Source organism: Motacilla alba, chromosome 1 (genome assembly GCF_015832195.1).
Source record: "Motacilla alba alba isolate MOTALB_02 chromosome 1, Motacilla_alba_V1.0_pri, whole genome shotgun sequence".
NCBI lineage: Eukaryota > Metazoa > Chordata > Aves > Passeriformes > Motacillidae > Motacilla > Motacilla alba.
In genome coordinates, this window is record NC_052016.1 from 51957446 (window position 1) to 52029534 (window position 72089).

The following is a 72089-nucleotide window of genomic DNA, read 5'->3' on the forward strand; positions in this document are numbered from 1 at the left end:
TTCTTTGCCCCTGGTCACTGTAGTGGACAGGATAGTGGGCTGTGTGGACCTTTGAGTCTAACACAGAAGGGCTTCTGTGTTAGCATAGAATCATAGGATATCTTGGGTTGGAATGGACCTTAAAGGCCATCCAGTTCCGACCCCCCTGCCATGGGCAGGGACAACTTCCACTAGACCATGTTGCTCCATTCAACCTGGCCTTGGACACTGCCAGGGATAGGGTCTCCACAGCTTCTCTGGGCAGCCTGTGCCAGTGCCTCATCACCCTCACAGTGAAGAATTTCTTCCAAATGTCTATTTAAGCCTACTGTCAGTTTAAAACCATTATGTTCTTGAAATGAATTTCCTCTTCATCTGTCACAACGGAAAATAACCTTGTTTGCTTCAAATGACCTAGTTATTAATTCCAGGGAAGAGAAGGACAGTGTGTTCTGGTTTATAGAAACACCAACACCCTTCACATAGGAAAATCGTCCCTTCTGAAACTAAACCCACGTGTATTCCATTAATGGACCTTTTATACAAAGCACAAATAGTTTCCCAGAAAGGCAAAGTGCTGCCTGCCGGATTGCACCATGTGCCCACTTATGATGGCCTGACCAACAGGACGCTAAGCAGGATTAAAGGTTTTCCCCTCCAACAGAATGCTTCTAAACTGGATAGACAGCTCTAGGTAATTACAGGCTAGAGTGTATTAGCCCCTGAGGTGAGGACTGCAGTAAGGCAGTGCTTCACAGTGGATTATTTGCTCAGAAACTCAACTATTTGCTGAAAGCACTCCACTACAGCACTTCACATCCCCTGAATCTGTCCCTTAATCTCTTAACTCAGTACAAGAATTTACTCCAAATGGCATCAGTAAGGAGCATAAATTTGTTAAATACACTGACTCTGATTTACTTTTCATTGAGAATCTATCTGGGTCTGTAGCTGGTCTGCAAACATATCTTCATTAATGTTTGCACTCTGGGCTCAAGTTTCAGTTGCCCTGATTGGAAACACTGGTCTCCTGGGTTTTGAACACTTCTCCTTTCACAGCAGTGTTCAATCACTGAAATCAAACATTAACATGAATGTGAAATTCCTATAAATGAGAGAATCCCTTCCTTCCTTCCTTCCTTCCTTCCTTCCTTCCTTCCTTCCTTCCTTCCTTCCTTCCTTCCTTCCTTCCTTCCTTCCTTCCTTCCTTCCTTCCTTCCTTCCTTCCTTCCTTCCTTCCTTCCTTCCTTCCTTCCTTCCTTCCTTCCTTCCTTCCGCCACTTCCTTCCGCCACTTCCTTCCGCCACTTCCTTCCGCCACTTCCTTCCTTCCGCCACTTCCTTCCGCCACTTCCTTCCTTCCGCCACTTCCTTCCTTCCTTCCCTCCCTCTCTTCCTCCCTATGGCCTATACACCTATGTCCTATGCACCAAATTCCTGGTTTTTTTCTAAGTGGAACTGACTTATTTCTAAAATTAATTTAAAAACCTCCCAAAGCACTCACAAAACATTCAACACATAAAGCCTGAAAATCTATACACTTAGCCCCAAACTGCCTTAGGCAGGAAAATTAATAAATCTAAATATCAAGCTGGCTTTTCTTTTAAAACCGTCATGATTGCTGAAGTTGTAGAGACAGTAATGTCTGGGAATGTAATTTTGTGGACATTAGTAGGATATAAACAGTCTCATTTTTATTTTCTCAAATGAAATCACCAAAGGGATGAAGAATACAACGAATTTCACTGCTCACGCATCTGCAGACCTCTTAAAGCCCAGTACACAGGTTAAGCTCCAGTGCTCAGCTCTCCAGACATTCCCTTGCAAATATTATGTGAAACAAAGGTTATGTGAGCATTTATCTATGGACCCTTTTGCTACAGAAATGGGCAATGAACAAGTAGCCAAGCTGGATCAGAGGGAGCTGCTCAGATCCTGACCCCCTGGTACGCCAGGAAAGGGTTGGCACTGCTCTCTCTTCCTTACAGACTAGCTGCAGTCTCACTGGAAAGATGCTGCCCCAGTGAAGCACAAGTGAAAGTGTCATAGTGAGTTCTGCTCCCTGTAGCTTTACTCCCTGATTTGCCCCATATGCCTGATGTTGGAGATGGTTTGAGAGGGGCATGGAGGAAACAGTCTGACGTTTTGTGTAGCCTTCATCCTCTAGGTACAGAACATGAATTCATGGCACAGCTGCACTTTGAAAAAATTATTTTCTGTGTTTGATCATTAAAACAGCAAAAGGACCAGTTTCACTGTGGTCACATGGAACATGTACATGTTTTGCACTGGAAACTACTCCAGCTTGCAAGTGATGCTTAAAATATGTTTTGCTGCTGTCACTACCGGCATGTTCTGGCTGGTCCAGATCACTTCAGCCCCTTTGTGCCTTTAGCCTGTCATCAGCATTATCTGTCTCAGCACAAGAGGTCTCAAACACTCCTATTACATCCAATTTGTCTGTCCAGCTAGGCCTAATGGATGTGACTTTGTCTCCAAGCACTTCAGTGGGCTGTGGAAGCAACCATGCAGTCTTTGTAGATTACACAGAGAGAGAAAAATAACTTCCAGGATATTAAACTTCCTTCTGTCCTTCCGACTGATGATTTCCTGAGGTTGGACAGCTTCTGCATGTCAGACCAACAGTGGTTGTAAATACCTTTAATAGCCTGGCTGTGGTGGAGGGCATTGCTTTGGAGCTGGTGTGCAAGGCTGGAGGCATACTGCTAGAATAGGTAAAATACTCAGTATTCTTTAGTTCAATACTTCGTCTTTCTCATGATCTAAATGCAGCTGTTCCTTTTGGAAAACAATATCATAAGCAGTGAATTTGGATTTTACCACTAAGAAAGCCAATAGTGGATTTCAATACAATTTCTTTCTATTTTTAATGAATGCTTTTTTGCATTTGAATAATCTGTTTTTAAGGGATATGCACAAATACCAGACAATTATATATTTTTGTCTGGCTATTTATTGCTGTTTTCGGTGGTGCATAATTTTTAATATGCTGAGCAACAGCAACTGAAAGTGGAGTCAGCTTTATTGCAAGGCCAGATGAAATTGTCCAGACTGAAACTTTACGGTTTTTTACAACCAACAATAGTAATTACCATATTGGAAGTATTATAGTACAAAATAGATTGTGTTGTGAGAAATGAGGCCAGATGGAACTCCAGCTGTCTCCTTAAAAAAGAAAACATTAGAATCCAATTAAAATATACTTTGGATTATGTTACAGAAAAAGTTGTGCAATAAATAATTTCAGACCTATACAACTACTATCAGTTTTAATTCACAGCTTAACTCTTCAAGTTATTTTTGTGCTTGGTTTCAAGTAGCAGAAGTAAGAACATCTTTGTCTGGGCTGTTTCTAACTGCTTTCAACTACAATGGCAGGGTTAAAGTCCTGGTAGTTCATTGCTGGATCATGACTGAAGTTTTGTGTGTGTCCACTCAGTAGCACAGTGGAAGGTACAACACTTATGGTACAATACAGGGTCTTGGATATGAGGCCTTTAGTTTCTTGCTCGGTGGTGGATCTCATGTAGTCATAGCGAAAAAGTTTTTTGAGGGACATTTTCTATTGAAAATCCTGATTCAATAATGCAAAAATTCTCTGCAGAAACAAGTAGTTTTCAAATTAATTTCCTGATTTCCAAATAGCTTAAAATGTTGTTACTATATTCTCTTTTATGCACATACTGAAATAAAAATTGAAATCAATCATTTTTAATTTGATCAAAATAAGTAGCTTTGCTTCATCCAAAGCTACATTTTTAGAAAACATTTGGCTTGAAATTTTAGATCTTCATACATCCTTCCAAGTGAAACCCAAGATGGACTTCAGAAGTCTCAAAAAAATCTTGATTTCCCCTCTAGCATCTTTGAAGACAAACTGGTTATCTGAAGACAAATCTCATATTTTTCCCATGGCAAATCACTCCTAGGGTTTCCAGTTGCCCTTGTTCTTGTACCAGTGAAGCACAGATCCACTGTCCAGTTGAATTGTCTGAGGATTTATGCACTGGGTTAAAATGTTCAAGCCTGGCTGTTTATAGAGAGAGACACATAAACCCCCACTTAGCACTTAACTAGGTGGCCTCATTTTCTCAAGTACTAACTATTTATCCAGGGGCCATGTTTATTTAATGTCAGGCTCTCAAGTGTTCCAGCCTTATCTCTTTGAATTTCATGATGTTAGAAAAAGCAGACTACCACACTTTTTATGCTAAATATACATGGAAATTACCCTGAGAGCTGTATAGTACACAAAAGAGAGAGAAAAAAAACCCAGAAACAAGCCCACCACGTAGGTTTTTTATGTGCTCATGCTTCTTGGGCTGTCTCCTTGCTCCAGACAGATAAAGAATGTGATGCTCTGTCTTTGACTCATCACTGCTTCTCATCACTGAAAGAAATGCAGAAATTGTTATCAACTTCATACAGACAACATGAAAAATGAACAGAAAGGAAAGACACAATGGTTGATGGAGGACTATACATATTCTTACCAAGCACAAGGTTGAACAAAATACTCTAAACCTGAGGATTTTGCAGAAAAATCTAAACAATCCTCTTCAGTCAAGGCTGCAGTCTTGAAATTACATATCCTGTGGGAAATCCCATTTTTAGATAAGTCAGTTTTGATTTATTGTGTTTCTGATATTGATGATTGCTGGTATTATTATTTATCATAAAAATTATGATGCTGTCATACTGGCAGTATAAGTAGCAAGCATTCTTACAAAAAAATCCTTTGTTGTATCTATATTGTAAGGCTTAATTTCTTAATGTCTCTGACACCTGACTGAAAGATGCCACACAGCTGATTATTATGAGCAGTTGACAGTCACACTTTGCTTTCTTTTCCTGTGGTTCTAATGAAATGGGAGGCATTTTCTTCCCACAAAACAAAAAAACCCCAAACCTCCCCCCAAAACAAACAAACAAACACACACCAAAAAAAAAAAAAAAAAAAGGAAAAGAAAAAGTTTCAGCATTTCTTAGTAGTTAGTATGCAGCTAAAAATAGCAATGCTTGCAATAGTCAAAAAACCTGCTGGAGTTTGAAGCCATGGAAAACTTACACAATGACATGCACATTTAGGTGACTGCCTTTTGTAGCTGCCATTAACAGTTTTCTTGTAAGGGAAGAAGATGGAGAAAAGGCAAAAGCTGTTGGTAAAAAGGGAATGTGTGAGCAGGGGCTGAAACAGGGCTTAATGTCACACAGCTGTCTAATTCTCTGAATGTCACACAGCTGTCTAACTCTCTGTCACCCACCACATCTGCTGTGGGTGAATATTTAAACTGCTACACAGAGAGATCATTAGAAGCAACCACCCATTACCATGCCATCACCTCTCAGCTCATTACTGCTTTATCTTTCTGCTGTAGCACCACTCTTTCAGATGGTTTTCCTTCAGGTTCCTGGGCAGACAAAGGAACAAGCAGAATATTGATTTGGGCAACTTAGCTACTGCTGAAGCTGAAAAGTTCAGGAGTTCATTCAGAAAGGTATAAGAATACCATGTAGATTCCTTGGTATTTGCCCTGGCTACTCCTGCTGCTGTTGCTTCTCCATGTCTCACACCGAAGAAAGAATAAAGATGAAAAAAAAAAAAAAAAGAAAAAGAAAAAAAAGAAAAAAAAGAGACTTTTGAAGTCGATGTCATAGACAAGCAAAATACAATACATGAAAAGGCCAAATTTGCTAGGAGGTGCCAAGAACAAGGGCGAGCAGATGAAGCTTTTATTACTGCAGATCACAGTTTTGCTGAACATTGCATATACTGAATGTTAAAAGAAGAATTAATAAGAGGCAGAATAATTTTTGGCAAAGGAGACAACCAGTTCATCAGCAGAACTTACACTCAGGCCCAGATCACTCGCTAACAGCGGCTTGAGCAAAAGTGATGCTGACCTACATACTGGCAGCACAGAGGAGATTGCAGCAGACCAGTGAAGAATAGGAACACAAACATGAAAAGAGCAGCTGCAAGCACTTTTAATACCAGAAGTAGTGCTCAGTGAGTAAGGAAAAAAAGCTAAGATAATAGCTAAGAAGCTTTAACAGGAGACAAGATGGAAAAGTTGTGGGAGTCATGGCAAAGAACTGTGCCCCACAGGCCATGAAATCCCTGTGAAGACTGAGAATGCAAGAGATGCCACAAGGGACATCTTCTCGGAGCACACTGGGTAGCAGGGAAATGATCGTTAAGCCCTGTTTCTATTCTGCCACCTGAAAGGACAGCACTTTCTTAGAAATGCACATTGAATTATCAAAATCTTGCATTTGAAATGGGAATTTGACAGCAGTCCCTACAGTTCCATGAAAAGATAAGAGCAGTAGGGTTTGAGATGGAGGAATGGGAAGACCACACAGGAAATTGTGTGTGGCTCACAACACTACAGAACACATTTTTAGCCACTTTTCTGGGAGCCTCAGAAAAGGATGAAAAGCTCTTCCACAAATTATTTTATGGTGCTGATTCTTGCACTGTGCCTAGAAGAAATACTCACTTGGCATCCATCTGGCATATTTTTACCCCCTGGAAACCTTGAAATGAAACTATGTTGAAATTTGACAACAAATCTTCATTCAAAGACCTTTGACTTTCCCTTCTACCCTGCAAGTGCATAAAAAAAGTTTAACAGAAGGCACAGTCTTTACCACAAGTTTGCATCTTGATAAGGAAAGATAACATATGGCTGGAAATGTGACAGTCAGCTGACCCTCTCAAAACATGTCTTGTTGCCCTTTATTAACCAGACTGGTTTTAAGTAGCTGGGTAGGTTTTTGAATCAGTATGTGCCAGATTGCTGGGAAGGAATTTGTTTTTCCAGATTCAGTAGACTGATATTTTTTGCACTATATTTTACCACAGGCTAAAAAAAACACTTCATGAGCTGAAATTGAAATAAATTGGACTGGTCAGAATAGGAGCAAAGATCAGAAATAGGCAATGTAAACACATAATTGAAAAAAATGAGTGTAAAAAATATTGCTGTGTGTTTCTCGTCTGTATGTATATTATATATATTGTACGCATTTATCACCCCCTTGCCTGGTCCATGGCTTTGGTTAGTGGTGTGTTTAAAATTATGGCCTGGAAAGAGAAGCAATTAGTAGGTTCATTTAATATTTTGACTGCAGTTAATCACCAGTGACACCAGTACTGGGTCCATTCATGGTTTTTTGCAGACCACATTTTCTCCATTTTCTGACTCCTGTGGTCAGAAGGATTGACCAGAAGCCTGGGACTGCAGTGTGGGTGTGCAAGTGAAAGAGCCCTCTGGAGGCTGTGCAGAACCTCTGCCAGGCATGGAGGGACAGAATTTTCCTTTCCTGTTCTGGGAACATGTTGATTCTTGTGCTGGGAGAGCAGGGCAAGCCCTTCCTTGCCTGCAGACCCTTCAGCTGTGGGAAATGCTCTTCACGCAGCTGTGGTGACTGGGAACTCCCCACTGTGGTCACAAGGGCTTGCATGCTGAGGGAGTAGAAACCATCCCAACTGTGGCAGTACAGGAGCATTTAATTTGTCTTGAATACAGTTTATTATGTGTTGTAACTGAAGGGAATAAATTCTGACTGTGATCATTAAGCAAGCCCTCTGGAACGTTGGCCTAGAAGCCATTCCAGAGAACCAAGCTCCAACTGCCATGGCACATAACAACTACTGGGAGCTCACAGTTTTGTTTTCTGCAAAACAGTTGGAATTAAAAAATGAGAAAAAATAGGTTTTTATTTGAAAAAACCCACACAACCAAATCCACTTTCCAAATGCTTGAATGTTGATGAAAATACTGCTTTTTGAATTATTTTCATAAGGAAATGGGTTTATTTTCTCACCCTCTGTGCAATGTGTATGCATTGACAGTGTGTGTGGAAAGATGTTTTCTAAAGATTTTGAGTGTGTTGGCCATTCAATTACAGTGGCAAAGGGTTAGAAATGTCAGAGGTATTCAATATTGGTGAATTAATACAAAACATGTTTTAAGGTCACACCTAGCCATTAAGTATGTTTTTATAAGGTTTTGTGTCAGTATTTGCAAATATTTTGATGTTATCATTAGTGCATGGTTCTCCACAGACCACTAGCTCAATAAAATCAAAGGCCTAGCAAAAAATTACAGCTAAATTATACAGCAAGGTGGTGAAACAGAGTATCATAAACAAGCAAATGATGGCAAGAAAGTCACTAAAACAGCTGCATTTACATAGTTTGAAATAAAAATTAGTTTTAAGAAAAATAGAATGCATCCTAGAAATTATAGGATTTTATATTTATCATTGTGGTTGGCATTGCTTTTCCAGGGCATGTTTCGGTAACTGTAGAAGATTCTCAAAGGAATAACTCCAAGTGTGATGTCAGAAGAATAAAAAATATATTAATTTCAAGCTTAGGTAATGAGAACACTAAAAACAAAAAGCAAAATTGGATTTTGAAGGGATTGTGTTTGTAGGTAAGTGAACTTCCTAGGAAGCTGGTGCTGCTGTGTTTATTTATAATGTTTTCTAACTGGATGACATTATGTTTAGAATAGACTTTCTCTTTTTTTCTTCCAAAGGGGTTCATAATTTAATAAATGTCTTTCATTCTGTTTGTTTTCCAATTCTGACCCTGGCTACTCAATATAACAAGGCTTTGATGGCTTGCATGGGGGTAAACCTAATTGCTAAGCTGCAATGCAAGGTTTTCATGCTGTGGAAGCTCTTCCAGGGAACATACAATTTGTCCAAGTTAAAGAGCACTGTAATGTGAACTCTCTTGTGTGATTGTTCAATTTTAAAGAGAGTTTGGGCTCAGCAGGTCCTTCCAACAGATTTTGTTTGCCATATCCAATTCGGCTGCTTGGAACGTGCTATATGGAAAATCTCTTAAAACTGAAACAAACTATTAGAGTGTTGAAGAATGCTTCAGTGCAACTAAGAAATTTCAAGATGATAAAAGTGTCTATTGTTTGTAGTATAGTATTGCCTACAGGTCTGGTGCAGTAAGGAGTGGCACTGCATGAAGACTTCTTCAAGGCCAAACTAGAAAGTTTGTTCTTTCAAAAATCTTAGTCTAAAACATGTATTAAAAAGAGAAAAAAAATAAATACTTTTTATTTTTTACTTTTGGTAATCAAGGCAAACAAAGAAACAAGAAAAATATATTTTAAAATATTGGAAATGCAGTGACCTATGTGTATTTATTTCATGTGTTTAAGGTCAAATATAAGGAGCAGTTGCAAGTTACACAGGATAGAAGACATGACCTTTCTTAGCCAACCTTCTGCTGCCCCGATTGCTTTCCCCAGCCTCCCAACAGGGGGTTGGTGTCTTCTTGTTTCACTGCTCCTGAAGCGGTTTCTGCCAAAATAGCCTGATTTACCTTAAACACCGCTGTACACGTTTATAGAACACATCTTTCTGACAGCTGATGAGCTTTCTGATGCGCTGATGAGGTAGCTGTACATGCAGTTATCCTGCTGTAAGGTGAGGAGAGGGCTGATGAGCAGTGCTCTTTCCAGATACCTGCAGCCAAAACAGTCCAGCGTGTCTGGACTGTGCCTAACACCCATGAGCATGTGCTGTCCCTCAAGGCAGGCAGGAGCTGGAGGAGGCATTCAGAAAATGGGAAGCCAGGTTGATTGGTCAAGGGGACCAGTATACAATATTCCTGAGTGGACTTCTAGAGCATTCATATATCGCCAAGTAAAGTAGTGAGATGAAAACCAAATAATACTGTAAACAAAAACTGAAAAAGCAGAGAACAGTTTGAGAAGGGTTGTTAGCAGCAAAACCCCCACTGGAAGCCCCCAGAGACTGAGTAGAATATGCATGAGCTGCAAATATGATATGCAGAATGTGTCCTGGAGTTCAAGCCCTGATTTGATATTCCTTCCAATTCCTCAGATACAGGATGATTAGGATGCTTTTTCCATTCAAAATGGATGTAAGCATTGCTCTGGAAGCCAAATTCTGTCTCCAAAGCAGGGAACTGTCTGCATTTACTTCTTCCAGACCTAACTGTACTTCTCAGTGACTTAAGTCTGTGTCACTTTTTCAGCCTAGTGAATCCAATTTTGTAATCCCCTTTGTACTTTCCTACCTTTCTGTGTGTCAATGCTCTTCTGTTTAAGGAGAAACACACTATGCGTATTATGCTTTTGGGTTTAATTTTGTGAAATGTTTTTGATAAGAAATATCTCTCTTCTCCACTCCGTCCTTCCCTGTGAGTTTCCCCACTGATCCCCTGCATTTTTTTCCCCAGATGTTTCAACCTGCAGAGCAGGAGCTCTTGAAAGCAGGCTTATTGAGTGATCAGTTATCACATCTTGAAAATGCCTGCTGAGGTGTTTGACACCCAGCCAGCATCCCCAGAGTGGCTGGCTGCTCCATTGTGACGCTTTAAAAATGGGTGCTAATGAAGCAGATTCTCAGAGCTGGAGCACTCTGCAGATCTTGCTGCTCTCAGTCTCTCAAGTTGAATGCTTCTGATTCAGAGATGCCTGAAGTCAGGAATCATTTCCATAAAGCTTCTCACATCACAGTGTCCTCCGCTAAGTTCCTAGATCAAATACTCTTATTTAACTAGTCTGAAGGAAGGAAAATTATTCAGGAATAGTGCAAATGAAAAAAAATATGGAAGAGGAATAAGAAGCATAAACAATTCTTCCATTAGTATTTCTCTCCAAAGCCATGCACAGAAGACGAATAGCAAAGATACCAGAGAAGAATCACAAACTCTTTCCTTTTACAGCTCTTCTAAGGCAGAAATAAGGAAGCTTTTTGTCATCCCTGTCATCCAGCTCTTTAGCATTTTGGTCCTGCCAGCACTTAGAAATTTATTCACAGCCTAGAATATTTTGTATAAAATTCAAATTCATAGTGAATGATTTATCCAAAAGCCTCTATTAAACAATTTTTTTCAAAAACAAAACAATTCTTAAGACTTTAATTAAATAGAACTGAGATTAAATTAAAAAAGGAATCTAATTTCCTTTGCATGAAATGAGGTGGCAGTTGGAAAGTGTAGTTCAGCATTGCTTCATGTGAGCGTTGCTCAGGGTACATGCAGAGCATTGGAGTGAGGATATTAAATACAATCAGGAGGCCTCACAGTATTTTATGGATAAAGAATCAAATTTAAACATAAAAGTGGTAATTAAACTGGGATTTCAGCTGAGTATTATGCATTATAGCAATTTGATAATTGCGAAAGTATTTAAGGAAACTAATATACTTTTAGCTTAAAAAAACCCCTCTTTCTCATACACTGAAAAGTGCTGTTATTCACCCTTCTCATTCTCCATGCTTTGCAATACTTTTTTAGACATAGAAAAATTCCACTAATACATTTTCTGGACATTTAGGGATATATTATGGGCACCTACTATGAGTGTGTTATTTAATACCTAAAATTAGTTCTTCTTATGGTCTGTATCAAGATTTGGTGCTCCTGGATAAAACTGGGTTAAAAGGTTGATTGAACTATAAAAGTAGGGTTCATATCTGGTCTCTAGCCTAGAGCATGGTCTCAGCATCACTTTCTGGCCAGATTGTACTGCAGAGTTGGTCCTCTCTAAAGTGTTTTCCCATACCATGTATTATTCAAACTATCCCTTTACCAGTGTTTTAGGTCAAAACCAAATGACTTTTTTTTCTTCCTTTCTGTCTTCATGGAAATGAAAAACTAACATAGGTGAATAACATATTGTGTTTAACCAAATTACTTGTCTTTCTTTCAGTGAAACATTTAATTTTATTTTATATTTCCTCTGTTACCTTTTTTGATTTAATATTCTGCCTGGGGAATTTTTAGGCTTCATCATGAGGCTGTTACATTTGGAATACCTGAGGAAAAATAATTTTGCAAATTCATTTGTTTTGATTTTCTTAGTCACAGCCATTCAGACTGCATTTGTCCCAATCTAGTCTCAAGCTCATAGTCTCTTGTAGCTTCTAAAGACTAAAGAGTCAGGATTTCCAGTGACTGTATTTAGTATCTGTCATATCAAAAAACAAAGACACATAAAATGAGAGTGATTGCAGAAATGATCTGAAGAGGAATCCCCTTAGCTGAGCCTTCCTGATTTCAGTGACATCCAGCATGTCCAAGCTGGTAGTCTACACATTTTTCAAGAGCTGGACACTGTGGTCTTCTGGCAGTCACAGGAACACAGCTTTTTTTCAGACACCTCTGTTATGCCATTTGCAGGCTCTCTACTTGGGTTCTTCTCTATGTAAAATTCAGGCACAACATATTTAACTTCATAGATCTCACATGTTCTATTATTACTTTTTGATGCTTTGATTAAATATCTAGAAGATAAAGAGGTGAAAAATAAGGCAAAATAATTTTTCACTGAACCCTCATCACCCTATTTGCCTATTTGTGAAGGTCAGGTTAAAAATACCCAGGCTTTTCAAGGTAGTATGCACCCAGGGGAAAACCTTTCATTCAGTACATTTTCAGAGACAAGTCTTTGTATTGAAACTTTTTCTTCTCTGAATTTGTCCCTAATACCTTCATTTCTTTGTCCAGACTTCCAGGGTTGCTTCTTAAGTACAATTCTATGGATTTTTTTTTTCAGCAGCTGCCCCTGACATTCATAGATGGAAAAATCAATTCATTAAGAACACACAGAATGTGTGTGAATGCAGAAGTCATGCTAAGAGGTTAATTGTAGCTCGTGGATGTGACAGGACCAACTGCTAGACTCAGCTAAAACCAGAGCAAGAAGGTGACAGCAGTGTCAGTGTCAAGATGGGATGCCCAGGCTACACAGGTGGCAAAGACTGGGTGTGTGAGAAACACCCCAACCCTGCAGATCATTGGTATTGGGGGCCTTTGTGGAACAGGGCTGGGCAAGACCAACAGTCTCAATAGGTTTCCACATCAGCAACACCATTTGGGGCCAAGAATACCAAGGTAAATGAGTCAAAAATACCAAGCCTGGTTATTGATGTGACAGAGCTGTCACCAAGAGGGGAAGGGGCTTTAAAGGAGAGTTGTGTAACTGTGGCAAGGCTGGAGTCTGGGAAGAGAGATACAAACAGCAAAAGGAAGGCAAAGAATCAGGAAGGATCAGGTTGGATGGGGCTCTGAGCAAACTGATCTAGTGAAAAATGTCCCTACCCACAGTGGGAAGGTTGGAGCTAGATGACTTTAAGATCTCTTGCAGCTGAAAGCATTTCATGATTCTATGACCATTTTGCAAAGGTTTGTTGCAACCCAAATGATTCTATGATTCCATAATTCTATGAAAGGGATGATGAGATGTGCAAACCCCCTGATGAGTTGTGCCTGGGAGATGTACCAGGCAGCCCCATGTTTGCTGATGGCAGCTGGTGCAATACAGACACCCAAACCTGCTGTCTTGACCCTGCTGTGAGGGCTGGGCTGCAACTGGAGTGGGAGCAGGTGGGTACTTTCCCTGGCTGGTGTGTGGACAGATGAACAAATCAAGGATCCTGACTGTGTTGGTGCTTTTTTCAGGCCTGACAGCTTCCACAATTTCACAGCACCTTTCCTTCACACTGTCTCCTCACACACATGAAAATGGTTCTTCTTTCACACCTGAATGTATTGCACTTGAAACTTCCTGGATGCTTTTTTAACCTTTACCAAAAGTTTGAAAGTTCCTTCTGCCTTTTCATTGCCCCTCCTTGCCTGGTAGCAGATGTTTTTGAATGTGCAAGAGACTACCTGCAGGGATCAGGATTTGTATTTAATGGAATAAAGAGGCGAGTTACAAACACAGCGCTGTCATTGTCCTGCACTAAACAGTGAAACAAAACTTGGGGTTTGAGAACAGGAGGCTCAGTCCTCGACCATTTCTGAAGTACTGTGAATCCTTTATTACAGATGCAAGAAAGAACAAAAAAGATTAATTCCTTTGATGCTTTATGGTCCTGTTTTACAAACAGTTTTCATTTTTTACCTTCAGCTCAAGGAAATTTTGTAAGGAACTAGGTTCTTATTTGGCAGTCTTTTTTGTGTCACTAAGGCTGGAAATTACTAGATTTTTCAGAGAAAAGTTCAAAGCCTAACTAAAATATGTTGATTTTGCTGTAATTCTTCCTTCAAGACAAAGAGGGCAAAAATACACAAAAGGGCAGGGAAAAGAGTCATAACGCAAGGCAACTTTCTGCCCTCCTGCTGTTTCTATAATTTTGCTGTTGGAGAAATAGAGGGTTTGCACCCTCTTTTACTTGTACCTCATGCTAAGTTCAACTGTTGAACTACTTAGCCACTGCTTTTCACTTCCTCTCTGGTCCTCGGCTCTCAACAGTTCTGCAGAAGGTGCAATGTTGCCTGGCTGAGGCATCATTCTTCCTTTTTGCTCCAACAGAGCAGCTGGAGAGAGAAGGCAGGAAGAAGAAATAATGGGAAGGGGGGAAAAAGGATCACAGCAATATACGGGTTGGAGAGACTTCAGGTGGTCCTATTGTCCTGATCTCACTCTAATACTCTCAGTTCATCTGATACTTTCACCAGAAAGTGAGCCCCCCCCAACAACTGCTATGCTTTTTTTTAGCTCAGGATTTCAGTGTTTATCTTTTCTTTTTCCAGACAGAATCTCACCTTAATTCCTCTTTGTATTCCTAACCTCCTGAAATCTTGCTAGAATACTTAATAATTCTTCTCTTATATATTTATTATTATGGCTACCTCCCAGTTCAGACTCCTTCACATATGTGAATAAGGTATTTCCTACCTATACTGCCAGGTAGTTGAAGATGTTTTAAGTTAACTAAAGAGAACACCCACTGTTTTTGGGGCACTCAGGGCACTCTGATCCTTTACAGTTTACTCCTGTCTTTTGTTTTGGATTTCTTTGTTGGTTTTCATACACTGTGACAAAGACAAACCTCAATTCCTCGGTGTGCAGACTTGAGTGATCCCACTTCAAGATGGCTGAGGAGATATTTGAGAAGGTCCATAAAGGGACTACCAAGATAGTGAAGAACCTAGAGTGTAACAGCCCCAAGGAGAGGTTATGATGTTTAGTCTGTATTGCTGAACATGCTGCAGTGCCCAGTTTGATGCTCAGGCCTCCCATACCTTATGTAGGCACAGAATCACATAGTTCAGGTTGCAAGGTAATTCAGGACATCTCTGGTCCAACCTTCTGCTCACAGCACGGTCAGCTTGAGGTCAGACTAAGCTGCCCAGGACTTCATAAAGCTGAGTCTTGAAAAGTTCTAGGGATGGAGAGCTCTGGAGCATTGTCAGGGTTCAGGCCTGTTTGTGTGAGCCTTCTCCAAATGTTTGCTGCCTATGGGTTTAGAGGAGTGGTGATGGTGAAAACTCTGGTGATAAGCAAAGGAGACCTTGAGCGCTTGAAAACATCTTTGAGGATACGGGCTTTGAAGTCCTGTCTGTTCATCGTAGTGTGCCTTCAGCTCTTGTTCTACATATGTACATCTCAAACTGTGCTTGGTTTATCACCAAGGTTTTTTGGGGTTCCTTGAGTCCTGTTAAACTACATTGGGATATCCAGTTCCTTATTGCTGTGTTATAGATTAGATCCATCTATCCCCACCTTGAAAAGCATTGCCCTAGCTAAAAACACTTTTCTGTGTTTTCACTATTTTCTGTAGTTGTCATTGTGTGTTTCAGAGGTTGCAGGGAACTTATTTTTCTCCTTAACATTCAGTAACTAAAGCACACAGTCATGATTGGTATCTTCTTAAAACACAAATGACTAAAAGGAACGTGCATCAACTCTAATAACAGTGATTCAAACCTTCACTTGTTATATACTGCAATAGAAAATTTTATTTACTTGCTTTGCTAGCATTATATGCCACAAAAATGTCTATATTTTTATGTTTATAGACACATTTTTCCTCAATTGCCAGTTGTCCCTGTGGTGATGAGGGATGCAAAATGTCATCCATTTTGGTTATATTTATGCCTTTCTTTACACAGCATACAAGGCTATGCAGGCTCAAAAGCTTCATGCTTGTCATTTGTCATTATCAGTATCAGAGCATTCCTGAAATCTAGCAATGCTCTGCTTCTCCCTGATCATCTTTAAGTGGGTGGCCTGGAACTGGACACAAGTATAGCCTCACCAGTGCTAAACAAATACCTCTGGAAATGGCACTCCTTTCAAACTCAGCTGTTACCAGAACAACCTGCTCCCACTTGGAGAAAACAGTACCTCTCAGACTATTTCTGAGTGTTGCTGGAGCCTGTCCAAAGCAGAGAAACAAAGATAGTAAAGGGTCTAGGGAAGGCTGAGTGGGTGAGAAAATTGGTGGAAAGGAAGCTCAGTGGGAATGTTATTGCTCTCTACAGCTGCCTGAAAGGAGAGTGTAGCCAGGTGGGTGTTGGCCTCTTCTCCGGGTAACAAGCAGTAGGATGAGAGGAAATGGCCTCAGGCTGTCAGGGGAGCTTTAGATTGGAGATCAGGGAAAAATTCATACCTGAAGAGATTGTGGAGCACTGAAACAGGCTGCCAGAGAAGTGATTGAGTGGCCATCCCCTGAAGATAAAAGGTGTGTAGATGTTGCATTTAGGGACATGGTTTAGTGATTAACATGCTCATGCCAGGTTAGTGGTTGGACTCAATGATCTTAGAGGTCCTTTCCAACTTAAAATTATGCCATGATTCCATGATTTTATTTCCCACTGACACTTAATTTATCAGGTGAGATGCAGGTGCTGGTGAGAAAATGAAGGGAAAAAAACTTCTCCTTCCATTTAAAACACAGTTCTGTCATGAGATGCTCTGGAAAGGAGGATCCATCACCATCCCTGCTAGTTCATGTGTGGAGTGACAGGATAGAAGTGGAAAGTACCTTTTCCTCTCTTGACCACCTCAATTATTTTCAAATTTCTTGATTGTAAAGCTGCAGACATCCTGGGCCCAGTCCTTAAGTGTTTACTGACACAAGGAACAGTTTTGGCTTTTGCCAAGATGTTTGGCAAAGTACCTTTTTCATGCTGAGTTCTCTTCTCTGTAGCTAGATGGGAGTTCTGGCTCCCATTTCCACATTTTTGCCATTAATAAAGCTTTCCAAAGGACATAGGCAGTTGAGCTGTTACCGTCAAAACTTCACCTTCTGATTTAACTCAGAAGCAAAGCCCAAGCAAACCAGCCAGGCTAAGGGATGCAAAGCCTGTCCCCCGAGTAGTTTTCCCATGTGCAATCAAATTTGTAAAGCCCCATAGTGCCAGTGTTGAGCAGAAGTCTGCTCTGCTCCTGCACCCTCATTGGCAGAATGGGGGGCTGGTAAAGGGCAATTCATTTCCCTGTTGGTTTTTGGCGAGGGTAAAGTCCGAGTCTGTAAAGTAGAAATTGTTCACTTGCAGCATTCCACTTCGCTTGGAATGACTGAATGGAAATGAAATTATTTATGCACTCATCAGCGTTCTTCACGTCTGCACTTGTTGCAAATACCGTCAGCTGCATTTAAATGTATTTACTTTCTTGTGCATTTAGGAGTCCTCAGGCAGTAGAATAAGGTAAATAATTTTCCCCTGTCATTTAAGGTACTCCTTTAATTTTAGCCTAATTGGCTTAATTTAGATTATTACCATAAAATGATTATCACAGTATTTTGGAAAGCAAAATCAAAATCAGAACACAGTAGAATTGTCTGGAGACATGTATGTCAGTGCCCTGACTGCACTACTAGGTTTTGGTGGCCCTGATCCCCTCTCCAGGGTTCCCCCACTCTTTCAAGGGCTCAGAACCCCATGGCAGCTCCCCGAGACCCAATCCCTGCCCCAGTGATCCTGCAGCAGGGCCAGTCTCCAGGTCACACAGTCCTGCCCTGCCTGGCCATGGGCTTCACTGAGTCTTTCCCATCCATGTGCTCATGTCCTGGTCTGGACTCAGCCCATCCTTGTCCCCAGGGGCGTGCACAGTGACCCCTGGACCTGACGGTGACCTGCAGATTGACTTCCCAGCTTGATCTTGGCTGTCTCTGATCATCACAAACCAGCAACCTGATTTAGAGCAGTTTTCTGATTTAGGGTCAGATTAGAATAGGGAGCAGCACTATCTTAGATTCCAGCGCTCGCTCTGGTAGCAGTAATGACAGATGACAAACATGAAACTTTTGAGTGTGCGTATCCTTGTATGGTCTCTAAAGAAAGGCAAAAGTATAGCTAAACTGGATGGCATTTTGTATGCAGTTTAGAAGAGAGGAAACAGGGGGGTTCCAGGGTGTCAGCAGACGTGCAGCTGAGCACAGTGACCAACTCAGGTGTTCTCATCTGTGGTCCTCTGAACATTTGGAGACAGATGCCAGTGGAAAATCCTGGCAAAATGACTAAGCCTGTGAAACCTAAAAAGTCAAGGAACCATTCAGGCATTTGAGGATCTGCAACATAAAGAGTGACAGTATCTTCTGATTGAATCTCAGAACACTGAAATCTGAGTCTAATTTGCAGTTGTATAACCCTTCCAATTTTGAAAGAGATGCACAAATATTAATCAGTGCATACATTTATACACTGAAGCAAAGGCATGCTGCCATCATCTTCTGGTACCATCTAGGGAATTCATCTTGCAACCAAGGCCAATATACTCCAAGAAAAGACTAATAACATTTCAAATAGCAGCTCAGACTGGAGGCCTGCTGCTTGTGCAAAGCTGTTGCCAGTGATGTCAGAGTAAAGCCCATCCCGCAGAGCTCACATCTCCTGGGTCTGAATCCTTCAACTGGCACTGACCTTTGAATGCAGCTCACAGTTCTTGTGTGGTGTCTCCTTTAGATGGGACAGCTAGAATATGCTGTCCTGGATGCTGGCATTCTTTATATTTATGTAGCTTCATTGGCTGGCCCATTTTTTTACTCATGCCAAACTTCTGTTAGCTGGTTTGATTTGTTGTTGGTTTTTGGGTTTATAAACATATATAAGGGTAAGCATATTTTGTTAAAGAATTTTCTGCAGTTATGCCTAAGGCCTAGGAACTTCTGGATTATTTGAACCATATATATGTGTGGAATAATTTGAATTGTTATGTTTAATATTTATGTGAATATGTATATATGTGTGTGCGCGTTTGTATATATATATATATATATATATATATATATATATATATATATATATATATAGGACAATAAGGTGATTAGGAGTAGATAGCATATACTAGATAGCATATAGATAGGATATACAAAGGGGAAATCAGGCTTGACTGACCTGATATCTACAGGGAGATGACTTGCTTGATGGACAAGGAGAGAGCACTAGATGTTGTTTATTTTTGCTTTACTGAGAATTTTGACGCTCTTTCCCATAAGATCCTCATTGACAAGCTGATGAAGCATGGACTAGATAAATGAGCAGCGAAGGGCACTGAAAACTGGCTGAATTGCTGGGCTCAGAGATTTGCAATCAGCAGCGTGAAGTCCAGTTGGAGACCAGCCCTGTACCCCATGGACTGATAGTGTGGCCACCATGGTCATATATCTTTATTAATGATCTGTACAATGGGACAGAGCACAACTGCAGCAAATTTGCAGAGAACACAAAACTGGGAGAGCTGTTTGATAAACTATGTGGCTGGACTGTATCTGGAGGAACATCACTACCAAGTCAAGGCAGGCAATCCTTCTTCTCTACTCAGCTCTGGTGAGGGAGGCACAGCTGCAGTGTTGTGCTCTGTGCTGGGCTTTCCACTGCGAGAGACACCTGGACACGCTGGGGTGACTTCAGGAAAGCACCACAAAAATTAGTAAGGGATTGATGCAAGCAGGGTCTGAGAGAGTTTGGGGTGTTCTTCCTGGAAAAGAGAAAGCTCAAGAATATCTTACCTTTAAGTGTAAAATGTCTGATGGGAGGCAGTAAAGATGACACAGACAGATTCTCAGTGCCCAGAGACAGGTGAAAAGGCAATGGGCACAAATGGAATACAAGAAAATTCGTTTGAAGTTTTGGGGTTTTTTTTTATTGTAAGGGTAGTTGAACACATGAACAGGTTTCCCAGAGAGATGGTGGAGCCTCCTTGTTTGGAGATATTCAAAACCTGGATGGACAATGTCCTGAGCAACCTTCCATAGGTACCTTATTGTGGGCAATGGGGCTGGAACAGAGGAACTCCAAGTGTCCCTTGCAACCTCAACAATTCTGTGATTTTATATATGTATCTATATATGTATCTATATATATGTCCAAATATGTGTATGTACATTCAGAGCATTTCATTACTCCTATTTTATTTTACAGCAATTCAAATTATTCTTTTCAATTCACATTACTGTGTTGGTATAAACACTGTAATTTTGCTGTCAGTTCTTTCTTTGTTTCCACCAAGTCTTAGACAGAACCTGGTAAGAAGAGTCTCCTGGAGGAAAAAGAGTTCCTCATAAAGGGATGTAGAAATAGCTGTACAGTTCTTGTGCACACTGTTGTAAATATCATTGAGGGTTGTGGATAGGATGGATACTGCATGGAGAAGAGGCATGCTGGACACAATTCACTTAACATCTGCTGACCTTCAGGCAGAGCAGTGACTGATAGGCTCAAAACTTTTTTTTAAGGTAGCATTTCCAGCTTGCTGAGTTATAATGTCACGCTAAGATTGGTAAGGAGGGAATTAATAGCAAGATCTGATGTTGAGGTTAGGTGGTTAGGTGTGACTCATCCCTGCTCGTGAACCTCAATGAATCTTGTTGGACAGATTTCAAACAGCCATAGAGCTCCCATTGGCACATTCCGGCACACTTGCTGCTACAAGAGGGGTCAAAGGCCTTCCTCCTCCTCGTCTTAAGAAGCTACAGCTGAGTGGGGAAACAAGTTGTACAATAAAAGAATCTGAAGACTCTGCCCGTGCCACACAAGCATTTGTGCTGGGCAGGAGGCAGCATGAATGGTAGGGCAGACAGCAGGCTCCCCAGGGCTGCACAGCCACAGGAGGGATATTATGAAGGTATGGAAAAAGCAGGTAGTTGGAAAGCATGGAAATTCCCAAACTTAAATATGCAGCTTTATTTCCCTCACATTCTGTACAGGCATTGTGATGCTGCAGGGACCTGGCCTCGTTCAGTATATACAAATTATGTATGTAATTTATTACGTTCTCTTTTCTCAAGCTCCTCAAAAATTAAAATCACATTGCGCCACACTGTCTTGACCTCAATAAGCACCTTCATCATTGTCACTCCAAAATGTTTAGTAGGACCAAACACATCAAAGTTTCCCAAGGGTTTTAAACCCTATCTAATCTAGGCTTTTGTGGGGTTGGCAGAAGATTAAATTCTGGCAGTGTCTCTGGTGGTACATCAGCCTTCATGGCTTGGAGATCAAGGTCCAGAGACAATCTTGTCTCAGGCACACCTGTCACTGTAAATCTAGTGGGGCCCAACACAGTCAATCACTGTGGCACCAGCTGCTCAACGTAAACATTCTTCTCCTTCTCTTCAGGTTCTTCCCTGGTCTGTGTTGTGGCTCAGCCCCAAAACCATTAGTATTTTCTCAGTTGGCACTGGCTGCTCAGCCATGCTCACGCTTTACAACTGGGCCACACTGGTTTCCATTGCAGCATCCCTGAAATTTATTGTGCTAATAGGAAATCTGACATTCTGTGTTAGAATGTCAGATTCTAACTTCAGAAACAGGGAATGACAGCAAGGAGAACAAATAATGGTCTGGGTGTGATGCAAAACTGGGTGGAGGATGTCTGGAACTTATTTCCTTAGCAGATCGCATTGGCCTCCCTATGTCAGGATGTAAACTGTTATTTGCTGAAATGAATACAGAGTATTGCTCTTCCACATGGGAGACTCAGGCTTTGACTCAGCCACACACTGCAGATGGAGGTTTACTTCCACAAACTGCAGGTGGAAGCCACTATCTACAGCCCTGGCAGCCACTCCCTCACACCACCCCAGGGTCAGCCCCCTGCATCCAAGGCCCCAGAGCCCAGCTCCTGGTGGTATAGCCACAAAGCATCAGGAGGAGCCACAGGGCAGCTACAGAACAGAGGCAAGAAAGGACACAATGGTGACACTCCTTGAAGAATGTCTTTCACACAGCTAAAGATGCCCAAAAAAGAGGGATGGAAAGAGGATGAGAGATGGTATTGTTGCTATTTGTCAATTTTTTCTTTCAAATCTGGTTTCTTTAAAATAAGTATTTTAAAGATCAGAAAAACTATTTATCCTAATTTCTAACATCAAATGTTTAGCACAACTTCAACTTAGCTGACAAAAGCATATGACATTGCCTGCCTACTGCTGTCTTTGTACAGCAGGACAGCAAAGTCCAGGTTGCCACTCAGTTAATGTGCTGATGTGCTCTCATTGATGTCACTGCCCTGCCATGAGGTCACTCAATCTGAAGAGAGTGCTTCCAATGGGATGTCACAGGACTGTGGCAAGAACATCAATAGCTGTAGCTCTGTCTGTTGGAGGAGGAACTCATGCAGAGAAGAAAGACAAAAGAGAAAAGGATACATCTGGACAGTTTTCAGTGTTTCTTGTTTGGCTTGATGCCTTGAAATGGACAGAAAAAAAAATTCAGAACATTTTCATTTATGGGCCAAATAAGAGGTTCCTTTAATTAAAATTTAGGAGCCAATTTCAAAAGGAGACGTTTAAAAGACAGCCCAGAAGAAAGAAGACATTTTGGTATGACAAACTTCAAAAAGTCAAAATCCATTAGTAAAGCGAATCTAAAATAAAGTGAGGAGCAAACCAGGGAGCAATGCAAGAGGCACTAAGAAGCTATGCTGAATGCAAAAGATTTAATCCTAAGAGAATTGTATGAAATCACAAAAGAGAACAAGTCAGATTTTCAGCTGCTCTTGGCCAGCCTTGAGAGGTGAGCCCTGTCTTTGCAAACCCTCTCATCCATGGCAAGAATTACCCCAGCACTTTTGCTCACAAATATACTGTTTGCTGTGGTTCGCCTCTCTGAGAAGGGACAGGATACTTCTCCTCAGGGGAAGGATTCTGAACAAGTAGCCACAATTTCTCCTTCTCAAAAACTTTATGAGTTAGGGCGACAGGTGGGGGTTCAGACTGTTTCTGTGATACAAGAAGGCTGTTCAAGATAAATTATGTGCCTGTTATGTGCTGCCAGGATAACTATAAATAGAAGAAACAGAAACACCAGGATTTATGAACAGATCAATAGAAAATAATAAATTTTGGATGCAGCAATATTTTGGTAGTTGCCTGAAGGTTTCCAGGTCACTGAAACTCCTTTGGATAATTCCCATCTTATTTTCTCCACAATCAACCTTCCTTTTTCTGTACTCTGCTAGATACTTTCTTGGCCAGACAGCACCCAGTCACCATGGAGTTAAAAAGGAGATGATATTCCTATTCCTGACTATGTAATTCTCTTTCTAAAATCCTTGACAGGTGCTTTTTTGATACTTCAGCAACCCAACCCACTTATTTTTTTCTGACTTCTTTAATGGACTGCTTTCACCCTTGTATTGAAAGGTCAGTTCTGAAACCCATCTCAGTTCTACCAGACCCTCACCTGTTGCAATCATTCCTTCCTAACCTGGATACCTTTCAAGTGTGTGTTTTCATACACTTGTGCCTGCTGTCCTCTGCATTTGGGGCAGTGGTGGTGCATTAGTGTGCCTCCAGCATCCCTCTCTTAGGCCTTCATAACCTCTTCTTTCCCATTAGACCCACAATAACTCCACACAGACTATTGGTGTGCTCAAACCACCTGGCCACAGACACAATCAGTTCTTCTTCCTATTTATCAGTACTCTTTTGCATCCTCTGTTGGCTGTTGTCGCTGGTTCTGAATGCCTTGGAGACACCTTTACACTCTATGCTTCTACAGTACCTGGCACCACGAGCTCTTGATTCATTGCTAAGCTCTTACAGAATACAAGGCTGACAGGAACAACCACGAGGAGGAGGATTGGGTCATGTGGAAACTATATTTGGCATATTTACATCATTTCGTAAACTGACTCTTTTGAATACAATGCTTTTTGCACCATTAATAACTTTCTCAGGAAAGAAAAAACATGAACACTTGGGGGAATGTAGGAGCATCTTATCAGAGAGGGAGTTTTCTTTCAGCTGAAGTTGCTATGTGAGCTGATGTGAGGTGACATTTCACTCAGGAGCTGAGTGAAGTGTTGCCTCTGGGCAGATGGTATTGGATTCCAGTGCTACCAGTGATGAAACAGGAACTAAGAAAGAAGGGAATAGTTCTTTCATCTGCTGCAATATATTTACTAACAGACTGGGCACAAACAAAAAAATAAACAAAACCCCCCAAACAACCAGTTTTTGTTCTAGAGGGAGGCAAATGGTTTACTCTTGTACCACACAAATCTTTTAGTCTTGTACTATGATGAATTTTGCCATAACCCTGATGCATGGCTCACACAGAACTGAAGGTCAGAGAGTAAGTTTCACTTGCAGCCATCTGTGTATCTTAACCTGCTTCTTAGCCATGAGCTTCTCATAGCCTTTGGAGACTAGTAAGGTCAGGTGAAGCCATTGTGATTTTCTAGTCTGGCCTCCTTCATGACACACTGAATATCACTTAATGATTCCTGCATCCCCCAAGGGGATTTAATGTTGGTTGATTGGTTGTTTTTTGTTTGGTTTTTTTTTGTTGTTATTTTACATTAAAAAATGCAGGTAGGCTCTCCCTAGGTGTTCATATTGTCCTACAGACTTAAGCCAGTATTGTTTACTTTTGTCTAGCGTCATTTGAAACACCCTAAAAACACCTCCTTTTAAGAAACTCACTAATATCTACTAAGGAGACCCTTTGATCTCCTTATAGGCATTAAAAAAACCTAGCCTCTCAATTTTTGTTTTAGATCAGAGCTGCAATCCTTGGGCTCCAGATTCTAACATTGAATTCTAAATCCCTTTGGAAATTCAGAGGGATCATCCTGATGAACTTGGGCAAGCAGTGCCAGTGTATTGCAGTATTTTTTATCAAAAAGGGTATTGCTCACATTCTCTTAAGTTCCTCTTCTCATTCATTCTGAATGCCTGCCATTTCTTTATTTTTAGTGTCCCATGTAAACAACAGAGTACAGATTTAGGAGCTGTCCTTGATACAGGGAAGATTTGCTCAAGGCTGGTCCTTGCGCTGGCCATATGTACCACAGCATGCTGCAGTATGTCTTTTTCAATGGTAACACCACTATCATTTAGTTATATTAAATGAAACTTCATAAAATTTCATTTGATTCAATGCGAAACTTAATGCAATAATCATCCAGTAGTCCAATAATTTATGGTATTTTCTGATTTCTTGTAATTCATAAAGACCCTCATACCTTTCTCCCTTGCATGATGACAAACAGTAGAACTGCATATCTGTCATACTTAATCAATGAGAAGTATTAGGGCTAATCTGTGTTAAAGAAGATCTGCTTGTGTAGCTTTTACTCAGTTTTACTGATATATATTTCTAAATGACTGCTGAAATCAATTCCCAAGAATGAAGCCTAAAATAGCATGAAAAAATCAATATGAATCCACAGTCCCAGAATTTTCATGAAATTAGAAGATATAACACGATCATTGCATACAAATTGATTTTTACAGCTGCCAGGCCATAGTATCAGTATCTAGCTGGTGGAGGCACATGCTCATATACTCTCTCACATACACACATATTGTGTTTTACAGAAGTAAAGTTGTACTTGTTTAATGGATTAATTCATGCTACATATTAGTATCTACCTAATTAAAGTTGAAAAGTACAAACTCTGTAGTCAATATGTTTTTAGAAATAGGAAAATCCAAAAGCAAAATTCAGAACTGGTGCAGTTGAACACAACTTCTCTGATTTCTATTTTACCTGTGTGTCCTGTTTCTGTTTATAGCAGGGCTGAGATTCACCTTTGTAAATCACAAGTGTTTGAAAATTAGATGGTGTGGAATTCTGGATGTACCCGGGTCAGTTATAAATCCTGCCCTTCAGCCTGCCAGTGATTTCAGTGGGGCCAGGATTTATGCTGTCCTTCCTTCCTAGCTGCATGGTGAGAGTGAATGGATCACACTGGCTCTACAGCACCATGCTAAGGACTGGGGTCTCTGGCTTTTTCTCCAGAGAACACACCTCTGCTCCCATCAGGGACAATTTGCTCCGGCAGTTTGCTCCTGAGAAGCAAGACTAGTTCAGGTGCCATAGCTAAAACCTACATCCACTATTTCATTATGCCACATACACCTGGATATTTACCCATATACCAGGATGTGAGTCCTGGCTCCTAGAAGGTGTTTTCCCAGCCATATTTTGAATCTCTGTCTCATTCATGGTGCTGTGCTGTCATAACACAGCAGCAAAGCAAACCCAGAAAAAGTTTCCAGCCCTAAATTTGTGTGGTTCTGGTTTCCTGCATAAACTGTCATTGAACTCCTGAGCATGGAAAACATCACTTTTCCTTGTGAGTGTGGTGTTCCAAAACTGTGGCTCTGCTGGTCACTACTCAGCCCATACAAAGTTAAAGTAGACAGGGGTGTTGGATGACAAATTAATTGATCTGAGACTCAGTACATCTTTTCACCAGAGGGACAGAATGGCAGCATTAGAAAGATTACTCCACTCTCCTTATTTGAGTAGAAACAAGCTGAAAATGGCCTTTTGGAAACCTGTTTCTGTTTCTGCTTGTAGTTGTAGTGTCAATATACTTATGTTATGAATTCATCTCTCAAGCTATAATATTCTGCAGTGGTTTGTGCCCTGTGTTGAAAGGTCCTTACTCTTTACTGCTCAGTGAGACATTGTAGCCTTTCACATGTCCACAAAGCACACAGACCTGTAGGTATCCACTCATATTTCCCAAAGCATGGCCCAAGTAAGGTCGCGGGGACCTCGCGGGGGTCGTGGGAGTTATGGAAGGGAAGGCTGCTCGCCTTCTTCTTCAACGTGTGTCTGCCAGGCTGCTGCACAAAGTTGCATTCACTGGACTGGGGCTATAGATCCTAGAGAGTCACAGTGAATCAATTTCTGAACATCCTATTTGTTTAGCCTGAGTGAATTAGTAAAATTGTGGAAAATAGAGCCAAGGAGAGGAAGAAACAGGAAACTGTGGTGTAAGCGTTTGTGTTTAGTCTTTCCCTTCTGGTGTGATTTCACCCCACTCTCTGTTCTTGACCCTGCTGTTTTGGCTTGTTTGGGCTTATTTTGGCTTGTTTTGGCTTGCTTTTTCTCTTTCATAAAAACATGAGCAGCAATCTTCTGAGCTCCTGTGCTTCCAAAATTACCATGACCTCAGAGGAAGAATAATTTTAAATGATGTACACTAAAGCTATCCTCATGAGTAGAAATGAAATATTTAGCATCTGAGGAAGCTTCCATTTTAGCTGTTCATCTTTTCAGTGTGATATTTCTATCCAGCTTCTACACACATACCTCATTTCAATTACTGACTTAGAAGAAGTCAGACTTTGCATAACTGCTCATAATAGCCAAGTGAAAGGTTTCAGAGTTTTGTATTTATCTAAGCATCTCTAAAAAAGCCTACAATCCTTGCAAATATATTCCCAGTGTCTGACGACATTTTATTCCTGAATCTTGATCAGTGGAAAAAGGAATTTGGTTTTCACAATTCTCTGGTGGTAGCTCTAATGCATTTTGACTAGTGGCAATCTCCACATAAATTTTTGTAGTAGGCTTTTATGTGTGCACGCATGTGTATAACACAAGGGGGTTTTAAGAAAACACTAATTCATAACTAGAATGGAGCAGGTTATACATAACAATAAGGGTGCAGGTTATTCATTACCAAGTCAATAGTAACAAGATTAAAATATTTAGTTATTATATTTCAGGAAGCAGAGAAATTTCCATTACCTTGTAAATGAGCTGTTAGGTTTTTTATTATACATTGCTTATCACTCTCAGCCCAAAAAGACACATGCCTATCTCTGTAAGCTTGGGGACAGATGGCAAAATCCCTAGAGATCTTCAACACAAGTGAGTGAATAAATAAGAACTAATTCTCACCTCCTAGTGTTAGTAAAAAAAAAAAAAAACAAACCCACAATTAAAAGATTTTTTAAAAATAAAGGAAAATAGTTTTGAGTTTTAACAAGTTTCCATAGGGCAGTTCCAGCTGACCAATAAAGAGTTCCTAATGCATTATGCTGCCTCTGCATACTAGAATAAAAAAATTAAACAAAAACGCCAGTCAGGATTATAAAGTTCTGGTGGGGATGGGTCAAAGTGTCCCTACAGTAAGAACCACCCCATAATTTCTGGTTATTGTGAGAAAAAGTCCTGAATTTCAATTTCTCGTTGAATATCTGTTTAATTTCTTCACATCAGTCTTGTGTCATTGGTAGGTTAAACGAAGAATATTCCCCTGTGTGCCAGGGGATTTGACAATGCAAATGATCTCATGTGTGCTTATCAAGAGTGAGAAAAGACTCAGAGATGGGTAGTGTAAGCATTTCAGAAAAATTTCAAACACCATCAAATTCAGACTTCAGTTTTCAGAATTCAGTTTCTCAGACTTAAAAAGGTTGAGATTTTGTCAGCTAAAGACATGATGGTGACATGACCCAGAGGTCTCTACGCCAACCTTCCACCAACGTGGGACTAACTTGTCACCAGGCCAGATCAGCCAGGGCTCTATCTGAGTCCTGTGCACCTCCCAAAATGGAAACATTTATCACACCTCTGGACACCTTGTTCCTTCTGCTGAGAACTGTTTTGCTGAAATCCAGTCTGAACCTTCCCCACTTCAGTTTGTGGCTGTTTTACCTTCTTACCTCATCAGCCACTAGAGACGAGATTCGTACTGCCATCTTTAAAGCTGCATTTTGAGTAGTTGTCAGGTGTCACCGTATCTCTCCTTAATGTTCTCCACACTAAATATAGTCATCTCCACAGTATTTCCTTGGGGTTTGTCCACTTTAGGTCCTTGACCACTGACCATTTTGGAAGCACCTTTCTGGATTCTTCTCATCTCCCCATCCCTCTTAAACAAGACTCCATGTTCTATAGCCAAGTAGTTGGAAATAATAACAGTAATTTCCCAGGGTCTGCTGATTATATTTCTCCTGATGTTGTATTTTTAATCTAGACATACACACCTGAGCTGCTTCTCCTGATTTTGTTGATAGAGAACTGGAGAGAAAGAAGCATCTCTAAGCATGATTCACCTCATATTTATGTAGCTGTCTAACACAGGTCAAAAAAAGCTTTTACTGGTAGTGCTTTTTACTTTCTATCAGAATAGGGAATAACTGTGCTGATGAAACAGACAACGGAAATGTCTAACACTGAGAAAAATGAATGCTGCCTTTTCAGTTCCTAGGAGCCCTGCTTCATTAACTAGTAAATAAGGATGACAGAGGACAGGTAATTATCAAAAGCTCCTAGGGAGAAAATAAATATTTTATCATTCCAGTGTGCTGAAGTCTTGATGATGTTTTCTGTGTGTAGGGACAGATTTTCAAAGATAACCAAGCATCTAAATATACAGATAGTCACCTACTGCAGATCAGCTAAAAGGACAATTGGGCAAGGTATTGAAAAGCAGTAGTAACCTGGGATCCTAAACTTGTCTCCAGGCTTTACAAACCTTCCTAGCTATTTCAGTTCCTTTGCAAATCTTTTTTTTTTTTTTAATGCTCTTTTGATCATGGACTTCTAAGTTGCTTGGTTACTTTTGGAAATCAGACACAGCAAACCTACATTTCTTGAGTGTCCGACAGAAAAAACACATGATTAACTAGGTACAACATTTTCCAAATTCTGCCTGGGCAATATCTGCTCATGGTGCATCCCCATAAAACCCACAAACACTGTGCTCTCTATTTACCTATAAAAGATGCAATCAGAATATGTATCTTGATGCAAATAAGTCTTGATGTTTATGCATTTGCACTGCAATTCCTTTCAAGTTTGAATGTCTTTAATTTCCCAGATGCAATTCATGCAAAGAATTGACAAAAGAGTTTCAATGAAAAAGACATTTGCCAAGCAACTAAAGGGGAAAATCAATTGTCCCTGACTGTCATCTCCAATTCCACTTGCACATGGGCCACTATGGGATTACATATCCATACTACACACACACACACACACACACACACACACACACACACACACACACACACACACACATATTTGCACTTTGCACTTTCTCTATAGTGGGATTATTAGTTCTGATGCTGAAGATATCTTTTTTTCAGAATTACATGAAACTAAACATTTGTTTCCCAATAAACTGATAAACTTGCCCTGTGATGCTTTAAAATGCATATTTGCCAGAGGAGGACAGTCTGTGTTTGAAAACAATTACAAGAATGAACTCCAGATGGTCCCACTGTCAAGGTACAATAGGTATTTTTTTGGCTTAACTAACATGAATTGTGGCAGAGAGAAATCAGATACTCACAAAGCTGAACAAAGCATATATTCAGTGACATGTCTCTTCTCTTCTGGGCTATTCGAGCAGCATACTTTGAACTTCAGAGAGAGAGAGAAAATAAATAAACCTCTGTGAACAGGAGAACAAGCAGTAGAACACATAAATGCTATGTTTGGTGTCATATCTTCCAATCATTCATCTATATAGCGTGGTGTAGCATTGAATGTTTATATATATGAGTCATAAGCATATCCATTAATATATGTATTTATGAAATACACAACACTTAGGAAGAATATAAAACTACAACAGACAAGTTGCGGGTAAGAATCAGGACATTCTTTGTAAATGCAAACAGTGCTATCTGCTGCTGCCAGAATCATAATTTTCTGCCTGTAACTGTTGCCTCTGCTACCTTGTCACAAAGCTCAGTTGAAGGAGCTCCATGGCCAGGTGTACCCAGCTCCAGTGTGGTATCGCTGAGAAATAGGATGCAGGTCTCCTCAGTCCTTGGATATTCCCATAAAAAATTTTGTTTAGCCTGGTGTGTATCATGTATTCCTCTTTTTTTTTTTAATCCACCCTTTCCATCATATATTTGAAAAAATTTTTGTGAATTTCCAGAACTTTGTGGATTTTGATGCATCATTTTTGACAACCTAAAAACTGTTTTGGGAAGCCACCAACCATGGTGGCTTTCAGCCATCAGAAGCTGCAACGATCCCATCACTTATCATGTGACTGAAGGTCACCAAAACAATCTGTGCAATGTTCAGCAGCCCGTCTGTGTCATCTATGTAGCTACCAGTCTGCAGTGATGGTGGTTTGTGCAGTACCAGATCAAAGCTGCTGGGCTCCTTTGATCTGTTTAGCTGAAGCTTTTCTATGCCTCTACAACAGGTTTACAGCACGGTCCTTTATAACCTTTATGTCTTTTGGACACCAGTCCTGCAGGTGACAGGATCTGGCTTGTGCTGCAGCCAGTCTCTTCTGAGACATTTCACCCAGGTTGGCCACCACAAAATGAAATAAGCTCCGATCAACTGAGAGACCTACAGGTTTTTTTTAGCTGCCCATCCCCGATATCTTTGAGGGAGCACAGGCAAGGGACAGTGCTGATTCAGTACGGGATTTAAGACAACACTGCCAACTGTCTGAGCCCTTCTTCATAGGAGAAGTGTTCCATCTCTCTGATAATTTTTGTGGCACTGTACTTGCTCCAACAGATCCCTGTCCTCGCTGTGCTGGGACCCCAGAGCTGATGCAGCTCTGCAGGAGGGGTCTGAGCAGAGCAGAGGGGCAGAATCCCCTCCCTGGCTCTGCTGCGCAACATTGGATGCAGCCCAGGACACATTTGGCTGTCTGGGATGTGACAGCACACTGACAGCTCATGTCCAGTCTCTCATCCACCAGCACGCCCAAGTTCTTCTCAGCAGGGCTGCTCTCAATTCATTCATCCTCTAATCTGTATTGATAGTAGGGACTGCCCTGACCCATGGGCAGGACCTTGCACTAGGCTTTGTGGAATTTCATAAGATCTGCTTGGACCCACTCCTCAGGCCTATCAAGATCTCTCTGGATGATATCTCTTCCCTCTAGCATACAACTGCACCACTCAACTTGATGTCATCTGCAGACTTAGAGTTCAATCCCCCTGTCTACCTCAGAGATGAAGATATTTAGGAGTACCAGTGCCAAAATGGATCCTTGAGGGACACCACTTGTTACTGGTGTCCTCTTGGAAATTAATTCATGGATTGTAACTCTTTGGGCATGGCCATCCTGCCAAATCCTTATCCACCTAACAGTCCATCCATCAAACCCACAACTTTAGAGGTAAGAATGTTGAAAGGCCTTATGGAAGACCAGGTTGACAGCACTTATAGCTCTTCTCTTGCTCACTGATACAGTTTCTCCATCCTAAAAGGCCACTACAAGAGGGGACTCTTTAGACTGATGTGACATTAATGACACCTGAGAACTAGTGCAAACTAAGCATTTTCCAGTAAAGCTTAAAGACAAAGAAAGGTGGTAATCTCTGAGTAGAGGTTAACATTTCTCAGATAGTCAATAGCCTGAAAATAAGCAATCTGAACTATTTATATGGACATTATTAAAATCCTTATAAGGAGGTGAAGAAGAGGTCAAAAAGAAAAGAAAAGGATAATGGGATAATTATTGCTATAGAAAGAATAGGTTGGAAAAAATAGAACTTTTAATAAAATCAAAAAGTGGGAGTCTCAAGATCACTTAAAGGAAATAATTCATAGAACCAATAGGTCAGCTGTGGAACTTCTCATCAAAGGATGTTTTTGAGACCAAGAACTAACCAGGACATTTTTGTTAGTGCCAGAATTACCACAACTACTGATGCGCCTTCTGGACGGTTTCAGAGCTGATTATCAACCCTTGTACCTCAAATGAGAAGAGGATGGGGAGGAAAAACAAATGACCTGATACATGACTTGCTGCAGTATCTTAATTTCTTACCGTAAAACTTCTTGTCTGTCAGAGATGGAGAACAACCCACAGATCTCAGGTGCAGCCTTAGAAGACAACGTCTGTTTTGCACAGTTCCACAGCCTGGCCACAGCCTTCTGAGACACTCATTAGTCAAGTGTTATTTGTACTGCTTGTTGAGGACATGAGAGGATTAGGACTGTCTAGCAGCACTGGAGCATGAGTCACCAGAATAATGTCTTTTCCTGGGTGTACATGAGGAGCTTGTTTTGTTTCACATCAGCTGTGATGATGACTGGGTCATCTAAAAATGTCCTGAGACAGCCCAATCTAAAGTTTTAAGCCTTTGCTGATCCACAAATTTCCTTGCTCTCCAGTATCCCTTTTTCTGACATGAACAGCATAAATATCCTGACATTCCAATATGGAGACCTGCCTTTTCACTTCACTCTAAAGCTCTATAGAGGGATGTCCCACTTGTTGAAGGACTCTGTTTATGAACATTACGAAGCATAAACTGGAAAAGGGTACTGGTGCCCTGAAATCCACGGAGTGTGCCTTTGAAATCAATGCATGACTGAGGCAGGAGGAGCAAGGATACATTCTAGTTTTGTGTGGTTTTCCTTGTAGCAAAGTTAACTTGTGAGGATGATTACACACTGGAGCAGGTTGCCCAGAGAATATGTGGATGCCCCATCCCTGGAAGTGCTCAAGGATGGGTTGGATGGGGCTCTGGGCAACCTGGTGTAGTGAAAGGTGTCCCTGCTCATGGCAGGGGAGTTGGAACAAGGTGGTCTTTGAGGTCCCTTCAAACCTAGATCACTCTAGGATAAGATTCTATGATATGATAATAATCAAAGAAATATTGTGGGTCTTCTTCAATTTCATTTTGTGATTATTCATATAATTACACACCCTGGACTCATATTCATTTATAAATTGCAAATGGGATAGACAGCAGTTGAAGGATAATTGGGTAGTTTACATAAATTAGATCCCTTAGGTATATCCAGGACCAAGTCAGGATATTCAAGCAGAAGAAGAGATGTGAAAAAATACAGAAAAAGTTGGAATTAATTAAAAGACAACCCACTTAGTCACATTCAGAGCATGTAGCTTACTGAAACATACAACAGACCTAAAGGGCAGTAATCTATTTTTGGTTCTTGATCTGACTGCAGTCAAATGACTATAGAGCATGTATTCTGTGCTCTATCACTATTATCTTTTTAATAATAAGGTGGTGAATGATTGTAGGTGGGTTGTCATATTTTAGAAGAAAAATTCCTCCTGATTTCCACCTCCGCCATACAATTTTCTTCTCAAGCTGGTTCTGCACTGAGCTATTTGAGTTTCACATGTAGGCTTCTGTATTTTAGTTATTATCTGTTTTCCCTAACCTTTTGGCATGCTGATTTCTAATAAGCTTTTCGAGATATGTATTGCTCTTCCACAGAATAAGCATCTGCAAGGTTATGTCAGGTTATAATGCTAGATATTGCCAGAGACTAGACAAGATATCTTTTCCTTGTCAAAGCTGATTATACAGGTTTGAGACACAACATCTAGGAGTAGAAGTAAAATGTTATTTGAGGCAGCTGCAAATAAAGAACATACTTGGACAGACAAACAACATGTTCTTTTATTTTAGTGACTTCAGCCAGGGACAAATAGAAAAAAGATGCAAGAGGTCCAATCTACTAGCAAAAAGAGAGAGGCGCTTTGCTGCTATTTCGCATTTCTATTTAGGAAAGCAACTTATTTTTAAATAAGACATATCTTTATTGGCAATGTTTGTATTGCAAACCTAGTAGTTAACAAGCCTGGATGGTGTAATTCTCTTCTCCATAGCAATGGCAGAAAAAAAAAATTTTGCTTTGCTTTCAGTACCTTGGAGACAGGAGGGGAATGAAAAAGAATAGCTCCCTCTCCAGTCAGCAAGTATGAGTCTGTGGTGGAGAACAGCTTTTCAGACTGCTTAAATGACTGTGTAAATTTTGAGATACCACAATGATGGATGTTTTATAAATGCATAGGTAGGTAGATAGATATGACAAAGAGAATAGTTTTAGGTTTAACCTGAAATGAGACACTCCATCACCATGTCATCTCTGGAAAGTCACTTGACCTTCTTGTTCCTGAATCAGGCCAGCTGTAAGAGCTGATAAAAAGCTGCTTTTCTAGGAAACCAAGAGTTTAATCAAAAGTTATGGGATTCCAGAGAAGCCTTTTAGTTGATTCAGTGGACCTGGGTTCAGGTCTTAAATATTTCACATCAACCAAACAAGTCTTCTTTGCTGTGCCTCATTTTGCTCTTCCGCTCTCCTCCTCACTGCCTTTCAGGCAAGCACTGAGCGTTAGCTCCCAGAGATGGCTGAAAGGCTGGAGAGCTTGCTGGTCCAGGCTCTTGCCTTCCCTCTCTTACTCCTCACTTTCTTCTTCTTCTTGTACACATGACTTTGCTTATCAGCAGTTTAATATTTCAGTGTTTTATAAGTGTATTGACAGAAAAAGCAATTTACCCTACAGGGATGAAGCTGACAGCATGGTAATTAAGAATAAAATAAATGCTAAGGGTGAGAGCAGACTGCAGTGAATGACTGATTATTTCTGATAAGGAAATGGCTCTGCTGGTAACAGAATCCACAGTATTTAAGAGCTGAATGGAGATGCCAGAAACAAATACAAATTAATCATGTCTCCATCAGTGTAAATATATTACCTGTGCTGTTCATCTGCCACATATAGTCTAGCTCTGACAGTATCTTCCAACAAATGGGTGATCATCAATAGAAGCTTGTTATTTGCACATAGATAAATTGGTTGGCAAATTCAGAACCTCCATATTATTATGTGTCTGGAAAGTGAATTTCACTCTTATGGCCACTGCAGCAAGACAAAGCATGAAATTCCTTTAGAATTAGATATCTGGCTCACAACAGTTTGTGTAAATAATGATGCGTGACATTGCTCTTTGGTGAGGATCCTGAAAGCCTTTAGAGGCATGAATGCATGAATGCCTCTGACTTCCTTGTCAAGTAAGTAATTGTTACACTCATTTCACAAATGAGTGAACCACAGCAAAAAGCCAAGGAGATGGCATCTTTGTGACAGGCTTGGGAGCAGCCTTCCAGAGAAGCAAGTTCTCACACAGGGAAGGGTGTGGACAAAGCAGGTGACAGAACCAGCAATCGGAGCTGTTGTTCCAACTAACTGATATTGAATTTATCCCATTTGGGATCAGACTCCACAAATTTATCCATACATCTCTATTAGCCATGCAGACCTGTGAGAACAGCGACTCAGTTACCAGTGTGTGTTCCTGAGCTGCATTTGGGCCTCATGCCATGCAGCTCTAAAAACAACAGGATGCCCAGAGAGGCTGTAGGTGCCCCATCCCTTGATGGATGATCAGACTGGACAGGGCTCTGAGCAATTTGACCTAGCTGAAGATGCTCCTGCTCATTGTGGGGGATGACTAGTGCCTTCCAACCCAACTATTATATGACTCTGTGCAGATCCCTGGCTTTTGGAATATGCCAGGAGGTGTAAGTTATCAGAGAATCCTGAGTCCAATGACACTGAGTCCCCCTGCAACCCATCAGCACACATCCATCAACACAGAAAAACCTCTTCTCCTTCTAAAGTACACATTGTCAGCTCTCACATGTGAACTGTTCCTCCTATCCCAGATCTTCAAAGTGTTCAATGTGTCTTATGGCTCTCAGCCAGGGAAACTTTTAGGATGCAGCTTGTAGGATCAGGAAGGGTGGTCAGTCTGCTTCTGGCAGAGCATTAACACCTGCTATCATCACTAAAGATTTTGTCTCCTATTTGATTAAGAGGACAACTGTGAAGTAGATTCCTACCATCACGGGTAAATCTACTTATATTATGCTATCTTATCTATCTGTTCTATTTCTCTCCCTCTTAAGGGATGAGAAGAAAGAAAAATCAATCCGCTGAAAAAACAGAGGGGAAAATAGAAACCCTTTTCTCCAACAAATCACACATTCCTAGTAGTAGAATTGCGTGGCTTTTAATTTCAGTGAAGGAGAGGCAGTAATTATTTATAGTTTATCACAACCGGGGAAAGGTTTCCTGAGGTACAAACTAATTATGTTTTTAAATAAACTGATTGTCCATGTAATAAACGATCACATTTTCTAATCATTTGGAGATTTATGTTACTTTATTCAATCATCTCTGTGTAGAAATGAAACAATAGTAAATCAACTGGAAAGAAATGTCGGGACTAAATTGAAAGCTCTGTCATTACAGGGCATTATGAAATGAACCAGATAGGAGAGAACAGGCTGCACGCACAAAGCTCCCCGATACACACGGTTTCATACATTTAAAGAATGATGGTAACTGACAGCCAAACCAGAATTTGTATTCATTTAAGGTCAGGTCTTGGCCTGTGCTCCATAGATTTGACATGTATTAAAGGACAAAGGTAAAGACAGTCTTGTTGGCTACAGGGTATCTCAGTCACAGTTGGTTGTGTAAGGACAGTAATTAGAATGAATTCAAGAATGTAGACTAGATGACTGCGTATGACATTTCATTTATGACAGGCAACAAGTGACATGATCTTATCGGGAAATTAGTCATCATCATAGACTTCTCGTGTCGATCTATAAAATGAAATGCCATGGAGAGCAGCATATTTCTCACTTGTATGCCAACATGTTTTTTTATAATGTACATCATTAAAATAAGCCTGGGAACTGGAACATGCAATCATAGTAATAGCATCAATAATGTTTAATTTATGTGCTATGTGCACAAAAACATTTTGGTGCCTGAAAAAACAATGACCTGAAAACACAATTTATCCTTAGCAAGGAAGCATGCTGTGCTGCAAAGCATCTGTAGAGTGAGAAAAAATCAGGATATGGGCTGCTGAACAGCACTGCAGAGTGGAGGTGTGCTCTGATGCAGGACCATGGGCAGAGACCTCTTGCAATAAGGGGCAGATCCTCAATGGCCGATGAACCGCTTTGCGGTCCTTAGCCGTGTAGTGCAGAGCAGAGAGGGGCTGGTAACTTTTGCAGGAGGGCATGCCAGGTTTTGTTCTCTTCCACATTCAAAATCAACCCCACTGGAAGAAAATCAGTAGGAATCTGAGAGATTTTGACAAAATAACTTCTCATAGGTGACTAACTATAGAAAACGCCAGTCTAGCTTTTCCTTATTTGGAATATTTGGGGGGGAAAAAAAAGCATGGAGTGAGTGTGGATGCAGGAGTGCTGGGAGGCCTGAGAAGGGCAGGAAACCCCATCAAGGACTTGGTGATGCACTGTGTCAGGGCACAGAACTGCTGTGCATGGGTGGCCATCCAGTATCTGTGAGCTCTGGACACAGGACCTGTCCCAGTGTGTTACAATAGACAGGAAGAGGCTGAATTCACCACTAAACTTTCAGATCCATGGAGGTATATCTCTCAGACCCACACATCAGTATGTCTTTGATTGTAAGAGCAGGACATTCTGGTCATGTACAGGGAGATTCTAATTGGACTTGTAGCACTTCCAGATTTCTCATGAAACTGGATTGCCAGACACTGGAAACAGCTACCTGAAGGTCTTGTTGAAGATCTGATGGGCTAAACTTCCTCCTTGCTCAGATTGAAAGTGAAGAACCAGTTGATATCCTCTTGTTGAGCCAAAGCTAAACTGGTAACTTCCCAACTGTGGCAGGAAGCAGTATTGCATGGGAAGAATTGGAGAGATTGAGTGAAAATGCAGGGCTGGTGCATTGCCTGCGAAAAAGTGAAACAACAGAGAAGGTAAAAAGAGCCCTGGGTGACTGAGCCATGAGAGATTTCTCTGAGCAGAGCACAGAAGATGCCAGTTCACTTCTTTGGAATTGTCTCTCCATCATCCTCTCTCACATCCCTGCTGTGACACAGAGCAGTGGGATGCCGTCAGACTGCTGCCACCTGCCAGCTCTCTGCTGCTCCTTGGTTCCCTGAGGAAGAGACTGATAGGTAAGATGGGAGCAGGTGGGACTTTTTCTCACCCTAGGGTGAGCCCTGTGGCTCTTGGCTGTAAGCAGATTTTGCTCATGAAGGATGGATGGAGAGAGGGTAACTACTCACTGAGAAGTCCTGGCATCTCTCTGATTTAAAGAGGCAGAGACAAAGATCAGATTTATATATAAGAAGATTATTTTAAAAACTGCTCTCCAAACCCAAGCCAAAAATCTGGGAAAGCGTGCTAAGCCTTATACTTAATGAGTTGCCCTTTCCACTCACAAACATTAATTAAATGGCTAATAAGCAACAGTTTATTAAAGACAAGAAATTAATTAGACCAATAAATAAGTTAACAGTAACTGATTCCCAGACTACTATAGTAACAACAGCAGTTTTCTGTCATTTTCTCCAGAGAGGTGCCTCCTACCTCCCACGGCTCTATGCCAGCCCCATGTCAGACTGCCACTTGTGCGGGCTGTCATGGCTCTGCTTCCCCTGCTGGGCTCTCAGACTTGTTACTGACACTCTCGGCAGAGGACGAAAGTACCATGAGGCTGAGGGGGAGAATGTGAGGACCAGCTTCTACACGAGACCACCAGTCTTGTGCAGATGGACTGGGGGACACAACCCCTCACAGCCCATCCTGACTTCAGACTGGTGCCACCGAGGCTGAATTGACAAGCAAAGGGGCTCCAGGAGCTCAGGTGGAGTCCTGAGCACCAACTACACCAGCTTAGTTGATAATACTTTCCCTGGCTGCGTCCTCCATGCTCCCACCTGCTCTCCCTCGGAGAAATCTGCAATACACAGGCCAGCAGCTGGGTGCAGGATGCTCCCTGTCACTTGGCATTCAGGTGCAGGGTTGGGCCTTGACTTTGTGTTTAGCTGCAGAGATATAAATAGAGAGAGAGAGTGACCTAAAAACTCACATGGATCACAGTGGGTCATTAGGAATCTGCTTAGATTCAGACAAATCTGGGGGTTGTGAAACCTGAGTAAGTTTCCAGCTCAGATTCCAGCCAAAGTAACATTTGGCAGATAGAAGTGTTAACTACATCTACCCTGATTATACTAAATTTCCAGACATACTGAAATCATCAAAAAGGGGAATAATTTGCTCTGATGTGCATCACATTATTTCTCAAACACCTCATTTCCAAGGGAGGCAATTTTCAGGAGAGTAAGAAAATTACAATAGTTTCAAAGCACACACCTAATTTGTGGGAATAAAGGAAAGGTATTATATTAGTCAAAGTGTCAACTCTCAATCAGTGGAAACTTGTATTCTGTGCACAAGGATAATCTGAATAGATGGAATGAAGTGTCTTTGGTCAATTATTTCCATTACAAGGAAATGCTTTTGGGTAAGGATAGTGAGAAGTATTTAAATAAGCTTGCTTAACAGTCCCTGGAGGTACAAATTCATCTTGCTGTCTAAAAATTCAATGGTAACATACTCTGTGATGCTAACATGCAATACTGCAGTCTGACAGGCTTTTGTAGGTGTAGTCATATAAAAATTTCTCTCATCTATTCCCTCCTCCCGTCTGTGACCCAGTTTGCAGGTCTTGAGATGATGCTCCTGTAATGTAAGCATCAAGAACTAGTTCTACTAAAACAGGCTAGAAGGGCACACACTTGATGTGTGAAGGCAGTTGTATCCAGCTGGGGGAAAATGAGAAGGCAAGGAGGGTGTGAATAATAGTTATCTGGAGGTTAGTACCTTCTTAAGCCACTGCTACAGCTCCCCATGAATCCATGGTCCCATGCTGTTCCAGTCACTGGGGAAGTCACAGGTGCCTAAAGTTTTGGGTTTTGACAGGGACATGGGTTGACTGTGATGTGTATTCAGCTATCATCTGTTGATCTGTAAATTATTTGACAGGTTTAATGCATACCATACAATCTTCATTTTAAAATACATTCTGGATGAGACTGACACTAGTGTTGTTGAAAAAGCAAGCAATCATTTATGGGTAAGAATCAGCGGGAAGGCCAACAGGGTGGATATCCAGTGGGAGTCTGTTATAGACCACCCAAACAAGATGAAGAAGCAGACCAAGTATTCTGTAAGCAGCTGGGAGAAGTCTTAGGGTCCTCAGTCCTGGGATGAGGAATGTTCCTGTATGTTTTCTACCTGGACTTTAGTAAAGCCTTTGACACCATTTCCCACAGCGCTTTCCTGGAGAATCTGGCTGCTCATGGCTTGGATGGGTGTACTCGTCACTGGGCATAAAACTGATAAAACTGGATGGGTGGATGGATGGATGGATGGATGGATGGATGGATGGATGGATGGATGGATGGATGGGCACAGAGAGTGATGGGTAATGGAGTTACATCCAGCTGGGGACTGGTCACTAGTGGTGTTCCCCAGGGCCCTGAGGTATTTGGGCCAGCCCTGATTAATATCTTTATCAATGATCTGGATGAGGGGGTAGAGTGCATCCTCAGTCAGTTTCCAGGCAACACCAAGTTAAGCTAGCTGGTGACTCAGGTTAGTTCCTAAGTTGTTTATTTTGCCATACACAAGACCTGATTACTGTTGTCTCCTTTAAACAAGAATGCAGACTTGTACCCATGGGGAGCCAGAGAAGGAAGGATTGTATGCATGTGTTTGAATGACTACAAATGTGTTCAGGTTTCTTTCCCAGTTGTATACTGCCAATGGTTCTGGGCAGATGTATATCAGTAGCCCCAATTACTCCAGCAGAGCTGAACTCGACTTTTTTTCCCTAGGGAATTTGGCCAGTTGAGTGTATGGATAACAGTTCTGTGCTTGGCTTTATATTTTGAAGACGGTTGTAGTTAAGACAGCTTTGCTAGGCAGGAAAAGAATTTTTCCCAGACCAGGACATTTCTGTAATATCTCTTATTTATTCAGAACAGTCTGTTCTATTCCAAAAGCAATGGAGTTGCTCTTTTGAACTATTTATAATTTATTTTAGGCAGACAAGAAGCAGAACTATTGGAGGCAAAAAGAATCTGCCCAAACAGTCTGAGTAGCAAGTTGCATGGCAAGCTCCTCTCAAATCCCCAGAGACCTCACTCTCCCTCTTTGCTGCACATCCTGAATTTACTCATCCACCCAATCTTGCCAGTTTTGTAGGCCAAGGTGATCTGAGGAAGGTTTAACACAAGAAGATAACTATTAAGGACTGAGGTGGGCTGAGCAAATTTTTTCTTCTTTTCCCTCAGAAACAGTATTTAGCATCTTTGAGTGTCAAGGTGCTACAAAAACCTACTCCAGGTCAATTCAGTGAACAAAGCAGTATCAGCAAATGTCAAGTGCCCAGAGGAGAATATATGACCCCAAACAAGCTTCTATTGTATTTACTGTCCATAAGCTTGGCTCTCACCTTGTGATATTTCCTTGCATGCTAAAACAAGACCAGATATTTCTGCTAGCACAGCTCCTAATCACTGAGTGCTGGCCAGCTTCCTGGCAAAGCTGGGGATAGTAATGGCTTGTATTCATTAAACCGCTGAGCTTATTGAAATTACTTCAGTTTCACAAAGCATCCAGGAGGACACAGAATGAGTCTGTGTAGAGAAAGGTGAAGTAATAACTAGGAGTTATTCAGGAGATATGAATTAAATGGATTGGTAAGCTCTAAAGGCCTTTTCTATCAATTCAGAATTTAGGATAAGATTAATTCACTTCCCAGGCACAGTGGAAATCTTCATTACAGTAATACAAAAAGAAATGCACATGGCAGTCTATTAGCATGAGACTGAGTCAGACAGATGCTACAGAAAGGGATGATACATGGTACCTACAGCCTGATGGAAAGGCACCACAGTCTCTGTGCTAGGTATGGTGTGAGAATGGCCTACCAAACCCTGTGAGAGTTTGAATGAATGTCTGGATTATTGCATCTCACATAAAGTGGCTACAGCATGAAACAGGCACCATTGAACAACAAAAGAAACAAGTACCAAAGCAGTGGAATATCTGAGACCATACCTCATGGATGTCTGAGAACAGAGTATTTCATAGCAGTACAGTAGAGAAAATGACACTGTTTGCGGTGGCATATTGATACCCTATCACAGACTTCTGCCTGATCATCATCTGGACAGCCCCTGTGAGATCCACCTTTGAAATTTATGTGATGATGCAGGCAAACTTGAAGTGGGAAGACAGTTCAGACAGACTGAACTGTTGCTGAAAAGCAATAGACTTTTGTCCACCAGCACAATGCAAATAAGTAATGCCAGATTGCTGTCTGATAAATGTCTTTGGGGAAATATGATGGGAAAGTTTTGACTGGAATTACCCAGTAATCATTGAGGGTGAAAATTAATTTTGCTGAAATTCAGCTATCTAAATGTTAGGTCAAAACTAGTTTGCTGAACTCTTCTGCAGTCAGTGGGAAAGATGGGCACCCCTAGAGGGTAAGTCCTTTATTTTAAGGAATTCACTAGCATAGACTAAATTCAAAACACTGTGTAACATAAGTAGTCTGTTTTGGTTTATGGATGGTTGTTGTGAAGGCTTCATACTACCAGTGGAGCAGTTTGGATGATTGCTTTTCCTCACAGTATCTACAGAATTTTTAGCTGAGATAGTCCCCACTGACAGCTCTGGTGGGCAGCTGGTGACCAGGCACACTGACTCAGCGTGGATTCTGATCTTCCATTAAAGACACTTCTCTAAACAGCAATAGGAACATGCCCTGCTGTGAAAAGAACAAGTACCTTGCTCCTCTGTCAGTGAGGGCATTCCTGCAAGGAACAGCATCTCCAAAACCTTAGAGCAGGCAGGAAGCAGCTAAGATGAACATCCCTGATGGGCACTGGTGCTTGGACTTCAGCGAAGAATATCTTCCAGAACTCAGTTTGTGCAGTGTTTCACCAGATCCAGACACTGCTTGGTTCTTGAGAGAGGTTGGGTCCTCATCTTCTGGGTAATCAATTAAATGCTACAGTGACTCCTTCCTGTAGTCCTTCAGGTACTTTTTTCCAATCTTCTGTCCATTTAGGCATCTCAGCACTTCACAAGAAACACTTCCACTTTAGTGTTGTTATTTCTCGCCACAAAGAGGAACTTGGAATAATCTGGAAAGAAAGGAGAATCCTAATAAATTCATCTATATAAATATTTTGAGGAGCTGACAGTAGCTCATTGTAAGTAAAGCAGACTAAAGCATGCAGTGACTTGTCTCCTTGCTGATGGTGACTGAAGAACTAGAATTTCACTCCTTTTAAAAATATTTAAGGAATAAAATTTATAAGTGGTAAATACTTTATTTCTCATTATTAGAGAAGCCAAGACTTATGAAGTCTTGGCCTGACTCACCAGAGTGACCCTGAGAGGTGACCCTGAGAGCAGACCCCATGCAGCAGTGAGTGCTGCAGGGGCAGAAAGCTGGAGCAGTGCTCCCAGAGCCTACTCAGATCTATGTGCCAGCAGTCCCCATTTCTCACATCTACTGGAGATCAAATGTTTAGTTTTCTAGGCCAAGACACCAGAGCAGGATTATCAGGCAGATATTTGATTAACAATAAAAGGATCAAACAGATATGGGTAGGTGGAAATGATCTGTGCTCTGCTGTACTCAGTCTGGAGTAAGCAGAGTAAGCACTAGGTAAGTTGTGCCAGAAAGCCAGCACTTGAAGCTACCCTCTGTTTCTCAAGACATCACAACAGATGCCATTAGTACTAGGAATAGCTATGTGGCACCTGCCAAAAAATACTCCTTTTCTAGAGTCCATCAGGGGAAGTGATTTTCTGATTTATCCCATATTCATTCTCTATATGTATTCTTTTTCTGGCCTTGGTAGTGTTAGCTGAGCAGGTTACCAGCCTCACATGCTCATCCCCCCTCTTCAGGACCTCCATCTCCCTGCAGTCAATGCCCCAAAGGCATCTCAGTGTAGAAGCAAAAAGTTATCTTACAAGTCATGCTCTCCCAGGCCCTGAGAGCATTGCAGTTGTCACTAAAGGACGCAGAGATCTCAGAAGTCCCACTCATGTTGTTGTTGTCATCCTGTGATTCATCTCTGTTGTTTGTATTTTCCTATGAGAAATAGTCTGGGCTTGACTTTGAGAATGTGAACCTGGGCAAGGATGTGTAAGAAATATATATTCTGGGAAAAGTAAGTTCCCTAAAAGTAGAACTGAAAACCAAGGGTGTTCAGCATTTGCTTTTGGCAGCCCTGCATCTGCTGTTGGCAGATGTGCTGCTGAGTCCCAGCAATCATCACCACACGCTGATCAAAACTCATCTGCTCATTAAAATCTCAATGTAGCCTTCTATTTTCTGTGCCAGTTGTATTTAAGTGTGCTGGTTATGGCTGAGATAGAGTTAAATTTCTTCACAGTATCTGGTGTGGGGCTGTGTTTTGGATTTATGCTGGACACAGTGTTGATAACACAGGGATGTTTTTGTTATTGCTGAGCAGGGCTCATACAGAGCCAAAGCCTTTTCTGTTCCTTGACCCACCCCACCAGTGAGTGGGCTGGGGGTGTGCAAGGAGTGGAGACAGGGCACAGCCAGGACAATTGACTCCAACTGACCAAAAGGATGTCCCAGGCCGTGTGGTGTCATGCTCAGCAGTAAAGTTAGGGGGGAAGGTTGGCCCGGGGGCAGCTGCTTCTCTAGGACTGGCAGGCCATTGGTAAGTTGGTGGTGAAAAACTGGTTTAATTTGAATAGTATTTTTTTGGATTTATTTCTCTTTGTTAGTTTCCTTTTCAACACATAATATTAGTACAAGTAATAATAATAATAATAACAATAATATTTTTGTTATTATTATTATTATTATTATTATTATTATTATTATTATTATTACTGCCGTTCCTTTTATTACAATTATTAAAATGTTCTTATCTCAGCCCATGAGTTTTCTGACTTTTACCCTTCCACTTCTCTTGTGGGTGAACAATGAGCAAGGGACTGTGTGGTGCTTAGCTAACAGCTCAGGTTAAACCACATTATTAAGTTATCTGATTCATTTATTTTCTTTTACACTTTCATGTCATTAATAATCTTTAAAATGTAGAAGAATATTAGTAGCAGGTGAGAGCTTCTTCATAATGGTACCGAGATCAAATCATCCTGTAAATTAAAATATGTATTTTCCTTCAAATAGGTTATTATTAAGCACTGACATTAATTATAGTTTTCTTAACTATTCTCTGTTGCTGTGCTCTGTCTGTTGTGCTCTCTCTGTGCTCTGTCTTTCAATACCGTTTCCCATTTTTCCTGCTTTCGCCATCACCTGACAAAAATAAAGAATACATAGGCAATTACTGGGATGTTTTCAGGCAAATTTGGCAGCCTCTTTATTTACTTTGATTCAGATGACAGCCCTATCTGACAGTTTTTTCAGGAGCAGTGTTTGTTCGCTGAATAAATGTAGGTTGGCAGTGCTAACAGAGAATTTCCATTTTGTGTAACCCCCCTGAATATGTACTTTGACTCAATATTGAACACTATTTACCTTTACAAATCCACAGGGAATGAAAAACAACCGGGACCCAGAGTATTTCTCTGTAGGCTGTGTTTTTGCCTGTGATCCATCTCGGCAGTGGACATTACCCCACAGCTCTCTGCCAGCTGAGGTCATTGATGAGCCCATGTCCCATATTCCCCATGGGGTTTGACCATAGGCACAGCCCAGGGTTAGCACGGACCAGGGAAGGCTTTGGGTACAGAGTTTGGACGTGGCCATCATGGGTGGTGGTATGAGATGTCAGCATGGGCATGAGCTATGCTGCACCAGCTGGCCCCTAGGACACAGCTTGGTCCCTGGACATCTAGGCTCTTAGGAGAGGGAGAGCTGCCCAAGGTTGGACACATTTTGTAACGTCATGGTCAGGGTCAGACCCCGGTAAGAAAGTGAGAGTGCAGGGGAAAATGTTGTTAAGGGCTGTGTCTGTCCTTTCACTGGCCTCTGTAGGTAGGGCTCAGTGATTTTAGTGGGTAGCAGTGAGGCAAAAAGGATGGACCCACTTTGCAATTATCTTCCATAATTTCTTAGAGAGCTACCCTGGTGCAACCCACGCAAGTCTGAGAGAGGACCAAGTCCCAGCTCTGCACTTGAGATTTGTGGTGGATGTTTCTCCCCTGAGGCTGCCCACACTCTTTTCACTGCACAAAGCACAGCCCTGTAGTCCTGCAGGAGTGTCTCTAGTGAATTCACTGCCCTGTGACAGAGGATGAAGATCCTTATGCAGATTGGATTCGACTGAAATGTCAGATGCTCACAGGTGTCCTCACTTTCCCCAGTGGGGAAGCAGGCAGCTGAGGCTTTCTGATGTTTGTGCTATAAAAGCAGAAAGATGTTCAACAAAATGGATGTGAGGTGTAGATGCTTCACAATTACAGCATGTCCAAAAGTGAACTTGGTTTCACAGGACAGATCTTTTCACAAAGAAATCCTAAATAATGACTGAATACACACATGAGACTGAAGGAAATATATGTGAGCTGGTCCTCCTAAATTCCATGTTCTTAAGATAAATTCCAGGAACCTTGAGGACAGCCATTTCCAGTGGCTGCATTATATGGCCCTGTACCACAGTATCCCCTCAGAAACAGCTGGTGAATTGAACTCCAAGAGTTCAGGCTCATTTCAGCAGTCTTCAGCACAGATCTTGTGGGAGAGATTGAATTTCCACCCAAACTGCTTGCTACAGCACCAGTAGGACACTTGATGACTGCACATCAGGCGCAGGATGGGTAAAACATCACAGCAGGAAGGATGCAAAAGGGCCTCATTCTACACTCACATTTTCTGGCATAAATCAGGAGTCATTGGTGCAAATAAGGTTACTCCACAACAAATCTTGTAGGGACAAGACCAACGCTGCCCCTGATTGCAATTTTTTAAAGTAGGATACAAAGTTGGTGTGCTGGGTGCCAATGGCATTGCAAGTTTGTTTGCTGTAGGAGCAGACATCTGTGGAAGAGCTCTTGACACTTCTAAGCCTGTGCATGAATCACTGCACACATCACGGATCAGCAGGAAAAAAACCCAAGCAGGGCCTATTTGCCTCTGCAAGGTGTCAAGTCACATTTTCATTTTTAAATATTTCTCAGGTTCTCCAAGGTAAGGGGAAAAAAAGCAAACCCTAGGAGTATTTCCTAAGCCTGATTAGTTTCATGTCTGTAGGTGACATCTACCTGCAAACCCCCAGAAGCTGCCTCTTGGACTTAGAGGCTGTGGAATGATGGACTGAGGTAGGGCAGAATTTCCAATTGCTGATTGCCATCCCCTCTAACTACACATTTATCTGTCAAGGCTGTTTGACAAATTGCAGGCAAGCATGTGCCCTGTCCAATCAATTGCAGGATAGCAAATACCATGATTCATCCCAATGAAGGGCTGCTCTCAGTCCTCAGACCAAGCTGTACCTTGGCCTGACATTGGGTTTGTGCTCTAAGTATTGAACAAATTGTCTTTTTAAATAGAGTCTTAGTGTAAAGAAGTGCGCAGGAATTGAAGGGAGAAAAGCCATACACTTATTTTCATAACCCCTCCCTACCCAGATATAGAAGATCCCTCACAAAAGGAAGATAAGAAAAAGAATAATTTTCTTCTACAAAGGGCATGGCAATGACTAGATGGCTTTAACCATGCAGAAGCCCCTTAAAAAGGATCATATTACAGTCATTTATATGAAAAGCTTAACAATACCTTTATGTCCTCTGATCCTCAGAAGCCTCCATTACGGGTTCTCATGCTATAAAATCACATAAAACCTTGTAATAATTGAAAATATTATTTGGCACAGCTGTACTCTCATTCAAACAGGCTTTTAAAGTTGTGTATTAGAGCCACCATTGTCTTTTCTCAATCATAGACATCAAGGGCAAAATTGTGGACTGAATCAACTTCTACTCTCCTGCTACTTGATTATGTCTTGTTTTGATGCAAACCCAGAAAAGTCCAAAGCGTAAAGAGTATAAGGATTAAATGGGATCAGACTTCATATGGTTGTGTTTTCTGAGGCCATCTGGTTAGCAGCATGTATTAGGAGAGCAAGACAGCTCCTCTAAGTATAACAGTAAAGTTGATGAACATGGCTTAAACCCACCAGGAGTTTAGCAGCTGAGGATATCAGCCCAGGGAGACATTACACATGCCCTGGTAAAAAACTTCATGCTATCACTTGAAATATCTTCCACACACTGACTTCTAGAATTGGGTCTTTATATAATATCTTATGGTTTTGTCCAGGCCATCTGGAATACAAGCTGCCAAAAGCCATGAGAAGTTTGCTGCTAGCTTGCTTCAGTACACAGAGTTGTGGGGTTTTTTAAAAGACAAGAGAAATGCAAATAACAGGTCATAATTTTCTTCCAAAATTTTAACAGATTGAAGTACACACACTGGAGCAAGAGATTGTCTTGCCATTTCTCTTCCTTGTAAGCAGAATTGTGTTTCTTTAAGATACATCATCATCCTTCTATACCATGAGTTTCTGAAGCACAAAATACTTAATTTTTTTTTTTTCTGCTGAACACAAAAGTGCAATTCAGTGAAGGGAGCAAGCTTATCCTTCCCTAAACTGACTGGGATAAGTTGTGCTCTTCAATTTAGGTGTGCTCAGAAACATTTCACTAAATTTTGGCCGCATTCTCCTCCTTCACAAAGCTGCTGGCTTTGCTTTTCTCTTTTGAGTTAGACCTCACAAAGGCAAGAGGCCAGATGGTAAACACCTGACGCAGAGTGAAAAGTCATTATCACCAGTTGTCTAACACAGCTTTGTAACTGCTTACCTGGAGCTGGCAACAGAACAGAGTTGGCTCACATTGGCACCCTGTTGGTCCAGCTGCCTGCCTACCTGACTGAAACTGTGGGTCTGCATTTGACTAATCTGAAGCTTGAGGGAATCTAGGACATGGAACCTTGTGTCCATAAGTGTTGACACAGCTGAAGAGGTGTTAAAAGGCAAAGTGGGTAGTACAGCCTGTTAATCTGTGATATGCGAAAAACTACAGAGATTTTGTGTCTGTTTACTTTTTGTTGTCGTTGTTGGTTGGTTTGTTTTGTCTTCTGCTCAGATCAAAATTTGTTTGCCTATGCTTTGTGAATGACTCTGATGGCTGGAAAAAAAAACCAAAACCAAAACAGAATTTATAACAAATGATACTCCATGAAATAAAACCTGATTCAGGCAGAATTAAATCTTTGTTAGTTCATTTAAGACAGTCTTTTGTTTTACCCTTGTTGACACACATTTAACCATTATCATTAACTCTATTGAAGAAAAAGTCTTTGTTAACAACTTGGATTTCCTCTGTTTCACTTCAGTTCGAAATGCCAGGTGCTTATGGTTGGTATCATGCAATAGATTGTTTCATTTTCAGATGCATTCAGAGTTGCACCTTCAAAGCCTTTTCTAACAGGCAATGCAAAGTGACCTATTATAAGGGATAACATCATCAGATGCCGATATTACACATTTGGAGGCCTTTTCTTTGCTATGGATTTAGCCAATTAAGCTTTACTTGCTCTTACCAGAGCTGGTCCTGGAAGCAGGTTTGCTGCTCTGGGTTTGATTCCTGGAAAAGCTGCTTGTTTGAATGCTTTCTGTTACAGAACCGGTGAATATTTGTAGATAAGATACAACAAACACATTGGCAGTCACCGTGTCATTGCTTTCTTCTAGACAAGGGAACAGGAACACATCAAATCTCTGGGACGTGATAGGAAGCAGACAATGCTCAGGCTCTTTCCCCACCTGAACTGCATACAGGAGCAGTCATCTGCTCACAGGCAGCTCACTGTGGGACTGGGACCACAGCCTGACTAAACATGGAAAAGACAAACCATGGGAGTTGTGAGACAGGCAAGCAGAGCTAATTCACCCCTGAGAACTTAAACTATTTCAAACAATCAAGGCCAGCCTCACCTTGACTTTTTTTCATATTACTAAGGTAAAAACAAGCAAAAGAAGAAAAAAAGAGACTCTGTGTCTCATCTGAACAACATAAGGGAGCACAGATGACACATTTTTGCCCATTTGTAGGTGACATAAATGAACTCTGTACAACATCAAAACAGCTTTCTTCTCTGTTTATGAGCAAAGTCTCAATTTGCATTATTGTCACATACTGAGGAGAACAGAGACATGTGTTGACTTTCTCATCGGTAAAAGCTGTGGTAAAAGCTTCCCACAAAAAGAGGAGATAATATGAGGGGTTCCTCTGACATACATATTCACTTTCTGATTTTACAATTGGTAGCAAAGTCTGCATGAGGGTAGCAAAAACAGGTAAGAAGTTTGAGTATGGATGCAAGAAGACTGTCAAGAGCTCAGTTGTCTGGGCAGAAAGCAAAAATAAGACTCCTCAAATCAGAGAAACATAATTTCTTAACACAGTGCTCTCCAACTTCCATATGGAAATTTCTCTATTCACCTCAGGACCGCTTCTACAAACAAGTAAATCTGTATAAATATAGGATCTTATTCCATGCTGTGTATAATCTGAGTTAAATTGCCTAGTTTGATCATAATTGCTGTGCCAACAAGTATCAGAGGAGGCTGGACTGGACATCACGGATGGCTCTTTGAGCTTATTTGGCAAGGCTTACTTCTGCTCTAATGGGTGCACTAGGGACCCATTCCAGAGAAGAGACAAAATCAATTTGCTTTCACAGAATTTTCAGCACTTTCCTAGGGTTAGAGCTGTGTTTATTCATGATGTTCCTGATATTGAAGGAATTAACAACACATTCCAACAATGTTATGTTAGTTATTAATTCAATGGACTAAGATAATTTGGAATCTCACTGTATCTGTGAATACCATGAGTGGGATTTTAAGACGTAATATGTGATGGCTCCTGCCAAGAACGAAATTGCAACCTTGAAGGAAAGATTATGAAGCATCATCCAAAAAGCTATAGGTGTATTTTTATAGTAGTGACTATTGGACAGATTTTCAACATATGGTCTGATCTGTCATTCTTCTGATCTTGCTCACTGATTTGGCAGAATGTGCAAACCTGTCTTCAAGAGATTAAGGTGAGAAGGGAGGAAATCTGTGACAAAATCAGAGAAGTTACCAAGAGCCGAAAAGAGGAACAGTTCCCCTTAGCAAAAAATAATCTAGTCCAAAGATAAATGTTTTAGATCTTCTGAAAAATTCAGAGGACCTTCAACTCTAATTACCTTCAGCAAGACTTAAGCACTTGTAACACTCGGGAGAGCTATGCTGGTCCTTGAAGGGCTGCATATTTGCATTTTCAATCCTATTAACCTTGCTGGTATCTGTTGGTTGCACACCACATTTTATATGCTGCATGTGTCTATCTGACCCGCTGTCAGCATCTGTTCTTCCAATGGTCCAAGTGTGCCTAACTACAAAATATCAAACTAAGAGTATCTTATTGCCACATTTTAATTTTGTCCTGTTTCTTAAAAGTATATCTTCTTGGAGAACAGGTACTGCAAAAAGAAAATAGAGGGTTTCCTTTTAGTAGTTAATAGCAGCTGAGATCGGGGAAATTTGGGACAGAGAAGCAGCTTTTTCCACCTTGTCTCTTGTGTTTTCTCCCTGGAGAAGTGTGGGGCTCCCTGCACTAGAAATCTTCATGATACAACCAAGCTAAGTCTGGAAATGAGGCCATACTAGTACATTGTGGAGGGAAAAGGCTGCAGTTCTACATTTGTCAAGTCCTTCTGTTTCTCTGATAAGAAAACAAATAAGAAGCAGTGCCATACCAGAGGACAGGGAAGAAGAATACCAATGTAAGCATTATCTCACACTGATTTTCAGTCTGATTCAAAGTTAAAAGTTCACATTGTCAGGCAGTTTAAGAGGGTCCATAAATACAAGAACACATTTAAAGAGCTTCAGACTTCCCAGCTTGAAGGTTGTTCAGCAAAATTGAAGATGGCACCAAGCTAGTGATTAACTGAAATATTAAATGCATGAAAGGATTTTGTATTTATATTCCAAACAGCATTACACTACCAATCAGTTGTTTTGTTATAATGTGCTCCAATTATCCTGAGCTACTGATGCAAATACATTTTGATCTGTTGAATCAATAAGAGAATTTCATTATTGCAGCTTCTTGTTCAATTCTGCAGAGCTGGGGAACAATGAGCTCTTGATTATCCCCTGTGTAAATGTTGACAAACTTCACTCATATTGACTAATGTGCTTCTGGAAGACAGTGAGGTTTTGGAGGGATGGTGAAGGACCACTGCAGCACAGAATAGAATAGAATAGAATAGAATAGAATAGAATAGAATAGAATAGAATAGAATAGAATAGAATAGAATAGCTCAGTGTAGGTATCTGATTTCTGAACGTAACAGTGTTGGCTGATTTCAGGGAGTACTCTGCCACCTTCCTTTAATCACAAGCTCTGTCTGCAATGCCTTGGAATGGGTCTGTGCAGAAGCATTGATGCTGAGCTGTGGGAACCCATGTTTCACCCATTTCAAGGCAGTTTCCCTCAGACTAGATCTGGTCTGGCCCCAAGGATGCACACCCACTAGAGACATTCATGAATTAATGAGAAGTATCTCCTGGTTCTGTTTCACCCAGAAGGAAGCTTGTTTGTACACTTGAAAGCTGTTCTGTAAGGTGACCCAATACAGTGAAGGGAAACTACTGACTCAGGTTTAAATAGTACTCCTGTGTTGATTTGATCTGAAATGCCACTGCAAGTGAAATACCATCACAGTTCTCCTGCAGTAAGTATTTTGAGGGGCTTCTTCTAAAGACAGCTACATTTAATACCCTAAATATTTTTCCTCGCTCTTTCTTTCACTCTTTGTCCCACTGTAATTGCTTGTGGCATCAGCAATTCTGATTTTTTTTTCAATATTCATCTAAGAGCACAAATCCTGCATCCTGATCAGTGAGCTCAGCTATGGTAAAAAGCTGAAGAAAGGAAGACATGACAGCTCATTATAAGGCTTCATAACCACTGTGTTTTTAATGTTTCAGAGAGCACAATAGAACTGGTCAACATTTTTTACTTACAAATCCTTTTTGATAGAAAAATGAAAAGACACCGAGAGATGAATCAGTGCTGTAGGAAATTGTTGACAATCATCTGTCTGTCTGCAACCACAGCTGATGGTAAAAAGGATGAACTTTAAAAGAATACAGCTGCTTGAAATAAAAGCTAAAAAAGTAAAACATTTTTCTTTGGGCGCAATGTCTGACAGTACCCAAACAACTCCAGTTTAGAGCTTGTGTTTTAAAGCGAGGTGGCAGGAACACCACAAAGAGGAAAGCAGAGGGCTAGAGATGATGACTCAAAAGAACCTGACTGTTACACCATTCTCTTATCACAACAGCCATGAAAGCTTACAGGAGCTGATCAACAGCTTCTGCCTCAGAGATAGTATCTGCAGCGGGAAAAACACCCACAATTTCTCCTAAATATTATACTTTAACATTTTTTAGAAGCCAACATGTATTTTTCCTATATTTAAATTCTTGTTTCTATTCTTCCCCCTTAAATTTCATATTAAAAACATAATTCATATTTTTCAGCAAGTTTTACCCAGTCTCAGGTATGTTTGGATAATTTGCAAGTAATTCTGGCATGATCAACCCAGTGAATGCAGAGATCATCATCCAAAAAGAAGCAGCATGTGAGATTTTTTAAATTTTTTTTAAGAATTCATTTTCAGAAGGTTATCCAGTCAAGAAGAAAAATCAAATAAAATATGGTAGATTTTACTTTCTAGTTCTGGGTTAGTCTTTCGACTTCTTTCAACTCCATAGGATCTGAGTTAAATCTGTGTGTAAAAGCTGGCTTTTACATCTTGCTGTTTGTTTTGGTTTTTTTAATGAAACATATACAATCATGTTAATTTTCTATTCACTTTTTATTATCCCGCTGCAGGACTGAACACATGTGCAGAAGTGCAAAGAACCCCTCAAAAGATGTACCTGGATGCAGGAAGATATCACAGTAAGGGAGAAGAGCAGGAAGACCACTGACAAGGCAATGCAGCTCATTAAACACTGAGAGCACAGCACACAGTATACCACAAGACAGAAACTAGTGTGGCTTCTAACAACTCTGTCGCTGAAGTGACATTTCTAGCTCTACTTGCTACAAACATGGCTCTGGTCACCCTTCACCATTTTGACTCTCTTTAGTGCACACTGAAGATGGCTACAATCAGAATTTGCCATCCTGAGTCTGCTCTCAGCTGTAAGAGTCAGTCAGAGAGCAAAATGTTCGGAAGTAGTAGGCTGGAAGGGTAGGGCCCTACTTATGTCCTTAATTGGAAGAAAGAGTGCCCGGTCCATTCTCATGTCATTATGAGATGGTTGTTGGCTCCCCTGGAGGTGATTGTCCCCAGCCTCCCAATGTGGCACTATGGGCTTTCCCTCAGTCCCTCAGGGAGAAGGTGGGAAGTGGGAAGGTGGGATATGATGGATGAGTCCTTGTGAGTGTGTCACTTACTGACCTCCCCACCTCCACGTGTGATGTCCTAGATGTGAAATATGCTAATTTAATTTGATAGCATAGAGCTGTCGTAATAATTTCTTCAGTGGTGGGAGGGAGCGTGGTGTGGAGCCAGTGCCTGCAGTTTGGTGAGTTGAGTGGGTGAAGGAGGAGGGTTTCTGCACAACTGCCCATTGGAGCGTGGATGGCTCCAGCCCCCCATTTGCCTGGATGTGCAGAAGGCCACCTCACCAGTCAGTCCCTTGGGATAGCATCAGCCTGGACAAGCACCTTCATGCCCTGACATGTGGGCTCAAGCAGCAAGAAGGACACCATTGCCATGCCAGTCCTCAGGCTTTAGCAGGAGGCAGGGGCAGTCCTGGAGCCCAGAAAGGCTTCTGGACACAGGGACCACTCCATGACACTGTGGGTTCAAAATCTGCAATACATTACTTGTCAAATGACACAAACCATGTTCCTCTGGCAGTGAGGCTTGCCCTCACAGAGGTGGCCTCATGTGTGCAGGTGTAACAGTGTCCTTCCCTAGCACAGCCTGTGAAAGCTAATGGCCAAAAGGGTAGCCCCTGGGACCAGGTTGCACATCCTTCCAAAGCTGACCCTCACGGCCCATCAGAGGGCAAGGGCTCTGAATTGTTCCCCATATCTTGCAAGGCACTTAGTGCAAAAGAAATGTTGGTGAAATATGAACGGAGCGCTTGTCAGTGGTCAACACAGAGAGGCCACACAATGCTGAGCAGAGCCCTGAGCCAAGGATCCTAAGTTGAACATCCCAGTGAGAAGTGCTCAGCAGAGTGTTTCTGAGGAAACCAGTGTCTGCCATTGTGACAATGCCTCTGAGGTATTTCTGAATTTATTCAGCAAGCATATATCTGTATGTGTATTCACCAGATGCCCATATATTTTATCATATCATTTAAAAGCAGGAATGCATGCAAATATTCTCTAGCAGTTAGACAGGAATAACTGCTAAAGACAATTAAATTCTAGAGAGAAAAGGGATTCCCTGGAAGAGGTTGATTGTGGTTGTGATATTTTATGAAAATCCCTTTACTTTGATTTTCTTCTCCTGAGAAGCTGAAGGGCCTCAGCTTCAAGTGTAAACAATTTATTATCTGCTACTGTGGAATGCAGCAGGTGCTTTCTCGATTGGTCAATGTGGGATGTTTCTACTTGGTGGCCAATCGAGGAGGCAGCAGCTCTCGGACTCTCTGGGAGTCACAGAACTTTGTTGTTCATTCTTTTCTATTCCTGTCTCGCCTTCTGATGAATCTTTCTCTCTGTTCTTTGTAGTATAGCTATAGTGTAATCTTTTTAATGTAATGTATATCATAATATAATAAACCAGCCTTCTAAAATGGAGTCAAGATCTCTTCTTCGCTTCACCAAGTCCTAACTGCCCAGAAGACCCACGGTAATAGTTGATGATGACTATATAACTAGGGAGGATTTTAACCCCAGCTAAATTCTCACAGGTACAATTTGCTTCCAAAGAGATGGACAGATCTGCTGTCCTATGTGCTGTGAAGTCCAACCTCACTCCCCTTCTGCAGTAGGAGCCACTTAATCTCACCCTCTATCTCCCAGGCATTAAATCCTGAAAAGTACCAGTGAATTTATTGGCATGAGGCCACCAGAAGCCTTGGTGACAAGCACAGCAGCTGGTCCAGCTGCCCCCACTCCCAAACTGGGCTTTCACTGCAAGTCTGGCTAGGTAGTGCTGGACAGCCCATGAGAAATACCTTACAGGCTGACTATACATAGGCTGTTGGCTCAAAACATCTGTAAACAGCTTTCCTGGATGCCCAGCAGAGATATCAGGGGAATGTAAAGGAGGTATAAGATTTTTTACCTTGGTAATATTACTCCCTGAATGCTTGTGAGATACAATAACCATATCAGACTTAGCAGCATCCTGCTCCGTCCCTTCCTAGGGGAGGCGACCAAAGGAAAATAGGATTTAGGCTGATTGAAGAAGGCCAGGTGGAGGAACAGCTCTAGTGATGGCTGATGGACAGTGTGTCTTGACTATCCCTTTATAATTTAAATCTTGAAACGTTTTGTGTGTTTGTTTTTGTACATTTACAAATGTGCAGTTTAGAAAATACCTGTAACTCAGGGTGATAGGAATGGGAAAACCTGACTCTAAAGTACATGGTTATTCCTAGCTGGATATTTCTCCATTGCTGATGCAGGTGGGAAATTGGAGCTGCTGTGACTCATCAATTTTCCTGTTCATGGTGTCAGGTATGAGTGTCACTCTGTATTCAGAGATATCCTTAGCAAGGATGATAAAAAAAACATGAAGCACAAAAACAAGTCAAGCAAGAGGAAAGTCCTAAACCACTGAAGTGCAGGAGACGAGCTGCTAACAAAAATTAAAATTAACACTCAACTTTCAGGAAGGAATCACTGTGGGGTTGATTTAGTGATAGCACTGACTTAGTGGGAAACTGGGAATTCAAACTGAGCTTTTCAAGAGACCACAGTCTGTTAGAAGCAGAAATGTCATTAAAATGTAATGGGATTTTGGAAAATAATACACGTAGGCTCCTTTTAAATCCCAGCCATCATGCAAAAGTTAGATTCATTTCAAGGACAAGATTTGTAGCAAGTACAGTCAGAGAAAGTCTATTAGAAATTAATAGCTTTAAACAAAGGCAGTTGTCTACGGAGGTATGTAGGTACCACCAGATTTGCACTGGTTATGTGAGCATTATTCCAGTCTGTGCACCCATTTCAAAAGTGTATCCTTTACTCATGCCTTAAAATTCTTTATTAAAGTGATATAAAAATGAAGAAGCAAAATCTATGTGCCTGGGCGGCAAATATATCAAGAAAGAACATCTGGGGGTGTTTTTCTGCATTTGTGAGGTATCTAGCACATAAGAAACTGTACTAGCCCAAGATTAGGAATTTGAGAGTTGTCACAATGCATAAAATATGGATGAAGATTTTAGAAGCCTATTTGTACATTCCATTTTGCCTAGAGTCCTGTTTTCAAAACTTTTACTAAGCCTTTTCCTCAAAAATTCTACAGGGCACAAAAGGCCAGCAGACTTGAGGAGATGCTGCAGGTAGTAATTATCAACAACTTCAATAAAAATCAATAGTGAGACATGATTCCTTCCTGATCACACCAGCAGTCCAAGGGCTTCAACCTTCTAAAAACTGTTATCAGCAGATGAAGAAAAAAGTGTGAGATCTGTGGAAAAAGGAAAATGTGACCCATGACAGATATCTTATACACTCCACAAATAGGCTGTGTTTATGCCTCTGTTTTGCCCTGCTGAGATGTCTGACATATGAAAATACACCTGTACAGACAGTTCCAACAGAGCAGCAGTAAGAGCCTCAAGAAGTAAGAGCCTCTGCAGCAATGAGTTTCTTGCTTTCTTGGACTTAGCAATATGATAATGGGTGACTACACTAATTTGGTGTAAACTCTGTGTAGCCCTGCAATGCCTACCACATCTAGGGGTGTCAGACACATTCCCAGCACCCCTCCATAATGGAGGCTGCTTTTGATCTGTGCAGCCACATCCACATTTTTACTCAACTGCTCCTTCACATACCTCTTGTATGATCTGTTTACACCCAGCACCAAATGGCAGGGTTATGCTTGGGGAAATCAGGTGGAAATATAAAAGTCATTCAGATCAGAAGGTCATTAAACACTGACTAACAATGCAGTGCCATATGTCCTACAGCATGTAGATCCACTACTGAAGCTGCAGGAAGTCTGTTAGCTAAGCTAGAGAAGGCATCAGTAAAAAATCTCTCTTTTAATATCTTTAGACGGTTTCTTTAAAACACTTTTTATGAGGATTACAATACAATCTGTTTTTCTGCCAGTTCCATATAGCCATTTTTTATAAAAAGAAAAAACTGTAGCTTTGCAAAACCTCAAATGCCTCTGCAGCCCAAGGGTAGCATAGTAAGCTGACTGTATGGGATAATTCAATTGCATTAGCAGCTTTTTCACACACAGTGAGAACTAGGAGAGTGCATACTTCTGCATGTCCATCACTCCACTGTGTACTGAGTTTAGTGAATTGCCACCTCTCAAGCCTGTCAAGGTCTCTCTGGATGGCATCCCCTGCCTCCAGTGTGTCAATCAGACTACACAGCTTGGTGTCACTGGCAAACTTTCTGAGGGTGCGCTCCATGCCACATCACTGACAAAGCTGTTAAACAGCCCCAGTCACAACACCAGTCCCTGAGGAATGCTATTCATGCTGCTCAGCACTTGGACATTGGGTTGTTGAGTGCAGCTATTTCAGTGTCCAGTTAATTCCTATCCACCACTTGTCCATCTGTCAAATCCATGTCTCTGCAGATTAGAGACAAGAATATTGTGCAGGAAGTTGTCAAATACCTAGCACTAGATTATGTCTGTTGCCCTTCCCTCATCTACCAATGCTGCAATCCCATTGTAGAAGGCCACCAGATTTGTCAGGCACCCTGCTCTTAATGAAACCATGCTGATTGTCACCAATTATGTAATTTTTCATGTGCCTCAGTATGTATCATATAGGTAACTACTGTATAGCTATACCTCTTCCTTTCTGCTGCCTTTCTCCCTGTCTCATTGCTCTACATGTTCTGGTTATAATCAAGATAAAAAAGAATGATTACAGGAACATAAATGCATTAGGACAGGCAGTCAGCTGGAATTGTTTTCCGCACTCTTTTATGAATAGCAGCTGAGCAGTCAATGGAAAGTGAATATAAGCCCTTGCTACAGTTCACTGCTCCCTGCATGAGTTGTGAAACTTCCACTCTCAGTGGAAGTTATGTGACTGGGGCTTTTTACACCTCCTGTCCCTTTTTCAAGTGATGGACTGGCAAGCAAAGGCAGTGACATATATTAGGGTGGCCATGAAATGGGTACATGTGTGATGTATTGCAGTGCTGTAGAGCAGCTAATGTTACACCTCTCCTTGTACTACACAGCAGCTTTGCAATGACTTCCCTAGATCACAGAAGAGTGCGACATGACTCTTCTCTTCCAGTTATATAATTAGATCCATTGCTCATCTGTCACACCAGCAACAGACACTCGTCCATCTGTGACAATACTCTGCCTGCATCTCTGCCAGGAACACTGACACATCTGCATGTTGCCATGTGCCCTGGGAGCAGGAGCTCAGACCTCTGGCTTGGGGCTACATCACTTTGGCTTCTATCAACTCATCATCAGAGATGCTGTCCCTGATTCTGACAGTAACAAGGGGCAGAGACAGCAAGTATAAAGCTGGATGGAAGCATCCTCTTCTCTGGATATCTTCTTCTTCCTACATCTTTTGTGCCTTGCCATCTCTTTTAGTGTGTTTTTCTTACACTGGATGCTCCCTAGGGGCACGAATCTATCATTATTATTTAGCTTTCCTTGTGCCATGTAGAGCTGTAATAAATCCTGAAGAAGGTCACTGTAATCAGCACATTGCAGTACAAGCATCACAGAGAAATGAAGTCTGACCCAATAGGGAGGAAACATCTGAGCCTCAGAGACAAGAACCCATGTTCTTGTCATGTGCCAAAAGCTTAATTTATTTCTAATAGCAGTCCTGTCAACTCCTGAGCCCAATGCATTGCATTATCAGAAGTTATGTTTCACTTTACTCTTTCAGAGCAATCCTCTGCCACGACAGAGGATCCTGCATCCTGTAGCAGGTATGTTTTATCTGAACTTAGGGCTAGATTCAAAAAATGAAAGCAAGGTGGTTTTCAGTTTTTATAAATATTCCTGCCCAGGTGGGCAGAAAAGCAGAACTGTAGCCAATGTTCAAAGGCAGACAAGAAACAAAAATTAGATCCCTACGCATCAGTTAAAATGCTTCATTTCTGTCCCAGATTGTTTATTTATGGGTTTTATTTATGCTTTATAGCTGTATCTGAAACCTCTGTAACATTAGTGAAGGCACAGCAAGTCTCCAGATTGTGGCCCTGAACCTGCTTCCTGAAGCTGCCTGGTTAAAAACATACCTGAGGGTGGCAGGGAGGCTGAGGACAGCAGTTTCCCTCACCTGCACACAGAGTTGCAGAGCACTGCCTCACTTTCCTTGGTGTGAGCTGGGGCTGGCTGAGGTGAGAACCAGGGGGGATTTCCCATAAAGTTCCATTGTGAAAGGGCCTTGAGATTTTGTATATGCTTCCAGCCTTGCCAGCAGCAGATGCTGCAGCTGTGAGTGGCAGCAATCACTGCTTGCAAAAGGGGAGCTGGGGACATGTGACACCTTCATCCTCATATCCTCCAGCACCACCACTTCCCTTAGGGAACCTGAACTATCCTCAGTGCTCACTTCAGAAATAGCAGCCTCTGCTGCTCTTGATATTATTTCAGTCATCTCTATTCATACAAAATGAGCCTCAAGCATTTTTCAGCTACACTCTCTGGCAGGTCTCTAAAATCATTTGAGCAAGGCAGTTCTAGCAAAAGGGAGGAGGGAGATCCAAGGGTATCAGGCCTTTATGCAGGCAGAAGGAAGATGGATGTACTGCTGAACTCCTGTGGGTTGCATTGAGCCATGTCAGCTTTAAAAGCTGAGCCACATCTGATTTAGATGAGGTTCTCCTTTCTGATATGTGTCATAGAAATCATGTCTTCAGCTGATGCCTTGCCACCAGAGACAAAACAAATAGTATCAAGTTATATCAAATGTCTCCAGAAAGGGTGGTTCTTATGGAAGAAACGGCATATTTTTGCCCCATGTCATATGACCAAGGATCTCATTTGCTCATAGCAAGATCTTCACATGCTGGACTTGTAACTGAAAAGGTTGTTAATGTTCTCAGCACCCTGCCCCATCTCTTCTCTTGGCGAGGCGAGCACTGCTCTCTTGAGGGGAGAAGAACCAATGGAGAAGGAGGTCAGCTCTGAGTTCAGACCAGGCTATTGAGTGGTTCATACAGTTCAGTCTTGAAAGCCTCAAAAGCCAGAGACTGCAAATCCTCTCTGTCCTCTGACCAATTGTCCTGATAGACAAAAGTGTCTCCTTATGCCCAGGCTGAAACCCTTACATCTCAACTTTTATGCCTTCTGTGTCTTTCTTCCTGCCCAATCCCACTTTGAAGGCATCCTCAGTGACTTTCCTACAGGCACTTTGGGCTGCTGCTAGGCTACCTAAAGCCATCTTTGTTCCAGTTAAACAAGACCACTTCCCTTGTGGGAGTTCTCCAACATTTCCTCACAGGACGCATGCTCCAGCCCCAGCATTTGCCCTGAGCTCACTCCACTTTATCAGTGCCCTCTTCCTAGTGGGAGGGGACGAAACTGCAATGTCTAGATATTGTGTAATGAGCGCCAAATAGGGAACTGAAAACTCCCCCTGATCTCTATCTCTGTTCCTGTTCATTCAGCCATGGGCTATTGTTGCTGTCAGGACGTACTGCTGGCCCATGTTCCATTTGCTGCCCACCCAAACCATCCATCTTGTTGCACAAGTTTCCAACATCCCAGATGTAGGATTTTATATTTCCTTGTAAAACTTCATGAGGTCTCTGTCAGCCTATTCCTCCAGCCAGACAAGGTCTCAGCATAACAACTGTCTCCCCAGTTTGATGTCATCTGGAAAACTAACAAACAAGCCTTTTGTCACCTCCTGCAGAGCATTGGTAAGGGTATTGAAGAACAGTCCCAGAACAGACCTGTGTAGTGCTCCAGAGCTGAACCTGAGACAAAGATCCTGCTGTGTTGCTCCAGCTGGTATTTGGGACCCTGTGTTGTGGTGTGTCTCCATCACTACTAAGCACAGGTATTCCTGAGTTTTCAGCCTCTTCTTGTGCACCTTTCTGCAACAATTACTTTGTCTTTGAGTTGTTTCCCTCCAGATGAGTGCACACTGGGCCTCCAGCTGTTTTAAGACTCTAAACCTTGTCAAACCTTGTTGGGACTCCCTCATGAGCTGCCAGCTGGAGACAAGAACACCTTATCATGAAGAATAGCTGGAGTTTTCTGATTAAAATATTTGTCTGGCCACCCTTACCTGACAGCAGCTGCCAGAACTCTCCCTCTCTCCCTCCCTCCCTCCTCATAAGTCTTCAAGGACCCTGTAGGACTGGGAAGATCAGCTGTGGAAATTCTTGCCACTCTTGGCTGATTCTGTTTGCTGTGCTGTGGGGAGCAGAGAGACCGTGCTGTTAGTTGCTCCATGCATCGGATTCCAATGTTTGGGCATGCAGCTGTCACTAATAGAAGCTCATTACCTTATTTTAAGGACCGTCTATTTGCAACAAATGGCAACCTTTGAACCTTTGCTGGGATGTAGGAGGGGACTTAACAGATCATTAAAAAGTTGGGGACATCCCCACCACGCCATAGAGGTTTGCAACAAGACACTGCTCAGTACCAGGGTTTCAACAATCTTTGCCAAAACCACACACCTGTGAGGTTTGGCAAAGTTTGTTCTTTTATCTTTTGACAAAAGTAATTACTCTGAGTACCCCTGTTTTCCATGGTCCATGTTTTCCCCCACTGTCTGGCAGGAATCCTCTGGACACAGGGCAGGATTGCAGAGACCTCATCATTTACCCCATGTCATCTTCCCTGTGCATGAGGCAATCTCATCCATCTGGTGTCCTGTGCTTCACAGCACAAAGGGCATTGTTGCTTCAAGAGAGGATCACAAGAAGTCAGGAAAGCTTAGGAACACGGCAGCATTGAGACCAGGATTTGTGGGAAGAGGTGTGGACATGACTGGTTGATGGAGGGAAAGACTGGGGCCTGATTCTACCATCTTTTTCACAACCAGGCACAGGCAGGTGTGTTGTCCCCCAATAACCATGACCACTCCTCTGCACTGCTCATCCCTATCACCACCCCAAAACCGTAGCAATGGGCAAAGGGGAAAACTGTGTCCTTTGCCTGTGGCTGGAGATACAAAAATTTACTTGGAGCATACTTTTAAATACTTTTCTCAGTGTTTGCTATGAAAGTGATGTGAATAGGACTAATCTTTAATGAGAATTCTGAGCTGTCAGTACAGGAAAATACATAATCTCCAGTCAAATATGGAAAATAAAGTCAACATTTTATCTGCAGCCTCTGCAATTTTAGCTGCAGGAAGATAACATGCTATAATTTTGAATCATTGATTGAAAACTTGTTCACCACAAAGTATTATCGCTGTGCTCAATTTTACCACATTCACATTCGTGCTGACACAGTTCCCATGAAATGTTAATCTTGTCTAATCACTAGCACAGAGCAGTTAGGAAGCCTGTAGGGTTTTTTGAGGGTATATATTCAGTACACCAATATAGCTGCATCCATGGAAAGCCCCAGTAAATGTATTTCTTGATTGGTGTAATTCAGCAGGCTCGTTAGAGGTCATAATTAACTACACCCAGTGCACAGACAAAAAATCTTTGAGGCTGCTGCTGGAGATAAAGCTTTTGGGAAAAGTAGGACTACAGCGGAGAAAAGTGATACAATGGGTAACCAAATTATTACCAGAAAAAATGTTCTATAGCTCATATAATAGCTTACTTGCCCTAGTCCTGTAGACAGACAATGAAATGTATGTGCCAAAATCACTGAGACCTCATGAAAACTTTATCAAAACCTAATGCAAAGTATTTATGGTTAGTAACTCAATCCTAGATAAAGCTACATTTCAAAACATTTTAATTGTCACTCATTTAAATTGAGCAGAAACTTTGTTGTCATAAATTAATCTAAGCACAGTGCAGGGATCAGTCTGGGGCAAACCTTTTGCTTGTTAGGATTTCTGTTCCTGTACTAAGAAGCAGTTTATCACTTTAGCAAATCCCTTCCAGTCTAATGTGTGTATTGCCCTCAGAGCAGGGACTAGACCTCAGCTCTCTCCCTGTAACAAGCAAGTGCCAAATACTCAGCTAAAACATTAGATATTGGATTAGCAAATCCCTCATTCCTTTGCAAAGCACAGAATGAGTTTATCTGAAGGAGTGGAGGGTGGCCTCCCACTGGCTAGCCAGTAACACAGGGACTTGGGTGCTCTCCATGCCAAGGATGGGGAAAGTTGCAGAGTATTTCCTGTAAGAGCTTTTTTTATGCGTTACTGAGACTTCTTTTTCTTCTTCAGACACCAGTCTGAATGTATCCAGGTGTGTTTTCTGCATAAATAAAGAAGACCTTGCAATGGAGTCAGATTTCTAGCTGGTGGAGTCTATACAAGTTTTTTGGCTTTTTTGAAATCAAGAAGAGCTATTTCCATATGAAAAAGAAAGTGATTGCAATGCTCATATCTGTCCATTCCTGTGCTGGCTGTGAACTGACATGGCTAAATTTATATTTACCTAGAAGACCTAATATGCATGCAGGTGGCATTTGTGTCTTGTGTGTCTGAGTACAGCCTGCAGTATTTGCTTTGGCCAAAGGAGAATTGGCTTTTGGCACCCAGATGGGAGTTGAAGGTTCTGGAAAGTAATTCTAGAAAGCATTTGGGGAAGTCAGAATGCATAAACTGCTCAGCATTTTTTGATAGAAAGGGTTAAAAATATTCTTGACAGTGTAAAGAGGGAAGGAATGATTAAGGGTGAAAAGATGGCTTTTACCTTTATGTACAAAATTGGCTGGAATAGGTCTAGGATAATGTTATGTTCTGGCACACTTATATTAAAATAACAATGAAACACTGCTAAGAGTGCAAAAATGCCCTAAAAATTGTGGAGACCAGAGGAAATACAATTCCATGAGAGATGTAAAGAGCACCATCACTTCAGCTCAGGAAAGAAAAGTTCAAGGTGACCACAAAAGGAATATTAACTGGGAATAGAAGTGTTCTTTAATTCACTTTTTAATTGTGGACAATGGCGTAACAAGAAATAATGATTCAAAGCAAGGCTAGACAAATTTACATGAGAAATTAGGTGCAAATATGTTTCAGGGAGGTTATAAACTATTGAAGCAAAATACAGAAGAAAATGGTTTGTTCTGCATCTCCCGATGTGTCCAAATGCCTTTCTGAAGTTTGCCTAAGTCAAACAGAAATGATGAGACTCAGCACAGAGATAACTCCGTGAAATTAGGTGGTTGGTGTTCTGTTTGTTTCTAATACCAAGAATCTGGATATTTGTCTTTTCTTTAAATCCAGATAATGTAGTCTTGCTTTTTAAGTGAAAAGTTTATCAGTATTCTTGCAAAGCATTCACTAGGTCTGTAAACACAATCAATCAATTGGGTATTGATATGGCAGGTAAGGGTTTGATTAGAAATGTAAAATAACCAAACATCAGTGTGATTAATGAAGCAGCTGTGACATGAACGATTCCACATTAGTGGGGCAGGTGTTTGGTCTAAGAGAGCAAGTGGGGTGTTGCTACAGAGTAAAATCAATGACATTGCTGGAGCTCCTCCCAGTGTGAACAGCTGCAGGAACATATTCCCACTGGTAAAGGTCAGATTGATTCAGTGCCTGTCATAATTTCCCACAGATAAAACACCTACTTACAATAAATAAATTAATAACTTCTAAATTTAATACAGTGTGAATTAATTAACAAAGATCAATGCCTCCATTGTACAGGCAGCTAAGCAGTTATATTTATGTTTCAAGGAATAACTTCAAAAATGTGAGAAATTGTCACATTTCACAGGGATCTCCCTCCTTCCACATTCGTCCTGTCCTTGGGACTTTTCAGCATGTACAGGGACAGGTAAAACAGCCCCACAGCAGCTGCTCAGCACTAAATGTCTAAACAGGGGACACATTTCTGCTACCAGATACCTGAGTTAGGGGAGACATCCTTTCCTTGCCCATATCAAAGCAAGCCCTGGACATGTGACCACCGGAGAACACATCTGAGTTTCCCCAAAACCTATTTTTGTGCAACCCAAGCCACCCTAGAAGAAGCACTTTATGCCAGGAAAGTCATCCAAACCCAAGATCTGTCCTTTCACCCAGAGACCACAAGAAACAAAAATCAAGGGATGAGACATGACACCTGCTGCCCAGTCACCCCTGGGTGCCACAGCTCCACAGGAACATGAAATGAAGATCCGTGTTAACCTTCAACAGACAACCTGTCTTTAATGAGAGTTTTTGATACACTGCTCCTTTGGGAGTGAACTAAATTGTATCATCAAAGGCAGCTATAATCCTGCATGCAGGGGGTTATGCTACTCCATTCAGAAGTAAATTCAGATGAGCTTTCCTGGGAACTTAAATAGACAAACCCTTATTCATATCTGTGGGAGCCAAACTAGACTATTTCAAATCATCTTAAATGCACTGACTGGGTCATAAACAGTAGCCCTTAATTGCTTTCAGACATTGTCTTGCTGCTATTTATGGCATGTTGATATCATATTGCACCATGAGGATGCCATTCTCCTATTGACATATTTGTAACATTAAATATCAGGCAGGAGAATTAATATGCAGGAAGTCCAGACAATGGGCTGCCATTGGCATGTAGCATATATTGGTCCTTCTGCCAGTGAAGCCTTTGCACAGGGATTTGACTTCCCCTGTGCAGTTGATGAATGGTTCTGTGAATTTGTTTTGGTCCCGTCCTCTCCTTAGGGTTGATAAAGGTGAAGAGTAGCTAAGGAAGGAAATTAAAACCTTTCTCCTCAAGGGATTTGGTTAATCATATCCATCTGGTAGATTTTTATTTTCAGGGAGAATAACAAGAAAAGCAGATGAACTGCACTGGAAGGTATTAGCAAATTCTTCACTCCCATTCCCACAAGAGAAAGCCCTTTTTGCACATCCATCTTATATTAATATTTCACCTCCCTTTTTCCACTTCTTTCCTGAATTTCTCTAGATAACACAACATAGCTGTTCCTCTCCTGTTCCCCAAAGTTCTTAATGTTTGATGAATAATTGTCATTCCTCTCCTTCTAACAAACCTGAGAACCTCTTCCTTGCCATGAGTCCTCTCTAACAATGATCCACCTGACCTCTACTTTCAGTTCCTTCTGGGCATGCCATGGGGCAGTTATTATTCCCATATCTAACAGGAACATCTCTTAGCCTCTCTTCATTATTTTGCAAAAGGTCAGGCTTCCTCCCAGAACCAACTCCTTCAGCATCCAAGTGCTCTTCTGTGTAGTGAACCAGGGGCTCTGGACTACAGGCATCTGACAGACTTGTTGTTTTCCTGAGCTTTGAAGACAAAGTCAGCACCTTGGTTGTCTCAGTGGGCTGAAAGATGATGTTTTTCCTCAGAAAAGGTGACATTTGTTCTGATTAAATCACCCTTCTTAGGAGGTGAAAATTTACCACTAGTCCTGATGAGTCTCCTCTACAAGTACAAATTTCCTGGACCTATGTCATGGAAAATCCAGAAGGCACTGAAGGAGGAAATGTCCTTGTTTTTATTAGACCTGCATTCCCATGACACTCATTACAATTTTGTTGGGCTCCAGCTTATTCTCAGCTATTCCAGCCCCTGAGTCCATTCCCAACAGCCCAGCTCTGCACCTACATTTTGGGAATGTGGCTTTAGTGGAGAGAGCAGCCAAATAGACATCCAGGAGTGCGTTTCATATTCCTGCCTCCCTCTGCTGCATACCTACCTCTCACTGTGTGTCTGCTGTTAGGCAGGGTAAGGCAATGCCCCTCAGAATTTCCCAGTAATTGCAGAATGCTCCTGCATCCCCAAGCACTTGAGGGACATGGTGAAAAAGGAAACCTGAAGGCTCAGAGATGTGATACTGGCAAAAAGCTTTTTTTTCAATTCTTCATTTTTTGCTTTGATGAAAGGAACTCTGATTGCAAGTAGGTACAAATTGGGGTTTGTGGATTTGTTTCCAATGGTGAAACAGCAGTTGGATGCAAAAGCTTCTGCAAACACTGCCACAGTACTGTTACATCAATAATCACTCTTTTCACCTACACAAGGCCTGAAAAAACTTGTTTTCTGCTAAAGTCACCATGTGATATGCAAATATATTTATGTGCTTGCATTATCACAGGTTTAGTCCTTGGGCCTCTCTGTGGAAGGACACTGAAGACATGGACAGCTGATCTATCAGTAAAGAACAAAGAAAATCTGAGTAAGTGACCAAAATCAATGCATAGGAGCTCTGCAAAGGAGCTTTGCTGGCACATTGACCCTAGAGAGCCGTCTGGCACCTCCCAGGCTGACTTGATTTGACTGTCCAGTGGTGGGGCCAAAAGGGAACATGGTACTTGGACCACAGCTCTGTTCTCTTCTGATCTGCAAACTTGAAGCCTTGTTTCTCTCAAAGTTGGCAGCCCCAAAGTAGTTTGCATCTCAACCACTGTCTGCTCTGCTACCTCACCCCTGTGCACAGGCTCACCAGCCACAGCTGCACTGGCGGGAAGCAACTAGCCAGGTCGAGTCAGCCTTCCAAAAGGAGTTTCACAGAATAATTTGCCTTTGTCTCCCAGTGGTGGCACTGGGTGCTTCATTGTAATTGCCAAGGTTCATGGGGAGCTGAGCTGCAGTGAAGCCTTTACACCAGCCAGGCAACAACAAGAAGACTGAGACAACTTAATTCAGCACTTGCTGGAGGAGGTGGAAGCAAAAATTACAGATCTAGTGAGATATTAGTATTAATCATAGATTTCCTTCAGCTTCTGGGAGACATAGATTTTTGTTTTAAACTACAGTTTTTAAATTCCCTTAAATGGACTCAACAGACTTCAAAAGTCTGGAGTCACTGTAACAGGGATCACTGAAGCTTCCCCAGGCTCTATCACTATTAGCAATATGAAGACTCTCCAGAGACTTTTCTGGTAACAGAAAAAAATCTGGAAATTCCTGCATAGTATTAATTGTCCAGAATAAGTGTAGGTTGGGATGGGTATGAGCTTCATAAGTGGTAGCCATTGCTAGATTTTAGAAAGAAAACTGTTTTATCTATTGTATCAAATGAATAATGTCGAGCCTATTCTTCCTACATCTGCATTATGGAGATTGCCCATAATTTGTGACAATGGGTTAGATCTCCAGCTGAGCTGTCTTCATTGACTTTATTAGGACGACTTAATGAGGAATGTTGCTTGTGCAAGGAGCTGGGGGATTGAGCAGAGGGGCATGGATGAAGTGGCAGCAAATGACCCTCAGCAGAAAGGGCCAGGAAATGAGTCACTAGCTTAGATGCTGGACTCAAGAGAAGATGAGACTGAATGGAGCCATGTACAAAGGTAAGGATCAGGGCTGGAAAATAAGTCAGTTTCTGGAGTCAGCAAAGGGAAAAAGCATGTCTGCAAGTCAAGATAGAAAAAGGAAGAATAAGTTTCTTTCAACAAAACTCAAATTTTGAGAGGTGTGATGATGGGCAGATATACTTCAACTCCAATTAGTTTGAAAGTCAATTGAAAAAGAGTTCTGCAGCAGAATTTAAAGACTGTTAATTTTTTTTTTAGTTTCAATAGAAGAACTAGAGAAAAGGTGGACAGTAATTAATGGAAATTGCAAGTGAGAGCCCAGGAAATCAAATGTTAACAGCCTCCACAATGAAACAAAATAAGTAAAACATAATTATTATTATTACAATGAGTATCAGGGGAATTAATAATCGTTAATTAATTGTCAATAGTGCCAACCTTTCTCCTAGTGTATTTGCATGTTTTCCACCTCTTACTTTGTCTCATTAGTTTGAAGTGATGCTATCAACTTGAAATTCAAACCTTTAAAAATATTTAAAAGCCATTGCTCTTTCCCTTCTGCCAATTATGACTTTGAAGTTTACTGGTATTTACAAAATATTTTTTCTTCCTCATGTGCAAAAGTTGCAAAAGGAAAACAAACTACTGTGGAACAGTGACAGTCATCAAAAATGATGATACCAAAGATTAGTAAACAAACTGGAAAATCTAGTCTCTTCCAGGACTCAAAATCTAGAGACCCCAAATGAAAGCAGTGCCTGATCAGAGCTGTTCTTTGTGATAAATGTCATGTGGAATTGCAGACAAGAATCAGAGCTTCAGCTGTGTCTCTCTTATGTTTATTAAGAGATCTTGCACTTTACAGAAAAAAATTATCTGAATTTCTTATCCATGGGGAATAGACCCTGGATAAATGCAGGGATTGCTGAAGGATATATCTTGTGTTGAATTTAAAGTGAAAATTGAACCTTCCTAAGATTATGTTATGATTCTAGGGAGTGCTGTTACTGGTGATATTTGAACCACTGTTATTTCTCCTATTAGGGGTAGACCCATCACATCCAGCTCATACACAATTTGACTATTGTTCTACAATATGCTGTCTGTTATTTGTGTCTGTCATCCTTTACACCTGGTCACAGTTTTCATTATTTATGCTGTTATAATATCCTTTACATACTTTACTACCTTGTGAAGACCAAATAAACTTTTTTGAATTTTCTAAGACCTTTCTAGAGTGGAAGAATAGCTGTGGGTAAGTCCATACTCCAGGCTGTCCAAGGTTAAAGACAGATTCAATTTGTATACTGCATTAAATGTTTATAAGGCCTGTTGAAAGTATCATAAGACTTGAGGCTAGAGGTTGCATCCTTTTATTAAACGAGCTACTCAGGCTTGGAAAAACTATATTGATCTGTCTAATAAAAGATGTTTATTTTACCCACTAAGTAGTTTTTATTAGGAAGCTGGGGGAAGTTTCCAGTGTTGTTGGGACTGAAATGAGCACTGCCATGGCAATACCAGGATCTGTCTGTCTATTCTCTCTGTCCCCTTGCTGGTCAGAAAAAGCACCCAACTCCTCCTGACCCTCGTGACACAGCCAGGACAACAAAAACAGGGCTTCTGGATGCATCCTTCAGACAGCATAGTCTACATGTGTACAAACACATGTTTATACTCTGCTCTCTGCAGAACAGTACCCTGAAATCTGGTATGTGCTGAACCAGTGGCTCTGTGAAAATCCTCTTTGTCATTGACTTTTATAATCCTGAGACTCTCTTGTATGGCCCCCAGGCTGCCTCATCAGCCCAGACTGGCGCCACGGTGCAAAGGGACTGGAACACCTGGAAGGAATTAGGCAAAGTATTAAGTGCAGGATCCAACCAAATGCCTTACATCTGGCCT